The following is a 72,089-nucleotide window of genomic DNA, read 5'->3' as shown; positions in this document are numbered from 1 at the left end:
CTGTCCATACCAACAAGCCCGTCATTCCAGGGCAGTCTGACGAAGAACGCGTCGTCGCTGAGCCATGATCAAGCACTGGGGAGAAACTCTGAGTCACTTCCTTCAACGGTGCCATCAACCCCCAGTTTTGGACCCTCTGGGACGCAAAGAAGCTTAAATTGGACCTATAAGAAAATTTTGCCGGAGAATGTTATGAAGATCCAATAATGTACTGCCACGTTAAACATAATTATACCCGCCTGTTGTTTAAATACACAAATCGTTAATGTTTCACTGTTTATTATGTTAAATTATTTGAAAAATAAATCAAAAACTATATCAGAACTTTGTTTTTATGTATCATCTTCAAACATAGGTAATACTTAGTTGCTTCTTTTTATTTCGCTTCAATTCCATGATTTATAAAGTACAATGACTTATTTTTTAAAGTGCCCCAAACCCTACTACTTACTTAATAAATATACGAAATATAAGCGATTATGGAGAGAATAAAATAAAGGCTTGCAAATTTTTTTGAGGTTCACTTTTGAAAATACCAAGAAATTTGCCTCCACTTAGTGTGGCCACCAAGCACGGCCACCACGGCATGAGTATCTAAAAGTTATTACACTAAAATCAAGTTTGACCCAATTTGGTTGTGGATGAACTCATGTGATTTTTAGATTCATTCCAGCGCAGCCGATTAATTAAGTCCTACATACATATATTATTTAGCAACTTAGCAACATAGGGCAGCCGTTCAAATTATAAAAAAACGGATTGTGGAATTTAATTTACCTAGTCAAGAGTGTCACATTAAGGCCTTCCTCATCTTATCGCTTTCCCGGTTTCAAACGATAAGAGCCCATGAATTAGTGCAAGCACATTACGATAGCGACTGTAATTTGACATACCAACTCAAATAGGATTATTGCGATTAGTCCGGATTTTTTCAAGAAACTCCAGTGAGCGTACCAGTATGAGCCGGTGTACGAAACTGCGAATGCGGTTTTAAAGTCGCAAGCCTTAAGGGGCCCACAGATTACCAGTTCGCCGGACGAGCCTGTCAGTTGTTCGGAACTGTCACCTTTTGCGGTTAAAGCTGTGTCCAGACGAGTCAATTTTTCGCCAATCTGATGAAATTTTTCGATCAAATCAGGACATGCGGATGCAAACGCCAATTTGGCTCGCCGAATTCGACCGCTGATTATTACCGATATTTATTACCGATAAAATGGGGTGCGGACGCAAGAATACCAATTCGTGACGCTAGTATTTTCGTTTTGGAGCATTTTTGAAGTGAAAACTTCTTTAGCGGCGCTGTGCACTTTTTGAGGTGGGGAAAAAATGTTAAACTCGAGACAGCGTAAGGCGTAACCTTCTCTTTCTACCGCGCGGCGAAAATTTATGCCTGTGAGCCTGCCGTTTCGTTTTTATTCACCAAAGAACTTTAGTCATAACGTATCATAATCAGGTCAATTATTTAAAACTGGACTTTTATATTAAGCAATAAAGCTCAATGTTCTAATTTTGTACGGGCTGAAATACGAGGATCTGACAGTTACATTCTAACTTTATATCACTCCAATATAATTCAAAAACCGGCCAAGTGCGAGTCGGACTCGCGCACGGAGGGTTCCGCACCATCAACAAAAAATAGAGCAAAACAAGCAAAAAAAACAAGCAAAAAAACGGTCACCCATCCAAGTACTGACCCCGCCCGATGTTGCTTAACTTCGGTCAAAAATCATGTTTGTTGTATGGGAGCCCCACTTAAATCTTTATTTTATTCTGTTTTTAGTATTTGTTGTTATAGCGGCAACAGAAATACATCATCTGTGAAAATTTCAACTGTCTAGCTATCACGATTCGTGAGATACAGCCTGGTGACAGACGGACGGACGGACAGCGGAGTCCCGTTTTTACCCTTTGGGTACGGAACCCTAATAAAGCTACCTACATCTTGATGAAATCGCTAATAAAAGTGAACTCTAGTACTGGTGAACAAAACTCAAAATATGATGATATTTAGATGCGAGGTCTGCAAGGTAACTTTACAATTTCTATTCGAATTTTAAACAATTAACGCTACAAATTTAAGCTCACTGGCCAGCAATTTCGGAACTAAAGCTTTTCAATAGAAAGGAGGATGGGTCAATTATACATTGCAGACATTTTGAACTAGTTATTGAGTTTTCACTTCTGTCGGCACTCCCGGAGTGCAACCCGTTGTTTTTTTTTTTTAACTTAGAGGATCAAATATCACCATAAATTGGAGATTAAATTGGAGATTGACGCCAATAATTTTCCTGATCAAATCGGTCGATTTTCCCAGCCCGTCTGGACACAGCTCTGACAGGCTGATATTGACCGGCGAGCTGGTAATCTGTGGGCCCCTTTAGGTGGCATATCACTCTATCAACGGAATCACTTCACCATCCGAAATGAGCGTGATAAACGCCTAATCTCATGAATTGAGCTCATCTTAATGGAGTTCAAAGTTTCAAACTTCACAAACAAAAATTAAAAAGTTATTTGTACAAATGGAAGAGTACAGTTTGATATGAAGTGCTTCTGCAGGCAATGCGAGAATGTGGCATAGACGGCCCCGTTAACGACTGGTTCCGCAGCTACCTGGCGGGCAGGACCATACGCACGAGCATCGCCGGCACCACGGGCGCGGAGTGTGAAGTCACGCTCGGGGTGCCGACCGGCTCGGTGTACGGCCCTGTCGGCTATGTGATGCTTGTCAACAGTGTTGTAAACGTTATAAAGAAATGCAAGGTATACATGTATGCGGACGATATGTGCCTACTATATTCGCATACAGATATATTAGAAGCTCACAGTTGTATTCAAAGCGACTTTGACGAGATTATTAAATGGGCGCATGATAACGGAATAATTATAAACTTATCAAAAACGAAGAGTATGCACATATATTCCCCATACAACCGCAGGGCTAAGTCGGTTAATTATAATGAGATGGGTGTAATAGGACACGGATACGATTGCTTGCACAACCGAAATGATAACAAATGTAACTGTGAACCGCTAGAATACGTAAACACTTATAAGTACCTAGGTATGCATATTGATCATAACTTTAATTGGAAAAGACACATCAACGGAGTTTGTTCAAAACTACGCTCAGTAATGAGCAAAATGTATCACTTACATAAATTAATTAGCAAAAAACCATGCTTGTAGTGTATTATGCACTAGCGGACTCAGTGATAGGTTATGGACTTAATGTATATGGCAGAACCTTCCAAACGTATATTGATGAAATTAAAAAGTTACAAATTAGGTCACTGAAATACTTATTGGACAGTAAAACTAAAAATAAACTGAGAGGCGACTACGAAAAACTTTATAAAATGTATGAAATATTACCTGTGACTCAAAGAGTGCAATACTTGATAGCTGTAGATAATTACTATAATAATAGGTTTAAAGTCTCTAAACAAAGCAGATATAGAACTAAGAATATTAGAACAAGGAAATATGTACAATATTTTGTCAAAAACTATTATGGTAGAAGAACAGATAAATTTTTGGTCCCAAAAATATACAATGAAATAGAATGGTTAAGAGAGGATAAGAAATATAGCTTAATGGAAGCAAAGAATAAATTAAAAAAAACGCTTTTACATAAGTTACCTTGACTTCAGTCACTGTGTATTATGCTTTCTTTTTATTTTGTGTCTTAAGTTAGGGTTTTTATAATATGAGTATAAAAGTAAAATATAAAACAATAAAAAAATACATATAAACACATTATAAAAAACCTAACCTATTATTGTTATTAATATCAGATTTGTTGTTTTTGCACACAGTACCTATATCTTTTTGTAAAATTATGTTTTGTAAAAGGAAAGTGTATCTATTTTCTGAGAATAACTTTAATGTTAATTTTAGGGTAAGCAATAAGCATAGCATGATAGCAACTAAAAAGTAGGTGCATAAAACTGTAAAAATGAGCGCTGTCTCGCCAACAAACTGCATGTTAAGCAGTTTGGCGAGGAACTATAAAAATTATTATGTATACCTTTGAAAAAAAAATGAAAAAAAAAAAAAAAATATTTATTCGAGTGCTTATTTTGAATGCAAGCGAAAGATAATAATATAATAGATTCACGAGCGTAGCGAGTAGTATCAAAAGGACCTAACGATCGTTGCATTTACTTACCTACTTACTTCTTACACCCGATGGCGCTAGGTACAACCCTTTGTGGGTCTTGGCCGTTGCATTTAACTAGGTAAATTAAATAGGTACCTATATCTGCCACAGTATGCAAATCGATGTCCAAATATTGTGTTTACTATTCATAAAAATGTTATTTCAACGCAAAATTTCTGTCTGACAACATATGGTTTTACTCTGATATGCTATAAATAAAATTTTGCATGTTTATTAAACAAGGAAGTTAAAATAATATCAGGTCAGGTCGTCGACTGCAAGCAGATGTTACAATAAATATTTTTGGAGCTAAACAATATGACCGATGGTATTGAGAACAAATCTTTCCACATTTTCATTTGTCTTTTTTTTTAAACAAGTCGGTAGTATGCCAAAGCTGCTTCACACCGAAAAGATATCTCGGGACTCGTAAATAATAACACACTTTCCATACTTGCATTGAAATGTACCTACTATTACCAATGTGTAATAGAATCACATGTCGTTTTGTTAACTTCCAACCTTTAATAGTACATTACTGCAGACGCCGGGAAAGAAGGGCTTGCCGGGTGAGTAGGTATAGCCGGCCGACCGTAGGGAGGCCGGATAGTGATACGAAGCCGGCAAGACCTTTTCACGGCTAGGCATGTATAGTGCTTTTCTCAAACATGCAATGAAATAAAAAAATACACCACTCAAAAAAACAAATTTATAATCTTTATAATAAAAATCCAACTTCACAACAAAAGTTTTTTAATTTTTCTTCCAATCCCGCCATAATTGTTTTTTTTTTTACGGAAGTCGTCCGTATTTCGCGTGTGTAGTGTTCGAATAGACCTTATTAGGGCCATTATACACAATCTGATAATAAGAATCTCAATTTCTATAAATAAAATAAATGCAGAGGATTTTAAATATTGTCTATGGTCTCTGGTGACTTACGTATAGACAACATTTTAAATTTATTCATCAACACATTGAATCATACAGATTCGTATTCTTAATATCACTACGTTCGTGTATAACAGGTGTTAACACGGATATTTTGGTCCGATAACCATTCATTCACCAAAAATATAAAAAAAAATATAATTCGGCTGTTTAGTCTGTTCATGGACACAGACCCCATGTTTACATTAGAATTTAAAAAAAAATTACTTCCCGGCCTAGGCCTTCAATTTCGTATGAAATTCCTTTACAGTTCTCTGGAGTTGCTCCGCCCTAAACGTGATACTTCGAAGCCTGATATAACGCCCGGAGCGACGACATTTCATTGCATGTTTGAGAAAACAAGTATTTACTTACCTAATCTAAATTACAATACCATTTAAATACTAAGTACCTAACGTAAGTGCTATTATGGAAATTTCTCACCATGGCCAATTGCTTCAATTAAACATTATCAAACGTTTCCACGCCAAAACAATGAAAAAGCGGCCAAGTGCGAGTCGGACTCGCCCATGAAGGGTTCCGTATTTAGGCGATTTATGACGATTTATTATTAAAAAAAAACTACTTACTAGATCTCGTTCAAACCAATTTTCGGTGGAAGTTTACATGGTAATGTACATCATATATTTTTTTTAGTTTTATCATTCTCTTATTTTAGAAGTTACGGGGGGGGGGACACACATTTTACCACTTTGGAAGGGTCTCTCGCGCAAACTATTCAGTTTAGAAAAAAGTGATATTAGAAACCTCAATATCATTTTTGAAGACCTATCCATAGATACCCCACACGTATGGGTTTGATGAAAAAAAAATTTTTGAGTTTCAGTTCGAAGTATGGGGAACCCCAAAAATTTATTGTTTTTTTTCTATTTTTGTGTGAAAATCTTAATGCGGTTCACAGAATACATCTACTTACCAAGTTTCAACAGTATAGTTCTTATAGTTTCGGAGAAAAGTGGCTGTGACATACGGACGGACAGACAGACGGACAGACAGACAGACAGACAGACAGACATGACGAATCTATAAGGGTTCCGTTTTTTGCCATTTGGCTACGGAACCCTAAAAAGCAATCTTATATTTTCAATCATGACAACGCTTCCTACTTACGGAATAGAGTCTGTAATCATCTAAATAAACCATTGAAATGAAAATTTTATCTGAAACCCTGAAAACAAATGAAACTACCAGCCAGTGTAAGAAGAAATATAAGTAATTTCGTTGGTACCAGATAACGATATTATAGAGAATCGAAGGAAATAAACAGAGCCCAGGTTATATTGGTTCTTGCGCAATCGATACTTTCTACAGATAGTTGAAGTGCATATTAAGAACGGTCTTACTTCCTGTAGGCTAAGAGTCCGTCTCGAGAAATATTCGTAAAATGCCCACGCATTCATTGAAAGTGGGAAACTTAAAATTAAGTAAACCTCGTATACAGTTCTGAATAAATATATTCTAATCTAAATTGACCTCAATATCATTACAGTAACTTGACTGTAACTTTGAGCTAGCTGTTAAATAAAAATAATAACACTAGAGTTAGTACCTATGTTTCTACAGTTAGGTAAGTACCTACTTAATATTTTTTTAAATAATTAAGGTATGTAACAAACAATTACATCAGAGTCCACGTAATACTCATGTATGACGGTCAACAATGTACAAATGATAGATGCAGTTTGTATGTCTGGACTTTGAACACCTACAATTTTTAAAAGTAGGTACCTACCTAACAAATTACTCGGTGAGATCGAATTATTACACGTTTTAATTAAAATAGTGAACCTAATCGTATTAAGTGGCTTTCAACGAACAATGAATGGATTAGTCATTGGCGAACGAGTCACGGAGTTTTGTGGCTATTGCAAAACGTCAGCAGATCATGGACTAGCTTCCTGCTATGGGACGCAGTAGTCTGTGTACTGCAGTATGGTATGGTGGTGTTTTTTTTTAATTCATGGGCTTTATGTTTAGTTCAATGTTTTTTAAGAATAATTGTTATAGAAGTGCATAATTTTATGGTTTTTTGTTAAGCTTTTTATTAAGTACCTACCTAAGTATAACACACATAAGTGTGTTTTACATACACCATAAATAGTGAAAGGTCTGAAACACCGCTGTTGCTCAGTACGGCTACCATCAGTTTGGCACTGACATAAACGCCATCGAGAACGTAATTTACTTTCTATACATCTCGCTCGTACTCGCATATTAGTGCGATCGAGATGTATAAAAGATAATTTTTACACTCAACTGTCAGTGATGGTACGGGCTCAAGTCATGCTCTTAATAATGTCATTAGCCTCTTATTCCAATACAAATGAAACCCGATGCATTGCAATGTGATTTAGAGCGACAGATATCTAATTAAACTAGTTTAATAAACTAGAGTGATATATATTTTTATGTTAATTACTTTTGAGAATTCATACCATGCAAGTATTTGTTAAATTACTTACTCATAACATAAAGTCAAAATTGTTATAATTACGAGGATGTAGGTACTTACATTTTGGAAACGATGCCATAAGTAAAACAAAAACATGAACTTGTTTTCGTACTGTTTTTAGAGTACCTACATACTGTAGCAATCCGCTGCGTAAGGCAATTAGTTCAACCTTGCCTACAGCCAATGTTGTTGTTGATGGCATGCCTTACTCGGAAGACGCGTACTGTTTGTGTTTACCTTTCGTCTCGCCTACTCACACCCACGTTTGTAATGATTGATTTAACTCCATGTTATTATATTGGGTTTAGTCAAATACAGACACTAATAGTTTATTCACCAGATTGTGTTTACAAATTGAAACTTACAGATAATTATCCTAACTGAAATTTTACAATAAAGCAAAAAATGTACGTCAGGCCAAAACTAGGCGCAGCCTATACCTTGGAAACCGGGCGCAGCCTGTATAGTTAATTAATTTTATTATAATTTGCCATTTGCCACAATTCAAAAATAATAATACCTATACCTATGCGCAAATAAGTTTTACATACTGTAATAAAAACGCTAAACTAAATAGATAATAAAAGTTTAGAAAACCTATACAAAACTGGCAAAACAAAGAGCTCTTACGGTAGATCATGATCATCATAATTATATACTGACCTTTACATTTTTAGGATTCCGTACCTCAAAAAGAAAAAACGGCACCCTAATAGGATCACTAGTGCGTCTGTCTGGCCGTCCGTCTGTAACAGCCTATTTTCTCCGAAACTACTTGACCAATTAAGTTGAAATTTGGCACACATATGTAAATTTGTGACCCAAAGATGGACGTCTAACGTAAATAAATGAATTTTAAATATGGAGGCCATTTTTGGGGGGTAAATGAGAAAATTAAAAAATAAAGTTTTTCAAACTATATCGTGTTACATATCAAATGAAAGAGCTCATTGTAAGAATTTCAAATATATTTTTTTTATAATTTTAGGATAAAAAGATTACCAGTTATTCCAGAAAATAGGCAAAAAATTACCATCCCCCCCCTTATCTCCGAAACTATTGGGTCTACAATTTTGAAAAAAATACACATAATAGTTCTTTACCTATAGATGACAGGAAAACCTATTAGAAATGTGCAGTCAAGCGTGAGTCGGACTTAATGTACGGAACCCTTGGAACGTGAGTCCGACTCGCACTTGGCCGGTTTTACTTGTTAGAATTCCAATGCTGAATGATAAAATAAATATCATGATATGGGATGCAAATGTAGATATATGTACATATATTAACGGCGTTATTCATAAACGTCTGCTAAGTTAATCAGTTGATGATCGTCGTTTGTCCCTCTCTATGGCATAACGACAGATAGGGACAAACGACGATCATCAACTGATTAAATTAGCAGATGTTTATGAATAACGCTATAATTATATTGCTAATGAGCAACATTAACCAAATAGGTACTTTTGTAATTGTTTATGCAAATTGACCAACAAAATAATTTTTTCAAAAATGGACGGCAAAGTCGACGTTGCCGGTTAAAAAATAGGTCGCGAAGTGCGTAGTTTATGGTCATTCAAAAAATTAAAAAGTTAAAAACATTGCAGTCTTGATTTCGGGACTGCAATGTTGCATATAAATTCCATTATTTAACGAGTTCCAAACTTTTTAAAACTTTAAATGGCCATATCAAATGAAGGCATAGGTCCAATTAAACAGCCAAACAGATGATTAGCACTATAATGTTGGTACCGCGACTATTTAGGTATTTTCAGCAGAAAAATACACTTCTTTTTTTTAAGGCGGTAAAGAAAATATTTTCAATGGTTTTACTTTTTTCTATGATAATTAGACCGCTGCTCCGGTAAATAATTTCTATTTCTTGCACCATTTTTGAGAAAAGCACTATACAGTGTGGGAAGATAAGTCGGGCCCTGGAGGGAAACTACCTTAAATCCTTAAGCTGGCTCATTTTACTCAAAGGAGACATTGCTTTATTTTTAAAAAGAAACAAAACTGCATTCAAAGATTTTCAAAAATCGCTTGCCTCGCCTGGGACTTGAACCAACTAAAATTAAAAAAACAAACACTCCCTATTTTATTACACTAATCGATAGTATTATTATTCAGGATAAAATTTCTCTAACAAACATTTGGTCTTACTCTGGAAAGTGAACATCTAGTACCTACTTACTGTTCACTTTCAACAAATAAAAGACACGTAACAGGTCTCTTACCTATTTCTCCAACATTCAAAGACTTCGTATGAAGTACCCGCTTGCTAATTTATCGCTAAGTACAAACGGGAGGATTGTTAGATGGCCTGCAAGAAGTCCAGACCTTACGCCCATGGACTTCTTTTTATGGGGTCATGTAAAAAATGTTATTTATGAAACTTGCTATGAAACCGTTCAAGAGCTAAGGGTTGCGGTATAAAATGATATTAGGGACATACACCACAACACTTTGCTGAAAGCCTTCAGCCTTTTCTTGTAGCCACAAGAAATTAATTTCAACGGCGACTAATATTGTGTGTAGCCGGAACGGAACGAGGGGGTTCATTTCGAACAATTTATCAGTTAAATAATTTAAGTGTAACAAATTGATAGTAAAATAAAGTTAATGTTAGATTTAACGATCATTTTTATTTTTAAGATCAAATGTTTGTTAGAGAAATTTTATCCTGAATAATAATACTATCGATTAATATAATAAAATAGGGAGTGTTTGTTTTTTTTTTTTTTTAATTTTAGCTGGTTCGAGTCCCGGGCAAGCGAGTTTAAAAAAACCTTTGAATGCAGTTTTGTTTCTTTTTAAAAATAAAGGAATGTCTCCTTTAAGTAAAATGAGCCAGCTAAAGGATTTAAGGTAGTTTCCCTCCAGGGCCCGACTTATCTTTCCACACTGTATATGACTCGGCTGGAAGGCTACTTGCTGGCTTCGGATTCAATTAAACGGACTCCCAAGGTCGTCCGTTTAAATCGAATCCTCAGCCAGCAAGTAGAGAGCTACTTCCGAACCTCGACAATAATGTACTAAACCATAATTCATTAATACTTAAAAGCTTAATTTAGTCCGACACTTTACAAAGTTTAGTTGATCAAGTCGTATAAGTACTACTGTTGTAGTTGTAGTTAACACTTTAATATTTTAGTCTGATTTTAATATTACAGCTGACTTCATAAATATGTATACATTTCTTCACCTTAATCCATTGCAATAAGGTGAAAAACTGATGATATTTATGAACTCGACTGTACGATACTATTTTGCCGTGGATTAAAAATTTGTCCTCTCGATAGACAAATATACATAACGGACATAAAGACAGTTCTTTGATATTATTTCCTGATTTATTACTACATACTTATTTAGGAACACTTTAAAACCTATTAAAACTGTGTCTGTTACTTTCTTAAAACTCATTGTTGGGTTGAGTGAGACATTTACTTTTCAAGGCTATTATATATTTATTTGTTTACCTATTATGCAGTTTTTATAGTGTTTCGTTGTGTTTGATAAGTAAAATTGAAACATTTACGGGACACAATTAGATATAACGCATGTTAAGTACCTATTTGTATTTACCTATAAAAATGCTTGGATAATACCTAATAATTAATTACGTGTAAGAAATCGAGGTACTCATCACCTTATAGTCTTTTGAACTTTACGGTTTAAATTCCTAAGGCGCCATTCAAAAGGCTTTATCACTAAACAAACAAAAAATATTCAGAGCGCGTGGCACAAAAAAACACACAACTCTTTGAGTATGCGGGTTTAAGCAAACAGCTACATTAGTCCTTATTGAAAGTGTCATACACCACACATCGAAGTGAGCGCGCATGGCAGACGAACGCTTCCAACCAAACGTCAAAAGTTGGCGGGAAATCTAATATTGTTGTTTTGAAATTATTTTAATTCATTTATAGGGATGCTTTGGAGGACTCATTGTGTTGTTTTGGATAATTTCAAAAAGATTAGTTTGATAATTAAATGTAATATTTAAGTGGTTCCTTAATTATTTAATTATGAAGTTATTTGTGTTTTTAATTTTTGCTGGTTGTGCAGTTAGATGTGATGAGTCTGGGTGAGTAAATATGTTTTATTTACTTAAGGAATAAAGAGAGAGCTCCCTTAATGAATTTTCTTGGCATCTTACCAATAGTTACATTTATAACGGGCAAGTCACTGACACACGGAAGTCGAAAACGACTATTAAGTACCTATGTATATACAAAAACCGTATCATTTGCCATACAATCAAGTGCTCATTAAGTGCTTGTTGCTAGGCCTACATGAATAAAGTATATTTGACCTTTGAACAATGACCAGTGACTTAGTATTTGGAGAAAATTATAAGAAATACGTTAACTACATAGAATTAATATGACTAGAACAACTGTCAATCTTCAAAAGTGCGACCAAAAATGAAATGCAAGTGTGTGCGTAAATTGTCTATGTGAGATCGAAAATAGTGATGTCATGTTACAACATATTAATAATCTGTCGATGTTTGATTGCTTTATCGACTACTTTTTCAAATGTGTTATTTTAAACGTTAAAATTCTACGACATTATGACGTATAAATAACACTTGCACTGCGTGTACTATCAAAATCGTTGCAGACTTATCTTAATGTAACTCTTACTGTGTTGGAAAGTGAAGTTTAAATTTACCGCTAAACATGAGCACCTTCAAAAAGGTATAACAATCGTTATTATTTGAAGTCGGTTATAAAAGCTAATATCTTAATGATGTCTTGTGAAGAAATAATTACAAAGCTATTAATATACCGACAAGTTATCGATACTGTCATATGAACATTTTGTCAAGCCCTAGCGTAAAGTAACAGGTTATGTTTTTACACAAAATATTTTAATTTATAGACTAATATGATAAAATATTAGCACACAAAGGAAGAAAAACTTATAATGAACTTTATAAACCGGCTTCTTACACTTTTTACGCTGTTAATTTGACAAAATATCGTTATGAAAATTTCGCTAGGAATATCATAAATCCTCTGAAATTTGTGTTTGCTTGGATTATTTGGCACTGTAACACTGAAATCCGGCACACTACAAGACGCAATCTTCACCGAATTACTTTATTTAATTCTTTTCGTCCTAATCCGTGTATATTTTTCAATTTGAAAATTACTGTGATACGCTCTTGGCCGTCCGCGGCCGTCGTCAAAGTCAAAAGTGGTCACGTTTTCTCATTGGTAGTCTGACTCTTTCGCACTCATGGTATGTTCATATACGTGATGGCTTCCCTTTCGCACACTTCAGCTGTCTGTCAAGCGCGAGCGCGAAAATGACAAGTCTGTGGTTAACTATTATAAATTTAAGGTAAAAATTATAAATTGACTTATTATACCGAAATTATATTCCACAACGTGCTTAATTTAAATCAATGTCACATTGATGATATACAAACGTTGCTAAGCAACTGCGAAAATTACTCATTTCAAATATAGAGCAAGTTAAATCCTACCACCAGTTTGAGCGTAGGTAACTACACTTAACTCTCTGCATTGTGCATTTCGCTCGTACTGACGTATAATCGAACGAGCGAGCGAAGCGAAGCGAAGTTCTTACATTCGACTTTGAACACGCGGCTGGCTAGCGGCACGTCTCGGCATTTCGATGTTTTTAAGCTGAACTGTCAGAAGATAGTTTGATACTCAATAACTTAAGTAAATTTGTTCTAATTTAAATGAAATTGGGTAAACGTGTAGTCGAGGGCATTATATTTTAGTCATTAAATTATGAGCAGGCCCGATCAAGAGGTTATTGAGCTAGAAGAGCTTAGAAGGCCAAAAAGCTGTTTGTGAGAGGTCTTGCTATTCTGGTCATTTTTTTGCAAGAAACATGGTCGAGTTTAGTATCAAATGAAAGTGCTCGACTTACACTTTTATAATATCGTTTTTAAATTTACCATTTTGAAATAATTAGCAACATAAAAATAAAATAAAATAAACATAATATATGTATTTGACATTTGACAGGAAATATTTCGGCTTAGCATAGATACAGTTTATTTTAATCTCTATGGTGGTGACTTAAATCCAGGGGAGGGGCAGCCGTATACGAAGCCCTTTATTCGAAAAAATAGCGCCATCTATATTACTTAACGCTAAACTTGTAAATGGCGCTTCAAAATTGATGCAAAAAAGCAAATCTTGTCAGTAGAAAAAGGCGCGAAACTCAAATTTTCTATGAGAGCATATCCCTTCGCGCCTACATTTTTTCTACTGACAAGATCTGCTTGGCCAACTATATTATACATACTACTCTTTTCTTAAATCAATCAGTTAAAGGCTCCACAGACCTTGCAATAAATCCATCTTTGATCCATTGCCGCCTATAGAGCGACATAAAATAGTAGAAATTAAATAAAATGGAACTCAAAAATGTCCATAGTAAATTGTTGCCATGTGTATTTGTGTAAGCATTTTACGTCACAAATGTGACAGTTACGTAGAAAGTGGCGCCCTCATTTATTTTTTATTATTTTATGTCGCACTATACAAGTACCTAAGTAGGTTCAACAAAGTCAATAGCTATATAATTTTTGGTTAACCGCGAGTTCTCAGTTCGGGGCGAACTACTAGTATATTAGTGCGAGCGAGATGTAAAGAAAGTGACTAAAGTAAGTTACGTAGACGTTAACGAATATTTCAGTTTGACACTGCTAAGGCAGTCGCGGTAAGGCTATTACTTATATAACTTAAACTAGATAGGTACTAAAAGTATAAAGGGTCGAATTTTCATTATAGTGACATTTTTCTTAGATCGCATAAGTATTTGACAGGTAGATATGACGTGACCTTTGTTACATATGAAACTGCCTTTTAACTGATAGCCTTAACGCCATAATTATAAGGGTAAAAATTCATAACTATCAAATATGTGATCCTAGGTTGCGCAGACTCTCTGTCCACATCAGTTAAAGCAAGCTAAAGATAAAAGTAAACTATCCGAAATATTTTGTCGTCGTATTAAGTTTTATTAAGCACTTGATAAAGAGCTTCTCTCATATAGTTAAGGTATCTTTTCACATGGCTAGTGGCGATATTGCTGTGTTGTGAGTTCATAGAGGTAACAAATTACTTTCAATGGATTTGGCAATGGGTAATTTACATCACACGAAGCTTTTCCTTGTGGTTGTCAAAAAAATTACAATGCTGTGAAAATAAATATTTAATACAAAAAGCCGCGAAAAATATCTTTACACGGCGGCGACTACATTTCAATTACTGGACAAAGCATTTTTGATAAACCATTTAAACTAATTTAAATATGCATCATATCTATAATAATTTAGAATAAAAATATATTGTATGGTATGTAGGCAATGGGCGACAAATTCCTATGCTCAATTTGTTTCAATTAATCGACACGCGGAAATTATGCGGAATAAGATTTGCTTCAGAGACCCAGTTACTTTATAAAGTGAAGTATCCGAGTATATACGTAACTCTTGTGATAATGACAAAATACATAAGTATTACAAAATACACAATGGCATAATAGAAAAAAAAATACAATTTATAGGAAACAACAAGTCTACAAACTATAGGTACGAGCATGTACTTGCCTGGTATCTATTTTAAGTAAAAAAAATACTGCACAAAACGAGTAGACAGGTATACCTAGTAGAAGCACATTAAACGAGTAGGTACACATTCCCTTTGAGGGATTCCTTCCAGCTAACCTCATAACATATTTGATTTTTGGAACAATACCGACAAGAAGGTGGTCGTTCTCTGATTTGAATCAGCTAAAGCTGGGCGTTTTGTCTTACTTAAGTTTTTCAGGATCTTGAAGCCTCTGAGTTATTGCAAAAATGCATCTTCTGTTCTTAGGAAATATACCTACGTATAAAGCGCAGCGAAGGTACCTATATACTCCCTTGTGCTTGTAATGTATACAGTACATGATACTTACTAAATAGCTCCCGATTAGCCTATTCTTACTTTAATAGCTACGGATTCTACGGAACCCTTCACTGAGCATGGCCCGACATGCTCTTGGGCGATCCTATTTACCTTAGTTAAAAAAGTCAGACTACATGACGATAGAGCCCCGTCAGGCGTGGCTCACTCCGCGATTTCGTCGCTTTGCTACCAGGTAGCTAAAAGTACATCCGTTCCACACCAATTTTGGTGGCTAGCCATAAGCCGCGCGTGGCGCTGTCGCCACCTAGCGGCCATATCTGTGCTGATCGTAACAGACGCGTTTTGTTAGAGAGTGAGTCTTCTGTACCTAGCACTAGGTATTTATTCGGTGGCCCGGTATAAAAACATTTGCGTCGCGTGTCATATTGTTCGCTTTAGTCCTAGTAAAAATACTAAATGCTATGGGTTATCGCGAATTCTCAGACAATGAGGGTTATAAATACTAGTGGCCTAGCCCTGAAATACGTAGACTAGGTATGTGGATAGGACGACAGGCTTTACGACCACTCGTAAACGGAGGTCAACTATCTGATATGAGACTCCATAGGGTTTTATTATGCGGGTATTATTATTTATTTACAATTTAGATGAGAACAACGAAAGAAATAGGCAGGCCAACAAAGAGTTTTCATTACCTAATGGCCTTTTTACTAAATGTTTGTTTATAAACTTACTTCAGTGCTGTTTTTCAGGTTTTATATCGGGCGCCGGAATTTTTATGTGATCGTTCACTTGATAATTCACTAACCGTGGCTTGCTTGGAAACTACAAGTAGCTATGTAAAATTTTACTGTAGGCCTGTAGGGTCACAGATGGGTCAAGAGAGATATATATTGGTATATATCTTTTCTGTTGTCCTATAAATTACAGGCAGTGATGAAAAAATACCCTCGATTTTTTTTGGGCCAAAACTAATTGTAAGATTACTTCAGGGACTAGCGATGACGACAATTGTTCATAGAAAAGCCTATCGAAACATCAATAATGTATAGAATATTCACGTAACTTTTCGTAGCATATATATATTATTATGTCGTCCCGATTATTTTTTTTGCCTGGCCCCCCACTATCCTTATCTTTCGGTAACAGAAGATATTTTTTTCGGTTATTAAAGAAAATATTATTGACGCCAATATATGTAGGTATTTCTCGTATGTAACTTCGAGTGACTGTAAAATTCCGTGAAACTCGTTATCTGGTTTATTTAAACTTCTTACAAAATTAGGGCAAAATACAAATCGCATTATCTATATAGGTATTCCTTAGGTACACAAAAGGTGTAAGTAATAATTATAAACACAACCGTAGCACGCCACGTGTGCGTCTTTTTAAAGGTTCTGTAGTCAACTAGGAACCCTCATGGTTAATTTCGCCATGTCCGTCTGTCTGTCCGTCCGTGGTTTTGCTCCGTGATCGTTAGTGCTATATATGTATATACATAATACAATTTGGAACATCGGTGTATTTTGTGAGCCGCTACTTAGTACAGAAAAACGTTACGGCGCGTTACATGAGGGGGAGGGGGGGTCAAAAATGTCCAAAAATTGCGTTACGTAATACTTGAACACTCCCATAATAAGCGCGTATGCAAGGTCCGACACGCATTTGTTGTTGAGAATCAGGACCTTTATTAACATTTTTAGAGACAAAAAAAAACAATAAATGCCAATAAGGAAAATGCTTGAGACACACTTTTTCAGCGTTTTTGATAATGTTTACGATTTAAGGCCACCTGCCGAAAGGCAAATATTTGTCAACTCGTATTATCGATCCCTGAAACTGGGTCGTCGGCCAATTTGTTTGCCAGTGAGTTGGTTATCTCGTAAATCCGCTGAAGAAGTTACAAGTTGCCTGGAGTTACTCGAGTTATCCCAGTTAAACCGAATTAGTATTCGCGACGGTAATTATGCACAAGATTCAATAAAGATAAAGATAGTTTATTTTCAAGTAGGCATATTAATATGCGCTAATTATGAACGTCAAATAAAGCTACGCCAATAATAAATATGAAGTGCATCATCAGGAATGCGTACGTGAGACGTAAAAATTTGGTATGTTTCTCTTTCCATCAGTTTTCCCAGTTTCTAAGTAAACATTTTATTTATAGTAACTGTATCGTAGTCTATTTGATTATGTCTCATACGATACGAGTCCATTAATATAGGGATTGTGCACCGCACCAGCTCGTAAAGGCTTTCTTTATTCTTCAAAATCTGATGAAAAAGTTGCTTTGTATCCGCAAGAGTGGCAAAGTAATTTGATGGAGCTGTTTCCTCATGTTGACTGGTAGAATTGACTTTTAAGTTGATGATTTTGAATGATAAATATGCAATTCATTTGGATTTGATATGCAATGTTTTTAGGGTTCCGTAGCCAAATGGCAAAAAACAGAACCCTTATAGATTCGTCATGTCTGTCTGTCTGTCCGTCTGTCTGTCCGTCTGTCTGTCCGTCCGTATGTCACAGCCACTTTTCTCCGAAACTATAAGAACTATACTGTTGAAACTTGGTAAGTAGATGTATTCTGTGAACCGCATTAAGATTTTCACACAAAAATAGAAAAAAAACAATAAATTTTTGGGGTTCCCCATACTTCGAACTGAAACTCAAAATTTTTTTTTTTCATCAAACCCATACGTGTGGGGTATCTATGGATAGGTCTTCAAAAATGATATTGAGGTTTCTAATATCATTTTTTTCTAAACTGAATAGTTTGCGCGAGAGACACTTCCAAAGTGGTAAAATGTGTGTCCCCCCCCCCCCTAACTTCTAAAATAAGAGAATGATAAAACTAAAAAAAATATATGATGTACATTACCATGTAAACTTCCACCGAAAATTGGTTTGAACGAGATCTAGCAAGTAGTTTTTTTTTAATACGTCATAAATCGCCTAAATACGGAACCCTTCATGGGCGAGTCCGACTCGCACTTGGCCGCTTTTTTTTCAGTTAGTATTTTCCTCTACTAGGGTGTGGTGAAATAGTAGACTGTGTTACAAGGGACCAAAATGACATATTTACGGCGAGGGCGTGCATTGAATCCTGAGCGTAGCGAGGGATTCTAAAATAGAATCCTGCGCTTAGTAAGAGATTCAAGTGTTAACGCACAAGATGGAAATAACTTTGCTACCATGTAGTAGTTATAACTAAATAAATAAATAAACAATCAGTAAATATTACGCAACGTCTCGTTCCATAAACTCGTACAATTAGGTATGATGTAAGAAGGCAATGACCCGCACATATGGTGTTAATGTCAATGCTGTTCTAAAATTACGAACAATTAGGTGCGACGGACCTGCGTCTAACAACTAAAAAACCATGTGTTACGTATATTTGGACATAGGTACCAATTTATACAGCTATTACTGCCAACTTTGTCACGTATTTGCCATTACATTTCGATGTAAAAACCCAAGGCATAAGTCCACCAGTTAGCTTTTATTTAGTGTACCTATTGTCGACTTCGTAAAAATTTTGCGTGCTTCCCTAATTCCCATAAAAATTGATTAGCGCTGTAAAATGAAAAGTTAACAGTAGTAGTATCTATTACGATTCCTCCATTTTTTAAGATTTCACTCAGCTCGCATGAATGTAATAGTACTAATAGTGCTTGCATTCATGAGCTTGATAAATGACAACTGGCAGTTGCTATCGTTACGACCGGTCCAGGGAATTTAGGATAGGTATTATTAATGTTATTATATCAATAGTTCTAATACAGTTATGTGTTGGTACTGTAGTTAGTCGTATAAATATGTGATTCACAACCGTGTCAAAGAAATAGACTGGGGTAGCAAGATGGCAGGTCTCAAGAGTATTATATTTTTAAGATGCGTTCAAAGCTGCGTTGTCGGCAACGGTCGGTGTCCAAGCATTTTTACTAACAGCATTCGCTACCCATATGTATCATATGAGTATACTTATACATATCGTACACACCGCACTATCTGGTCTGAATGTGTTGTTTATTTACAATAAATTCTGCACGTTTGTCATATTATGCATTTGTCCACCGGTACGTGAATCTGCAAGGTCGCATGTCCGGAACTGAATAGCCAATTCGCAATAAGGCTAAACGTCCGTCTGCTGTTTACACGTCTGCAGCTGTTTGCTGCAGATGGGTTAGTACTTACTATTTTAAGGTTGCATGAAAGACAACAAATAGATATCTTTGGTTGTATCGGTGTCCCTAATATACCATGAAAATTGTAAGCTGGTCATGGACAACTTTTTTACCTGTCTCGGGACATACAAGCACAGGATATTAAATATCTAATAGGAAACAAAATTACCACTCTAACAGCCCACTGTTTTAATTAATAATCGATCATTTTTATTATACCTAGGTATAAACTGACTATGACTAAACTAATGTAAACCACAATATTATGGGTCTTACCACTTTTACCTACCGCCAAAAGCATTACTTGAGCAATTTTATAAGTAGTCATATATAAATGTACCTTCCCGTGAAGGTCCGTTTTTTTGAGAAAAGTAGATTAATTTCAACGAATGAATAAAGCTCAGGACTAGCAATTACAGGTCGCCGAGTTCTAGCGTTCCTCAAATAAATGTAAAAGTCCAATGCAGTTGTTGAATGTACTGTGTTCTGAAATACATCTATATATATAGGTAGGTTTACCGCTTTACACATATTATTGGTGAGAAATTGTTTGCCTGTGTGCTTTAAATTAAGACTACATATGATATTTGAGCTACCTATAACCTAAAATAGTTTCAGTCCAAAGCTAAGCTCCTTCACACTACCTATTTGTTTAACCTTTTCGACGCCTTGTCAAACACAAAAGCTGTCTCTCAGACTTCACGTCACCGAAGTGTCAAAACTGAAATTGAACTTTATGCATATGCACCTAGGTCTATGTTGCTCTGTGGTCTATGACCGATTATAATACGTCTTTGGCGTTGGACCTGCGGTGCGTATATATCGGTCATTGGCGTCCAAAAGGTTAAATACAATTCAGATGTTAATTATAATTTAGTATATAAATTAAATGCGAATAAATAAAAAATAGAGCACTCTAACAAAAATTCCAGCTCACTTTTTGGGTCTTAAAAAACTAAAGCCCACGCTAGCTGTTAATGATCAACGAGCACAAGAAAGAGGATTGAAATTAATGTAGGAGTAAGTAACAGACGGACAAAAAGTCGCTCCTAATTCACGTATCCTTATTAAAGTAGGTACCTATCTTGAAAGTACAATTTAACTTGATGGGTGATGGATACTTACTTAATTTTACAGTGCACTGGTGTTAGCTGTAATGCATGTAAAATTTTATTTCAATAAATATCATGTAATAATAATTTAAAGTATTTAAACGATAATACTTAATAGCCGTGTTTTGGAGTAAATAATTGGAAGCATTCGTGCAGCCTGTCGGATTATTCCCACTATAGTTACCACCAAGTTATCAGTGGTAACAACTGAAAATTATTGTCTCAACTTTTGCCGCTTTATTTTTCTAGGTACGAGTATTTATATCAGTATTGAATATTACAATACTTTTCTGAGGTTACCACTCTGGCGACAGATGGATAAAAATTGCAGTTGTTACCACTGGTAACAACGTGGTGGTAACAAGGTACCTAGTGGGAATAACCCGACCCGTCCACATACTTAATAAGACCCGATTCCTACACAGTCGAAATTTTATGTCGAAAAACCATATCGTCATTCCGAAACAAAGTAAGAATAATATAAGAATAATAATTTATATTCCTGGACGAGAATAATATTTTTATTAAACGCCTTGGTTATGCAAAGTACGCGCACAGCGTGCAGCGGCAGCATTGCGAATCCACATAGCACACGACCGCACTCAAGTTTCAGTTCACACGTTCTTGGTTTTTCATTGTTCCCAAGTACAGTCAGCATCAAAGGTGCTGATGATTGATGAAACAAAGCGCCAAAAGTCACGCTCAATAATTTTTCCGAAGTGATAAATCTCTACAATTTGCGTTAAAAGTATCTGCCACAGGCAGGCGTGGCTCATTCCGCGATTTCGTCGCTTTGCTACAGGTAGCTAAAAGTACATCCGTTCCACACCAATTTTGGTGGCTAGCCATAAGCCGCGCGTGGCGCTGTCGCCACCTAAGTGGCCATATCTGTGCTGATCGTAACAGACGCGTTTTGTTAGAGAGTGACTTCTGTAGGTACCTAGTACTATTATTTATTCTGTGCCACAGGCTTATTGTTCTGAATATTTTAGACATCTCTTTTTGTTCAGCTAGGTATTAAAGAATGGTAGGTAATTTGATGCATAGTTTGATACGTTACTTTTAATTCTGACAGTACAAGCTGAAACTGAAGTTGTCAAAAACACAACAACACCAAAGACATTAGTTTTAGACATTTAGATTAAATCAAGAATAATATTATTGTCTTATTACTTCTTTCAGTAACTACTACGTAATAGAACGGCCGTCAGACGCGCCCGTCCGAGAAGTTAGGCCGTTTCAAGTATACTGGAACGTGCCCACCTTCCAGTGCAAATCCAAGAAGATCCTTTTCGAAAACCTGTTCGAAAAGTACGGGATTATACAGAACCAGAATGACAATTTTCAGGGAGAGCAGGTAAGCATAATAAAATCAAATTCTAAGTATGAATCTAAATAATGAACCTAATGTGTCTTACATTTTTAAGCAATATGCTATAGGTAGGTATATTTTAAATAACTCATTTATAAATAACTTTACTTTATTCATATGTAAAAAAAATGGAAAAAATGATTTTTACTAATTTCAGGTACAAAGCAAAAGGTGTGCAACTAACAAAAACTTGAGTTATAATAAACCATTGGTGCGACTTTATATTTACACCCAAAAGTATAAAGAAGTTCTGATGCATGTAAAATTGCCTACAAAGAACTTCAGTCAATCAATTATTTAACTTATTCTTCAAAGGTCACAATTCTGTACGACCCCGGCCTCTTCCCCGCGATCCTGCAGGAGGAGAGCAGCGGCAAGCTGAGGACCCGCAACGGCGGGGTCCCGCAAGAGGGGGATCTGGATGAGCACCTCACGGCTTTCCGCTTCGTGCTGGACCAGGCCATACCGGACCCCGACTTCAGGGGTGAGATAAACAACTAGTACAGTCAGCAGCAGAAGTTGCTAAGCGGGCGAGGTGTTATTTTGAACACCTCGCCCGCTTAGCAACTTCTGCTGCTGACTGTTCTCGTACAAAAGTGCATGCGCTTTACCTATCTGTTCCACAAAGTTCCAAAGATGGAAAGCAGTGGAAAGGTTCAGTGATGTTAATTTTGTAGAGTTGGGGTAATACAATACCACATTCGCTTAAGGTCACATTTTAGTGTTTGGCAGATTAATTCCAATAGTAGCCAGTACATTTATCATTTCTATTGATTTGGAATCTAGATTGAAGGCGGCAACTAGCAGGTCATTTACGTTATTATCGCCATACAATCATACAGTCGCGAATGAACGTTGCGGTTGCCGCTATTGGCATAAGGATTACCATGTTTAAAAGTAGTTTACTGTATACCACTTACTTACTGTGGTTCACTGTGTACTTGACGCTATCAGGAGCTATGATATTTAAAAGCATTGACTCATTATTTTCTACAATTGCCACTTATTAGCTGTGTAAATACTAGGTATTCAATATTCCGACATTTCCTACATCATTCGGTCCGTAACTATAGGCTATTTTATATTTAATAGCGGCTACCTATGTAATATATAAACAAGTCTATTTACAAACAAGCTAAGTGCTTAAATTGCTGAATGATGTTATGTCACCCGAGACGGCCAAGTGCGGGCTACAGAATAAATACTACACAGAAATGTCACTGCCGGGTAATTTACTCTAACCCATTATTCATAAAAAAACATTGGTTCATAAATTATTACGGTAGCTTATAAAGATGTAATAAAAGAGTAAGTTAATTTTTATCAAATCAGATTAAAATCATCATTATCTCCGATAGGTAGGTACTTGTACACGAATAAAATTCGCTGAACATAAGTACAATATAATGGTGAAATCGATAACTTGTGAGGTATCTAAGACTTGTCTGCTTGTACAAACTTTGCAGATTTCCTATTTACAGTGAAGAATATATAATTTTGATTTAAATTAAGTTTTGGCTCAAACAAACTTTATTTTATCGAAATAGTTATGGATTTTGTCTTTTAACTGCGACATTAGGTACCTTCTTATGATAATCATGAATGGTCAATTAAACGTGTCGATGTGTCACTATGGTCTATTATATGACTGTAATCAGTTTACCGGCCAACTGTAAACATACAATTGACGTTTCTGCCCTGAGAAATGTTTACTTCACTCTAGGCTTGTAATTGTAATTGTAACGCTATCCGTTTAGTTCAGGGAAGTGATGGATTTTTCTTGCAACTTGGATTCACCGACTCTTCACTTTTTATTTTTTATGGACCATAATTTATATCGTTTGTACCTATACATATAACCTACGTAGGTTATTTGCCATGCCGCAATGTGAACACAAAGTAAAATTCTTTAATATCTGTAATCGTTATTTAATACGTTATTAATTAACTTCACAGTAACTTTACTACTGTGATAGAAATCAATTTAAGAGAAACACCTGTATATAGTGGTATACAGTGATAGGTGAATTTAGTATCATACCTAAATATGTTACACCTTAAACCCTTATCGACCGCTAGGTAAGTACGCGTCACCGTTGGTATATATTGATATATAATATTTTAACTAATAAAGTACACTTTTCAAATTAGCACAAAGCATATACAACACACGTTTATTACCACAAGAATAAGAATGTATTGCGATATAATTTGGCACCTTTGGCGCTCCATATCTAGTTGACTGACCATCCGATATAAAATAAATTAAAAAAGTCGCGTGTCTCTACAACAACTGCGGGCTCAGCACGGTTCCATTTTTATCGACTATCACTATGCCCGTCACTTTCGCACTTACATACTTGTTAGAACGTGACAGGCATGGTGGTAAACGATAAAAATGCGACCGTGCTACTAGGGCTGGACCTCATTCCTTATGTTAACCGTGCGCACAACGCATAGTTATATAGAATCTCGGGGCCAATATGCTACGAGCTGCCAAAACAGTAGTTTTGTGAATTGGCTAGTTATACATAAATCACGTCTGCAACTACAATTAGAGCACTACCAAGATCGGCGGACACCGGTTCGATTCCGGAATTGGAGCTAATTGTCCCGCAATTGGTTACCTACATACTAATGACATAACCATTTAAGTGATGACATAACGGGAAATAAGTAGTAGGTAAACGATCTTGTTTCCACGCTGGAAATACATAATATTACCTTTTAATTCTTGAACTTCTGTCATGCTACAAAGTTATAGGACAGATTGACAGATAAACAGCAGACATTACGTACCTACGTTCCTACTCATTGTGGAGTCAGCCGCATTTTCATGCCACTCCTATGTTTTATTTCAATGTCATACAGAACAAAACCCCTTGTCCGATCTCAGTATCGAATGTCTTCGTGTATAGCTCTGACATAGAGAAAAAAAATACATAGATAGATAGCACAGACCGGAAAGTCTTAAACTTAACAACATAAGACTTTCCGGTCGGTGCTACATCTATTGTCAAGTAGCAGTACTGATAGTTCCGCTTCTCGATGCTAGATGTAGACACTGAAATTAATAGTCTTTTTGGTGCCAAAACAGATGTATGGAGTGAGCACTCTTGTCTTACTATATTTCTCTATGGCTCTGAGTCACTATAGGAGCAGCAATCGATTCAGCGAAGAGCACATGCTTATCGATTGATGCTTTATTTGTTTAGATTTAACAACCGTCGTGTCTATGACATTGTTGAGATAACAAAGAAACAAATAAAAACACTGACTAATTGTAAGATATGTGGGAAAGACACTAAGAATTTTTGGAATCTGTCAAGCTTAAAAAACTTAGAGCGGCATAGGTACTTGTCGGGGTAACCAACCAAGCACCGCACATATATAGCTGTTCGTCTCTTACAATCAAAAGTATGGTAGTAATTAAAATGCGAGAGAAACGAATGCCGGACATATACCTGATCATACTACTGTACGGCTACCATCAGTTTGGCACTGACATAAACGCTATCGAGAACGTAATTTACTTTCTATACATCTCGCTCGTACTCGCATATTAGTGCGAACGAGATGTATAGAAAGTAAATTACGTTCTGGATGGCGTTTGTCAGTTTTGACACTGTCGGTGACTCATGGTATGGGCTCTAGTACTAGTACTGGATGAAGTTTAAAAAAGGACTTCACGATATTCATAAAAAGAAAGAAAACTGACAGAAGTTGACTTTACTTCTTAACTTGACAAATGAATAAATCTATCTATCTATCTATCTATCTAATACCTTTAAACGAGCAATTCTTGTTTATTTATACATTTATTTATTTAAATATATATATATATATATATTTCGGGGATCTTGGAAACGGCTCTAACGATTTGATGAAATTTGCTATATGGGGGTTTTCGGGGGCGAAAAATCGATCTAGCTAGGTCTTATCTCTGGGAAAACGCGCATTTTCGAGTTTTTACATGTTTTCTGAGCGAAGCTCGGTCACCCAGATATTAATAAATTAAAGTCAATATTAGTAGTTAAACAGACTATCGTAAATAGTACTAACTTATTTTTCTAAATTTCAGGAATCGCCATAATAGATTTCGAGTCCTGGCGTCCCGTTTTCCGCCAGAACGCCTGGGGTGTGCTGACCCCGTACAGGAACCTGTCGTTACAAATAGAGAGACAGCGGCATCCCTGGTGGACGAAGACCATGTTAGAGAGTGAGGTAAGGTATTAGGTAAACGATGTACGAAAATAATGGTAGGGAAGTAGGGATCTGTGTAGAAACGGCTGGATACCTAAATAAATATAAGTTTTTGGAAAAAAAAATTTTTTTGGTACAAGCTTTTATCGCTGACTGTACTTTTCTTACGACAGACAACTAATACTCATCGAGACAATTCTAAAAACCCCTAACACAATTAGGTTGCGTTGTTTCATCACAGAGTTCCTATGGCCACCTCCTGTCTCCATCATCAGATCAGTTCGACAGTACCATATTATTGTATTGTCATCAGAACTACATACCTACAGCTGCCAATTTTTATGACGCTACGATCCTTAGAAGATGGTTAAATTAGTTACCTTAGATTCCATTACATGTTAGTTACATACAGGTCGAGAGTTCCTATGGCCACCTCCTGTCTCCATCATCGGATCAGTTCGACAGTACCATATTATTGTATTGTCATCAGAACTACATACCTACAGCTGCCAATTTTTATGACGCTACGATCCTTAGAAGATGGTTAAATTAGTTACCTTAGTGTTGCAGACTCTTTAGAGTTTTTATTCTTTTTTCCTTGTTTTTGGTTGTCAAACGCTGTGGTCTTCTATTCTTGTAAATATTAACATAAATAATAATTAAACACACTTTACCGAAGGTAAAATCTTACCTATCATTTAATACAGTCCACCAGTCCCATCCTTTTCACTTAGATTCCATTACATGTTAGTTACATACAGGTCGACCTAATAAAAGCTTGTTAAAATCAGCAATTTCCTTCATTTTAAAAAGTTTTACTAACTATATAATACCATTTTAATAAAATACCAATAGATAATGTGTAATTTTATTACTATGCGGGGCTGCTGGTTTGTGTTGTTGTTGTTTACGTATTAACTTTAATGCTATTGTTTTGTTTTAACAAATCAAAGTGTTTTCAAAATCCATAGCGGCGCACTTAGTAAAATTTTAGTAAAATTCTATAGCCATATTCATTTCATCACTGTCGCTCTAAATATATCGCTACGGTCGGCATGATGTTATGATTGCAAAACGGGCGCCCTAAATCACTCACAGCACTTTATTCATCGGCATATTCAATCGGATTATACCAAAACACACAACGAGTACATTCGAAGAACTGGTCGATTGACTCTTTGTCTATTGTTTTATATACTTATGGTAAAATCATAATAATCTCTGAATAAAAGAATTTTGAAATTATAAGAGGCCCTGTGACCAATCGTGGGACAATTCCTTTTTATAGCCCATAAGATCGCATATTTCAGTCGAATCAAGAAGAAGACAACAGCTAAAGAGAGTAGTGCGTCATCCTCTAGGTCGTACTAATCGTCGTAACCAGTTCGTGGGTGAATGAATTAAAATTCATCAGTACCTAGATAATGTAACTTAGTAACATCACTGCTAAAAGTCGAACTCGTCATCAACTGAGCAAGAATTCTTTCAAACATTAACTAAGAAACATCTCATTTTAATGCTACATATTAACAACACAATTTTAATTAAATGTTTAATGCAGTTGCAAGAGCAAATGTGAGTGTTAAAATAATCAACGTAGCGTAATGAATATGACAGCTTTAACATATTATATAGATACTAGTAACATACATAATGTCTAAGCATTGATAGAATTCAACCAAATTGATAATTGAAATTATTTTATGATCAAAAAGCGACAAAAGCTTTCTACAAAATACAACATTTTGGTTTAAGGTCTAGGTTAGGTAATAAAAAAACTGAATTTAAGAATTGCATTTCAAAGAAAAGTCCCGAACTGGGCAAAAGGGAAAATTTACTTTGAATCAAGTCCAAATAAAACTGAGTACTTACTTACAGAAAACAAAAGGTTCATCCAGACTTGTCAATAAAATTGGGTACATACCTACAACCATAACGTCCAATAGAAATAAGAGAAAACCAACAACCACTATTCTCTAGAAAATTACATGAATGGCTTATGAACAAGCAATTTTACTCCCTAAAAGAATATTTGGAATGTAAAGGTTTGTAGTTAGCACGTTTTTAATATTTTAATTATCTATTATGTTATTTATTAATTTGTTATTTTATAGTTATAGCTAAATTAATTTAGTTGTACCAAGCTTTTAGATTTAAGAAATATTGCGTGCTGGACCTCGGCAGATTGTGATGGACTTTTTGTATATACTAACACCTTTTGTACTCACTTTCATGCAATAAAAAAATATGATTATGATTATGATTATAAAGCAACTAATTGGAAACAAGTATAGGTATTCAGTATAAGTAAACCTTTCTTTTTAAACAAAGCATTCTAATACGTAAAGCAAGATTTGATGCTAAATTTACGAATTCCCCTGTTGCAAATTACAGGCAAAACGGCGTTTCGAGCGCGCCGGACGTGAGTTCATGCAGGCAACTGTGGCGCTTGCTCGCCTGCTGCGGCCGCAGGCCAAGTGGGGATACTATGGGTTCCCGTACTGCTTCAACATGGCGGGCTCTAAGCCAGTGGAAACCTGCCCTACTATCGTACAGCAAGAAAATGATCAGTGAGTTTTTGAGTACCTTATAGTCATCTGATAGTATCGCTACGACCGCGCTATTAATAAGCGCGAGTTCAAACAATGGGAGTTAGAATTCGCTTTCTTGCTGCGACCTCACACCAGATTGGGCTACTGGATCGTACTGTAATAAAGTATTAAAATCCATGAAATCATGCCCCAACACCATACAGAAGGAAAATAACCGAATGAGCGATGCTCTAAACAAACTTGCACACTATGCTCGTCACAGTTCAAACAATTTGTTGACGTTTACGTTTTGTTGTCTTATTTCCAGGATATCTTGGCTTTGGACAGAGAGTACGGCGCTCTACCCTTCAGTGTACAGTTCGAAGAACTTAAGCTCAGCTCAACTAGCAGGGCTTATACGCGGTAGGGTGGCGGAGAGCGCGCGTGTGGGCCGTGGGGTGCCTATACTACCCTACTTTTGGTTCAAGTACAGGGATGCCGGATTTATGTCAGAGGTACACACGTGTTTACTACGTTCATTCAGTGCTAATCAAGTTATATGTCACGCCTTAACTGAGCATTTTTCATTCCACATTTAAGGCCTCCCTCTGCTTTTCCAAGATTGAGAAAGATGAGTGTAATGAAAAATTTGCTACCTATATTGCATAACCGTCTCAATACTTATTTTCAGGTGGATTTAAAAACAGCACTAAAAGCGATGTATAAATCTCACACTTCTGGATTTATAGTATGGGGAAGTTCTAACGACGTCAATTCGGTTACAAAGTGCGAAAAACTTAAAACTTACTTGGACTATATCCTCGGACCCGAAATAGCCAAATATACAAAACAGACATACAAAAGAGACGACTCAAATACTATTAGGCATGATACGATACCAAATAATGTCACTACACAAAATCCATTGTTTTTTATAACTGGTGATTCCAAGGATGACGAAAATCAGAAAGTGGATTCTGAGAATGAGGAAATTAATGAGAAATCAGAAAAAAATCTAAGCCATCTTGAAGATGAAATTATCAATAGTACAAATGATTCTGCTAACGCTAAAAATGAAAATAATATTTTATTAGATATCGTTTTAAGTTTAATTGAAAACATACACAAAAGTTACGATAAAAAGGCAATAGACGCTACAATGAAGAAAGTTAATAAGGATCGAAAGAAAGGCACACCAATTCACGATACTTTTACACAAATTAATGACTATGAGTTTGATTTAACAACAAAGAGTCCCATACATCATTTAAATAAGAAAGGTACCCTTTTCAATTTACTTTATCCACCTAAAAACACAACAGCATTTGATAAGTTGGCAACTGAAGAAAATGTAACTCCGGACTATGATTTTAAATCGACTACAGCAGAAATTACCTCAACCACAGAACACATTTTAGGTACGGAGCACAATTTCATGTCTACTACAATAGACATGTTGTATGATAATGATAACTTGACTGTTTTTGATAAACGAGATTCATTTTTAGATAAGGATTTTAATCACACTACTATTAGTGAAATTGACACTGAAAATACCAGTACAGATTCCTACAAACAAGATGAAACTACGGCACCGATATTTTTTGATTATGACTTTAATTACACTACGATTAGAGAAAAGAGTATAGGCAATGCCGAGACTGTTTCCACTAAAATAGACGAAACCACAGTACCGATAGTTTATGATAATGCAATGAATTACACGATATCTGCGGATACTACAGCTGAAAATTCTTATGACATTCAAAGTACAACAGAATCAGAAAAGAGATCTGCAAATGGCGGTGTATTCAGTACGGCTGATACGACGACAACTGAAGACGACGTAATTAACGATACTGCGACTGATGATCCTGATTATCAGGTGGTTATAACTGTTAAGTAATCTAACAATCATACGTGTAAATAGTGGCTTTATATTTATATATGACAAGAGTCACAAAACCACTGCGCTCCACGCATCGTGTTTCTTTTGACTCTCGTTATTATACTTATTATCTCCATATCTCCCTTATTGCACAATGTACTATACTTACATTTTAACGCTGCTCGTACATATATATTTTACTAATATTTTAGGTTTTTAACATATTAAATTATTAATGGGAAATGAATGAGGTGTATGGATTTTTGTGAATAATAACAAAGGGAAATAAAACATTTATTTTATAACCTCGGAGAAAAAAATCTATATGAAGCATGCTCGTCTAAAACTGTTACCCACTAAAGCTGATCTAACAGATTACAATCCTATGACTTGCTATCAGATTAGTACTCGTACTTACCTAAATAATGAAAGCTGATATCTAATTATTTTGCGTAAAAGCTGCGTTTCTCCGAAATGATAAAAAAAGCCTTAGCTATTTAATAGCGAGGTCTTCTAAACAACTATTACTCTTTTTTATGGAAAAGTGTCTTCTATTTCATTTACTCGTCTCTATAGCCGTTATAATAATGTGTACACATTTAAATTTAAATTTCATAGTTATAATTGATCTAGAGTTTGCTAATTGGCTGCGAATGCTGCGATTCAACAAAATATATTGAAAATGATCCATTTGAGACCAATTTTCCGTGGTATTTCATGTCTATGTATTTTTTATATTTATTATATGTTTATGTGTACGCTTATTTTGTTTATGGCTTTTATATTTGTGACTAACCCTCTGTGTGTCTCTTGTTCAAATGTGTTTCTGTCTTTAGGTACCTGGGTCTTCACAAGTTGACAGAAAGTACTTCATTTGCTTATTCTTCTACTTCTATTTGGTGTTTATATGCCTTTGTGATATGTGGTCAGTGTTAAGACTATAGTTTTAGATGTAGTGGCCGGTGTCTTCTTAAATGTGCTTATTATCTGTGATATAATATTAAATATTAATTAATGTAAATATGTATAGAGTCAGTACAATGTACTTCATTAAATATTGTTAGAGATGTTACTATTTTGAGTAATAAAGTTAATTTAAAAAATAATACCATTGTTTATTGTGTTTAACTCTGGTCATCAGAATTTGCAATGTTAATTTTTAAATATCTCCTTATAAATAAGAAGGTAAATATTCATAATCCGTTATGATGATGATGATATTGATGATCCTTCCGACCGATTTCGGCCATGGCGACCACTTCAACTCCTAGTTTCCCCGGCGCTCGTGCGCCCGAAGATGGCTGATGTAGCATTTAAGGGCACGTGAAGACGTTATACCAGGTTAGTAAATTGTAGAAAGAAACATACACTTAGCTACATAAATAGTATGACAGAAGCCTATAAAATACATATTATAAGGTCACTAGCCCGATTATTTATTAGACATATTTTAACGAGAGGTTGGAATTTATATCTTTCACAATATTATCTTTAGACATTGAATACAAAAAAGATATAGTTATTTTTCTACTCCAGCACTTAAATGTGTCAATTAAATGACTGACAGTGATATCTAAAGCAATGTCATTTGAATGATTTGTCTATAGGCTCATAAGATGACTGCTAGCAGTCATCTTATGAGTATAATACAACTGCTTTATTTTTTTTAAAGATACAAGTTCCGATCATCTTGATTGAAAGAGGTATGTTTTCATTTACAATAATAACTCTTTTTTTTTTTAAATAATAACTCAATTTTTTTTAAATAATAACTCTTTTTTTTTAATAATAACTCTTTTTTTTTTAATAATAACTCTTTTTTTTTTGCTGCAGCTGTCATAGAAAAAGTAATGTATGCAACAGCTCATAATTGCTTCTTAAAATTCTCGGGTCTTTTTTTACAAAACTCGACTACGTCTCGTTTTGTAACTTCGACCCTTGAATTTTAAGAACCCTTATTATATCACTGTTGCATAAACTACTATTGTACAACAAGAGATCAAAGTTTGATATTTCTTCGAGTGCTTATTTTGAGTCCCGTGCAAGCGAAAGATTCTATACTAATTTAGAATCTTGAGCGTAGTAAGGGACTCAAAAGCGCACGAGATGTAAATAACTTTGATCTCGTGTAGTTCATAAAACTTTTCACCTCAGCAGTGAGAACATATTAAAGAACCCGAAAAATGTATTCCTTCTTCATCACTTACCTCTATTCACTCATGTTTTCTTAAGATATACCAACAATTAAGTTTTCACCTCAGCAGCTCGAACAAGGGTACTTTGCTACTTAAAATCGCATTTTGCTCACTGAGTGATCAGTGAGCAAAATGCTATTTTGCTCACTGTTTTTAAGTAGCAAAGTACCCTTGTTCGAGCTGCTGAGGTGAAAAATAACTTATACCATCTACCGTACCGACAGCCTGCTACCTAACATGACCGACATTGGACAATATATTATGTATGTTGATGTAGGGTAAAACATCAATGAACCAAATTATATGCCATTGCTGCTATATATTTCTTTGAGTATGATTGATATGTGAATACTATGGAATATAGACTGACTATAGACAATGTTTATGTACGATATGAACGATAAGGGACAAATGTCATTACTCGCTTTTTAACCACTCTGTTTCAGTTCGCTATGCTTGTTCAGTGCACATCATATTCTACTACTAGCCATAGTCATTTTAGGCGAGTATGTAGGGCGCGAGTGGTAAGTATACCATAGCTATTACACAAGTCAAAGTCACTGTGTAATGCACGAAAGCTGAGCGTACGGGAGGCCTAGAAAGTGAATGAAATAGAATAAAACAATATGTAATTTAAAGGATAGGAACCCCACTTACCTACAATATTTTTCGTTTTGTTTGCTTGAGCTGCGTTTCTCGGCAATAAGTAGCTCTCTTCCATAGAGGCATGTTTTACACTTTGGACTTCACAACACAAAAACACACACTTTAACACTCCATTTTTGGCTTTGTTTATTACCCAGTTTCATATAACCCATTAATGTTTGTATGTGGAAACGTTGCACAAGTTTACAATTGGACAAACGTTATTTGTTACTGATGACGTTTAGTTTTGTTTATTTTTCTTCTACCTCCAGGGGCAGCAAGTTGCCTTAATATAGTCAAAAGGAGGTTTGAGCGCACCTAAGTCACATGCCCGAAGAAGAACTTTAGTGAAAGTCACATGAAATTAAAGACAACTTTATTAATAATAAAAAATTAAACACAACATACAAAGCTATAATATAGTTCTTAAACAACTCATGTAAATAAAATCGGAGCGGAAGCTTATGAAATATTATTTTTGGGGACGTACAGAACTTTGTACCACACTTCTGGATTCTGAGGAAATCGGTGATGAGGTTAATCTAATTTTGGTCCAAGCCGTTATAACCCTTGCTTATTACTAAATATTTGGGCGTAGTAATGAAAACCCTTGATGAGTTTTATTTAAATAAAGATCTCACAAAATTACAAACGAACTTTAAATAAAAATCTCACAAAATCATAAACAACTTTATTGATTAAAATTTTAAAACACACTAAACACCACATACAACGGTAACACAATGATTCTTAAACAACAGAGGAGCTTCATCATCTGAGATGAAGTTCCTATCTGGGCGTACGCTAGCAAAACAATTATTTCTTGGTGCGCATAGAACATTGTAACGCACTGTAGCGCACTCCTGGATCCTGAGGAGGTCGCTGGTCAACTCTGAGAGGGTGTAGGAGGTGATAGCTAAAGGAGATTTGAGCTTAAGGATGCAATTGATGGTGGCAGGCCAGGTATCCTTCCCGTTGTATGCGGAAGAACGCTGGATGCTTGGGTTGAAGGCGCAGACTGAAAAAAATTAATCTTATGTAAGTACAGGTATTTAGTGCAGAACAATAAAGGTCAATCCCAAATAAATGAGCGCGGGCCTCGCTTGAAGAATGTTGTACGATAAAGGTTAGTCAGTAAGAGAGACGTTAGTTTTTATCATGTTTCTACATCGGTCGAATCTGTGTTGACATTATGTTTCTTTGTCACGAAAATGACAAAAACTTACAATACTCATGAAAATACATTGGACGTACAGAGATTGTATCTATGTATGCCTATGTATGAGGATGTGGACATACGGGGATTGTTCATTCGAGGAATGCACATAGGGTACGGGGAGTAGACATTTGTGGAATTGGGCAATCCAGGCCAAAATCGATTCGTATCACGATTTTTTAAAAATCAGTAAATAATAGGTTATTGGCAAAATTCAGAATGGTACCTAATCTTAAAATAAAGGAGTAGGTAGTCGTAATTAAGAATTTGACGTTACCCAAGTCAGGCGCTGTGAAATCCTCGCTCGCCCAGAACTCGTGGTAAGTACGTTTGTCCTGGAAGCCGAATAGTACTCGGCGTTTATTTCTTTGGCAGTTTTCGCAGTATCTGCAAAACATTTAAAAATAAACTAAAATTCCAAAGCAAAATTATCTTTAAGAACAATGTCAGCTGCAGATTAGATGGGTCGAGGTTCGGGCCTACCAGCTTCACCTTCATCATCATCGACTTAGGAACCAGGTGTAGGTACACCTATAAGCAACATTTCCCACCGATCCCACCAACACTACCGTTAGTTCCTCCAAGTGAGGCAGCAAATACTACAATACCTTATTTTATTGTACAACTAACCTGATCTTCCCAAGCAGATTCAGTGGTAAGTTGGAAGGATTAAGGTCCGGGCCCACCAGCACAACCTTAATTTCCTCGACGTTAGGCAGGAGGTGTAGTAGGAATACTTCCCATTTGTTAAGCACGTCGGCTTCGAATTGAAGCTCAGCACCCACAACGTGGAGAGTCAAAGTTTTCTGAAGAAACAGAAATATTTTGGATATATATTTATAGAGATTGAAAAATATAGGTACCTATATCGTCGGTTAAAGTCGCAAACCTCCTTTGAAGGAAATAAGGAATATGCGACCTAGTTAATATGTGTGATTTGAGAATTCTGCGATGGATATTTTATTTTTAAACATTGAATAGGTTTAATGGTGCGAATTAGAGTGCATATAAAGCATCTCCTGGCAGGGTTCTCTACTATATATTTGTTATTTATATTTATTATTATTGAAATCTGCATAAGTACCCATATAATTTCAACTGCCTACAATTATTAGATTAGGGCCAGTTTTAAATAGCCGGCCGGGCCGGTAGGAATGCCATTGGGAGATGATGAAAAGTATCCAAATCTTGTAAAAAAATAAAAAAACCTTAGTGATTCCAGTAGCGGCGTTAGGTCTGTGCCGCAGACAAAAGAGTGCGGTGAGTGGCGCGGTCGCGAGCTGCGTCAGCGCTGCATACTCTATGTCGCTCATGTCTGCAAAGTTAAAGGTAAACGTTAACATATTCACTGACGGCGCGAGCTACGCGCTACGAGCGTAGCCGATTACAGGTATTTTCCGCTGTGTAGTGAAAAGCGCCTACGAACAGAGAACAGAGAAGTATAATTATTTACCTAATCTATCTAACACCTTTAAACGAGCAATTCTTGCATATTTATATGTATATATATATATATATATATATTTCGGGGATCTCGGAAACGGCTCTAACGATTTCGATAAAATTTGGTATTTGGGGGTTTTCGGGGGCGAAAAATCGATCTAGCTAGGTCTTATCTCTGGGAAAACGCTAATTTTTGAGATATTATGTTTTCCGAGCAAAGCTCGGTCTCCCAGATATTATAAGTTAATTCTTAAATGTCGAGATACCTAATTAACCGTATGCCGCCACCAATTAGAAAATATGACAACAATGGCCTGGACGTCTTACACCTACAAGTCGATTTTCACCCACTTCTTTTTGAAACTTGATAACTAGATCTTTATGATGTGAATGCATCCTGTTTTTATAAGGTTTAAATGTATAAGTAGGTATTTATAACGCAAGAAGTTAGATTAAAATTAACGAAACCCGTTTGACACGGTGGTGTCTGGACCAGTAATATGATGATTACTCCAATTAGTTTCCGCATTATGAAGCTTATACACCCATATACCTACGAGTAGCGCCTCAGTAGGTATGGCGTAACTGCATCAAAGGAATATTAAAGTCAAAAATGAGAGCAAATCTCTGAAGATTCGTACTCAAAACCCCTTCGGCCGTCTACGTAACCGGGGTTTCGTAACCTGGTTACGATCGAAGCTTTTTTTTTACTCCTCCGTAACTAGCTTCGGTCAAGCACTTTGTTTTACTCGTGCGTAACTAGCTTCGGACAAGGACTTACTTTACTTTTACGTAACGGTGAGGTCAGAGCCAAGTTACAACATCCTGTTCTTATTTATGGAAAAACAAATGTGTAATTAACATTGATTTTCTATTTTATTATTAAAAAAAAAACATGTAGTATGTGTATGTATGTGTAAGTAAGCAGATATTTGATGTTTTGTATGTTTGCCTCACCAATCTTCTGTTCATACATCGCTGCCAACACTTCATTGATGTTCTCCGGCAGAGGACTCAGCTCCAGCACACGTGTAGGCAGTTTTGGTTCCAGGCGGCCTTTCGTTTGCTGGTGCTTTACCAGACCACGATACAGGTTATAGGACTTGCACCAACGGGAGTGGCCCTTTGGGAGGTGGTCTGGATCTTCCGAGCAATACGATATCTGGAGAGATTGATAGCATCGTAGTCAGTAAGAGTCAGAAATCGTGTGTCAACTATGTATTAGAATTAGGAAATTAAACGTTAGGAAGCTTACTTTTTTTCGTCTGTTTTATCTTACCTGCCCGCACCCCTCACAATCCATCAGTTTTCCTTGTCTCCACTCCCTGCAGCTAGGGAGAGCACACATCCGGGGGTACAACAGAGCTTCCTGCTCCCACGGTACCAGTTTGCGCTTAAGCACCTTCTCGCTGGACACGATCATCTGCATGCGCAGGAGACGGTAGTTGTGACCAGTCACATTGCGCGAGTCGGCGTAGATAAACTTTTGATCTATAAAAGTAAGACAATCCTTGGGAAATTGTTTCTTAACATGATTCTGTCACACATAATAAAATAGTTACCTTTCAAATGAACTATTGTTGAAACGGCAAAGCACAATGCTTGGTGCTGAGAGTAATCTTCGTCTTTATGTTTCTGGCTGCAGTAGAAAATTAAATTGCAATAGCTACAAGGGACTCTAGTCGCTTTCAAATCCTTTTTACAGACGTGACAAGCGCATTGCAGAAACACTTTTCGAAAACTGTACTTATAAATGTAATCTTCATTTTGATTAGTAACACATATTGATTCATCGGGTTTTTTAAAGTTCAAGGGTTTGCTTTTAGTCTCCGCCTGAAACTCTTTAGATTTTTCGGGAATTTCTATTTCTACTTGATTCGCGTCTTTTATTTTAACTTTAGCTTGTCTGCAATTTGGTGTTTTATTCTTTTCTTTTTTATAGTCTGTTCTACTCGATGGCACAGGAATGTCGGGGTGGCCTAACAAGTTTTTTGGCGGCGAAATAGGATTTTGTTTTTCTTGTCTACTATTTTTATCATCTTCTTGTGGCGCTGTGACATTGATCTCTGGGTTATTTTGAGTTTCATTCAATCTGGAATTCGCTTCGCTGGCAATAATTTCAAACGTTTTATTTACATCGTCAACACTGACACTGGATGTCATGGCATCTTCAAAATTTTCAATAGGATGGAATTCAGTTTGATTATTTTCCCCAATATTTTCACTCGCCATTAAATCGTCATCCTTGTTACCTTTGGTTCCACTGGCCTGTTGCTTTTCTTTTTCTTGTGCCTTACTAGATGACTGTTCTGATTTATTAGCTTCTTCGTTTTTGTTTTCAGGCTGTGAAGACTTTTCAGTACTTGTCGTATTCGTGGGTGACTGTAGTGATGTGCTTTGTATCATCGATTCTTGTTTACCTTTCTTAGATTTTCCTTTTCCTTTGTGATCCTTCCTAGCAGGACAAACAGGTTCTTTACGTGTGGTTACTTCTGCTTCGGCATGCTTACAATCTTCTTTGTTTACCGCAAGCGTGTCTAAAATTGGGTCAGAAGCAGGCCGATTTCCTACTTGAAGTATTTCTTGTTTGAGATCAAAACTTTTAGTCTTTTCATCGTTTTGTTTATTTTGTTTCTCCATATTTTTTTCAACATCTTTATCACTTTTTTCTAATGATGTCAATTCCGCTAATGACCTTTCAATAGACATTCTTAATTCCTCCATATCTTGATTTACTTCCATGACTTTGGATTTAAGGTCAGTTTTTTCTTCAAGGCGTTTATTGTCAGGTTCCATACCTATCAGTCTAATTCCACTTGGTACCAGTTCTGGACTGTTGATATTAGTACTTTGTATAAACGGAGTTTCGGGCACTATTACAGGTACACTCAAATTCCCATCTGGATTTTGAATTTCTTGAATTACCATATTGTTGTTACTGTCAAGTTGCTCACTTGAGCATCTTGGATGTTCTATAAAGTCAGGTGTGACTTCATTAGGTGAAGGCAATGAATCGCTTTTTGGTGTCTCTAGCTCGACAGCAACAGTTTCAGGTAATAAGTTCATATCTTGTGGCATAGGAGTTACGGGCATTTTTACTACTCCCTGAGTTTCTAAAACGGAATCTTTTTCAGTAGTACATTTCATTTCTTGAGTAAAACCCTGTTGAAGAGGTTTAGGAGATTTTTTCCTCTTTTTAGACTTTTCACATCCATGTTTAACATCTGATTTAATAGTGTCCTTTTTATTGGTACTTTCTTCACTTGCAACAAATGAGTCACCTTTTTGGGCCATTTCTTCACTTACAACCTCTGCTTGAATAATTATGATATCATCAATGTTCAAAGTATTTTGCTTTGATTTTTGAGAGGTTTTAGAGCCCGACGCAATGCTAAGGTCAATAGGTTTTGGTGACTTCTTTCTTCTCTGATGCTTTAGGTTATCAGGAGTTTGAACGCGTTCCATTTCATCTTTCTCAGTCTCCTTTTTCTCATCTTGGACGTCTGAATGCATTTCGGGCAAGTCTTCAGTTTCTATTCTAACTATGTCAAGGCCCGTTGCTGCTGGTAACATAAGCCCGCCGACTAGAGTTAATTCAGATTGTACAATATCTTCCTTTATTGCAGAACTCGTTGCTTTCTGTTCTTTACTAGATTTCTTTTTATCGTTACCAGAAACCTTTATCTTTCCAGATTCTAATGGTGGCACCTTAGGTTCGGAATGGCTATCATCCTGTTTCTCTTCAAATAAAACGTCTGTCTGTTCGGGCATTTTACTACTTATATTCACCAAAACTTCATCAGATTTAGGCATCGCAGTCGGGATACCTATTTTTGACGCCCTTTCAATATGGGTTGTAGGTCTAGGAGATTTCTTTCTTTTATCCTTTTTTTTATTTCCATCCTTGACTTCAAGGTTTTTCGATTTATTTTCTTGAGAGATCACCTTTTCTTCTGGAGTATTATCCACTTTTAAGTCGGAATTCACGGCAGGTTGTTGTACTGCCGTTTCTGTAGAGGTGCTACATATTTCGGATTCAGATGTAACATCAGAAGATCGTATTGTTTCCGTTCTTCTTGAAGGGTTTGGAGAGCTTATCCTGTTTGTATTATTCTCGTGGTTTAGACATAATTGTTCAAGATCTATTGTGTCATTTTTATCTTCACAGCCGATGACTGGTCCATTGCCTTCTTCTCTTTTCACTTCTTCTTGCCAATCTGGTGCGATATCCGTTAGCGGCACAAGTATTACATCATCTAAATCTTCTGTCGGTAAGACATCGGTTATTTTAGTTTCTTCTTTAGGTTCCTTTTGAGTAACTTTCGCTTCTTCAACTACGACTTTTTCAATAATCTCATTACCTTTTTCTTGCTTCTTTTTTCCCACCGGTTTTGCAATTTTTGCTTTATTTTTCAAACTTATTTCACCCGCTGTAGAACAAGAGGGCATTTTTTCGTCACTTTCTTGATTTTCTGGGGTTTCTTTTACATTTAGTTCAGTAATAATTTCAGAGACATTACTTGAAATGTCAACATTTTCGGCTGATGCGATTTCATGAGACTTTATATCCTCTGGTGTGATTACTACTGTCTGTGGTTTTTTATCTTTTTTATTCATTTTCTTGTTTTTGTTACCTTCATCTTTTTGCGGTGTTTCTTTTAAAATACTATCAAACGGTATAAAAGCCTGTGGTGATATTTCTACTTCCTTGAGCGTAGCTTCTGAAACACTGCTGTCGTCTGTAGGAGGTACTGCGGTAGCTTCAACTTTTGCACTTTCAGACAGTAACTTCTGGAATGCAGACGTACAAGTAACGTCTTCTGCTTTGTCAGATCTTTCAGAGTCATTGCGGTTTTTCTTCTTTTTATTCTTTTTCTTCGCTGACTTAATTTCTTGTTCTGGTTCGTCCTTTCCAATTAACAGTTGTTCTTGACTCTTCGTCTGACCAGTACTCTCACTAATTTGAGCATCCTTATCAACTTTAATTTCTTCTACTTTTTCTCCTTGGGTGGATCCCTGACCCTTTTTATTTTTATTTTTATTTTTACGCGCAGTTGGGGCTATATTGGATTCGTCTAATGACTCTTTAAGCGGTTGTATTTCAGTTTCTCCGGCAAGCTCTTCACTCTTAACTTCGCCTTCTTTAACATTCTTGTCATCATCTATTTTCTTTTTACCTCTGTTTCGCTTAGGCTTCTTAGGAGTCTCGTCAGTTTCTTTTACTTCAGAATTTTCACTTACGATATTAGGCACACGTTCTTCAACAACACTCTCAATTTCAGTATTTGTCACTTCTGAAGGACTCAAGGGTTCACTCAACTCTTGTTTCTGCGGGGGGATTGGATTAGGTGGTTTATTTTGGCGGTTTTTATTCTTTTTCTTGCTGTTCATTACTACGGTGGTTGCTAACTTACAGGTGAAATTGGCACGTCCGAACAAATCTAAAATCAGTGAGAGTCTGACCGATTTGTAGACTGGGCCGCTTTATTCCTGTCTCGAAACATTCGCATGTATACATGAAATGTCAGTGTCTGTTTGTTCGCCACATTATAGTTTTTAATCCTACAGCGTAAGGTTGCCTTTTCGTTGACTATTTTTAAGTAGATATTTGCTTTGCACTCCCGCAAGACATGAGGAAGTGGTGCTTGCCAAAACTGCAGTAATGCACACAGATACAGCTAGGTATATTTAGAACAAATGGCTTGAAAATGCAAATTGCATTGTAAAAAATATTGATTACTAAATTACATTCATGTTATGTCAGTTGCAATTTGCAATAAAAGAAATATATTAGTAATTATACCTAAATGGTTAAGATACCTTTATTATATTTTGCGTGTAACAGATAATGATTTTATCTGAATTCAATTCAATATGTTCCAGAAACGGTTGCAATGAATGCAGGTTTTATCGTAGTGCTCTCATCATGAGGCCTTATTTGGTTTCGCTATCTACGTAAACGTAAATAATTAACAATACGACTATGTAGTTTAATCATTTATGCCCAGATTTGAATGAAACAATCAAAATAATTGAGAATCATAATATTTATAAATATAGTGCTGTGCGTCTATAATTACCTATTGGCAAGGGATAATTAATAATATACTCAATTCATTAAACTTAGGTATTTAGACCGGCGTGGCTACCTATTAAACTATGCATGGCATGACATAATGCCACTTGTCTTTGCTTGACGATTGAAATAATAGTATAATTTGATAACAGTAGCAGGATAGCCTTTGAAAAATTGCCCCCAGCGCTTTTGGTTCGAAACTATAACCAAACGATGCCTTTTAAGAAGATAATACTTTGCACAAAGTTTCAACCCCCTCCGACCCCCTGGGGGTCCACAATACCCGATAAACCCCAAAACTATTTTATTTTTTTCCTCCAAATCTATGAGACGGACGGATCCCCAATTTTGCTCAAATATTATTGGAACTAAAGGCCATTGTTGGAAAAAATTACAGCTCTCTATCTCATTCCGTTATAAAAAAAAATTGTAACATCCTGTATAATGACTTCCAGTTTTGGCACAATAACCATTTTTTTTAAATATGTACTAACGTCTTATCTACGTCATATCCAAAATTCATCCGCTTATCAAGGGTGCAACACTGTGAAATAAATGTAAATGTACCATTTAGTACCTACTTTTACTATGTAACACAGGCGGCATTATGAGTTAAGTATTAGGTACCTAATGTACTCTATGTGTAAAAAAACAACTACCGGCCAGCCGATATGCCCCTCGTGTTGGATTTCAGAACGCAATGGTGGTGTTATATAAATATGCATGAAACTATTGGTACGAGTAAGTGTTACAGTTTATTTTTTCATTTGACATAACATACCCTCCAGTTTGTAGTGATATACAAGGTGTAATAAAAATTGTGGGGATCCATTTAAGGACATAATCAGTATCGTGTACTGATTAATAAAAAGTCGAAAAAATATAATATTTTTCGCGAACATTTTTTGTATATAATAAGTGTTCCGGACGTTTGTATTGTAGTTTTTAATTTATTTTGGGTAGTTCCATTTCATAACTTTGACGATAAAGAGGAAAACCCACCTCACCCCGTAGTGCCTCGTATTTGGGGTGAGAGGGGTTTTCATACAAAGGTGATTTTGGAAGATTGTTGGATCGATATTTTTTTTATTATGCGTATTACTATAGCTCCATTTTAAATTGGAATACATTATTTTTGTAGCAGTAGCCTTAAAATCCCTTCTCACCCCCCTCTCAAACCTTCTCTCCCCATTCATAACCCACCTCTCCCCGCGAAACCTACTCACCCCGTTTTACGGTACATACCTATTTTAAAACTATAAAAAAATACATTTGAAATTTTCAAAATGAGCTCTTTCATTTGATTAGGAATAACACGATGACTGAAAAACTTTATTTTTTAACTTTCTCATTTACCCCCCAAAAGTGGCCCCCTTGTTTAAAATTCATTTGTTTACGTTACATGTCCATCTTTGGGTCACTAATTTACATATGTACCTATACCAAATTTCAACTTAATTGACAGACGGACAAACAGACGCACCGCACGAGTAATCCTATGAGAGCCACTTGCACCATTCCACTAACCCGGGGTTAACCGGTTAAACCTGGAGTTACCGTGGTTACCAGTACAATTTGACATTGGGTTAACGGTTAAACCGATTAACCTCGGGTTAGTTGAATGGTGCAAGTGGCCCTAAGGGTTCCTCCTTTTATTGAGGTACGGAACCCTAAAAACGTAAAAAGTCTTTATAAAGTTTAATATCTGGGAAAACATATAATAACTCGGAAATGCGCGTTTTCCCAGAGATAAGACCTAGCTAGATCGATTTTTCGCCCCCGAAAACCCCTATATACCAAATTTCATCGAAATCGTTAGAGCCGTTTTCGAGATACCCGAAATATATATATATATAAATAAATAAATAAATAAATAAACAAGAATTGCTCGTTTAAAGGTATTAGATAGATATTAGATAGATAGATAGATGATGTTTGTCGGCAAACAAGTCGCAGTTAGGTTAGTTATAAATTCATAACAGAAAAAACGAAAAAAAAAACATGGATGGTGACAATCCACACTTTGTCATTGCAGTAAAGTGCAGTCTGTGCAGAGTAAGCTTGGTCCGACTCTAGTGATCCCTTATTGACAAGGTTTGGGTTGATGAATCAAATGAAAGTCTCATTTCTAGGTATTTAACCAGCTTCATCATTGCTAAATAAGTAAATACATTTTAATTCACATTCATCAAGCTACCTACTACAATATTGCCCATTCCAGAATAAATACATTATCATTACCTACCCCATTCTGACGTTAAAAGGGGAAACAAACAAAAGTACTTTTAAAATACAATGGCAGCGTTATCTGACACGATCTGTCAAAATTCATGTTCGAAATGACCTAAATAAATCTTGCACGTCAAAATGGTCAGTCAAGCAACCCTATTTTTTTTATAATTTTTTCCAAGGGATAGAATACCAATTTATATTTACGATCGCCTAACAAAACACTGTGCAAATTTGGTCTTTAACCCGCTTAGTTAAGCATTATTATAGGGCTGGGTGGTAGGGATTATAGTGTGGTAGAAATTGGAGTGGGCCCAGTTTTAAAATGCTAATGTTAAGGGTTGTCACCCTTTCAGATATAGTACGGGAGGCGCAGCCAGTTAATTTTTTATTTTTCACGATTGACTTTTGCAAATTTAGGTCACTCTGTGCGTGGGAGCGAAGTCGACGGCATGAAAGCTCATTAAAACGTAACAATTTTGGTTTTGTTATATAAGATATGTCACATATGTGCCATGAATCTTAATATATTGCCGTCAAATCTGCCATAATGTTCGATTAAAATAACATTTACTTTTACATTCATGGCAATTTTATGGTTGCCGAAAAATACATGAACGTCATTTGTTTAGCTATTGGTAACTGTAGGTACCTCTACTTGTACTCTGAAGAAAGTTGCTTATTACAAGCTACCTATATGAAATAAAATAAAAGTTTAAGAACAGAAAACGCGGAAAACAGGAAAGGAGAACGAGTTTCTGAAAGAGATTTAGTGCACTATCGTGTAAAATTAAAGGCAAAGAAATTTGCTCTATCGATTTGGTAAATTTGATGATTTTTTGTTGGATAGATATGTACTCAAATTATGTAGATAGATAGAATACTCTTTATTGGCACACCGCACCGCAGTAAAATATACAGCTTAAAGAAAAACAATTGATTAAAGATAGAGACAGTCAACTCAACAGACAGTAGGACTAAGCACTCAGCAGGGTACATGTCTTAGATACATTTTGTAAAATTGAAAACACCTACCTATAAAATAGATTTGAATTATGCATAGGTACCTATCCTAAAGCTCATACTTGTAGAATTAAGCAAATAGGTATCAACTATTTCACGTAACTTTTTTCCTATTTATTTTAATGTTGCCTAAAAATGATGTCCTTTCTTGCTTCGTGTAGTCAGACTGCTGACCTATAAATCTGTTAAGCGTGAGCGGGACAGGAGACCCATTACTAATTATAAGTGTGCGCGTGCCGCTAACGAGGAGGCAAGATTTTGTGGAGAAGGATTAAGTTTATTCCGAACTGGTTTTGTATTGTACAAATTTTAAAGAACTACGACTTCGATTGACATAATGTACTAGTACTTTAGAATTGTTTATGTTTTTTATATAGATAATAAGAGAACGACTGGATTTATTCAAGTATGTCATTTTCAACAAACAGTACATTTTACACAATACGCCCAAGTAACACAATCGACAAAGGTTGTTTTGGCAGTTTTTCGCTTACCTTCTTCCTGCCAAGATCTCTTGGCGATTTGCCAACTCGTGTTGTCGGTTGATATAACACAAGCTTGTTGTTGTGCGACACTTCACGACACGAACGTAACACACTCGTCTGATACAATAAACAGTTCTCAACGCTATGAAAAGTAGAAAATAGTTAAGTAGGTACTTTCCCACATTTAAAAAATTATTAGTTAGGTAACCTATAATAAAAGTATTAGAGAAACACGCACTGATGTATTTTATGAATCTGATTTGTATTCCTAATGACCGAGCTAAAATTCAAGAATAAAGTCAACATGCACAATTGCATATTCTGGTCATCATACAGCCCAAACTTAAAACTTGATTCACTCTATGGCCGAGCTTATAGTTTATAACGTAGTTAGGTAAGTTTAAGTACATAGCAATTTTTACTCTAAGTAAGTCTAAACTTCGTGTTTATATCTTGTTAAGCATTACATTAATTTTTGATACTAAGCTTTTATCGCCGACGGCGATTCTAAGAAAACCACATTTCTGGTTTCTTTTTTTTAAGCTTTATCATCAAGTCTGGTCTCCATCATCATATCAGTCTAGAAAATACAAAATTTCCTGTCAGATATCAAAAAGGCGACGAAAATCGGAATGATTCACGTGTCATCGGAAGTATTGAATCTGTGTAGACTGAAGTTTTATACTGTTATGTCATAAAACATGTGTTTACAAGCAGTAAAACACTTCTCCATGCTTGCCGCCCGTGTCGTGTGCCGGCACATGCTTGGCGCGCGGCCCGTATAAGTAGTGTCATAGAGTACATACTTACATCTGAACGGATATTAGCAGTGTGTAGTTTTAAGAGGTGCTTTTCTGTAAATTCACTTACCGATTGAGATTCTGGCACACCAACTTGACATTCCTTAGCTTTGAATGCAGTCATAGTCATGCATGCAGTTGCTACGTCACTTGTCGCTTCTTCAACAAACGTTTCGGTTTCATTTTTATATGGAAGATTTAAAGTCAGTTATCAACAATTCTTAATTGAGTTTAATAATAAATAATAAGTCGCTGTTTTGACAAGTTAGGCATCCAGCCTTTTGTCTACAAGCTCTGCCCTTTAACTACTCTGCTCTATTACTTACGGGGAGTTGTAAAAAGGGTGATACAGACTGTTGAATTATTCGTACCTAGGGAGCACGGTCGGGGGACCGCGGCCCCTGCCGCGGTGGTCGGCCAGTTTTGCCCAGATCTGCCCTGCGGTGCTCCGTCAAACTAATGCAAATTGAGTGCGGCTTTTACTAAACTGCGGTGAAACGACTATGCATTTAAATGTGACATATTCGTTACGATTGTTGCTATTACATATGTACAATAATTACCTAGAACATTTTACTTCTACTGATTTTTTCCTACTTACAAATAACACGATGCGGTAGGACAGAGTGGCTACGAACGAATCTTAGAAAATGATTAATGTTAGGTATTGTTAGAATAGAAAATGTAACCCCATTCAAGCAGCGAGAATCACATCACTAAAATCAAGTTGTCGCCGCTCCTCTACGTAGCATTTTCTCTACATTCCAGGAAAAACATACTACATGCTACCACGTAGCGCTTCAAGCGTAGGTACTTAACAGTAAATGAGTTGATAAATAAATTAACCGCGGTATTCCGAAAACAAGATCCGTTCTAGAGAAGAGAACTACTAGATACCTGGTAGTTTAGATTTCAACTAGATATCTTTTGCAGCTCAATTCGGGCAACCAATGTCACTTTTACGTTAAATTATCGTAGTAAGATCGTTTCAAAATCGTTTTGAGATCTAAAAATACATAACCAGACGTTTTAGACATTGTGGAAATCGTTCAAGAGTATCTCCAGAATCGCGGAAATGTCAAATTTGACAGGCTAGATCTTAAAAATATCGTTGTCGTATCTTGGAGATGTCTAATAGATATCTAGTTCAAAATCCGAATCGGGCCCTACGTCTATAGTAGGTACATAATTCAATTACATGTGTCACTTAGATCAAATATCCAAATTGTCTCTCCTAGTGTTATTCTTTCTTGTTTTTTATCCATATACACTTTAACAAAACTGGATGATTCTGTAAACTTTCTATCACATCATAACTCTATTTACATAAATTAACTTGTCCTATCCTTTCAGCTTTTTACTTTGAAGAAGACATTCGCAACCAGCCAACGCCAAGGAAGAGCTCATAAAGCTAATTCCGAAAATACTCAAAGCGGAGTTAACCAAAAACAAACATTGAACAAAACTTTTTAAGTCAAATAATGAATAATGACTCGTAGAAATGGGAAAAGTTTGGAGCTAAAACGTCTGTGGGCGAAATTGTTTTCTGGGAAGCGTTCATAGGTAAATTGGACAATCCGTTCAATTCATATATATCTTAAACTAGGTTCTGCCCGCGACTTCGTCTGCGTGAAATGATGATGATGACTAATAAAAACTAACTAACTAAATTTCATCTAAATCGGTTCAGCAGTTTAAGCGTAAAGAGGTAACAGACAGATAGAGATACATTCGCATTTATAATATTAAATAGGGATTTGACATATTGTCAGTGTGTCTGTCACGTTTGCATACATATGGCTCGTAATAGTCGTAATAAACTGAGCGAATACGATCTACCATCAGTATGTCTCTAACTTACAACTAATACATTCCAGTTGATCTACATTCGCGATGGCAATCAGAAAGCCAAGAGCTGAAATTAACTGAGAAAGATTTATCGACAAAAGTAAGAAAATTTGGTCTACAAATTAGAGTTTACCCCATAAGTATGTAGTAGGTATCCTAGAGCATTTTAGAAATATTTTAGTAATCAGCTTCCAACTAAAATTACAACCAGAAATACCCATTCAGTGCACCGGCGAAATGTACGACAACAGTAGTGAGTGTACCAACCTGCGAATGTAACCTGACCTATAGTGATATTTCCCGGGCCAGCTGATGTCGTTGACCCCCATCCCGGACCCTCGCCCGAGTGCCCACACTCAGCCGCCATTCGGTTTTTAACACCCAGTGTAAACCGAGATGTGCGATACACAAGATGTCCCAGTAAGAGACGACTGAACGAAGATAACCGACAAAGCCACTCGTAAGCTTTCAGAATCACCCCCATTATTCGGTGATGAGTATTGCCTTTAATTCAGAATTTTCTGATTTTTCCTGGTCTGTGTTACAACAAACCGTAGACCGTTCTATAGAATGAACCTATTAGTACATACTTATTAAATTTATTTTCAGCGGAATCTTACATGGTATGTTTTTTATAACGTAGTTTCCGAGACTACCTTAGACGTTTTGCCACTGACTTAATATAAAAGAAATAGACACACAAAGCAGAACAAAAACGTCAAGAAATGTGGATCCCAATGACGTTTCGCACCATTTGCATTGATGATAAAAACGCTTACGTAAATTTTGAGTCAAGATAAATGTTTCGTACAGAAAAGAGCTTAATGTCGTAAGCATTAAGTGTCAAATTTGCAAACATAAGTACCAACACTGTTAAAAAATTTAGTCCGATGGCACTAAACGTAACGTATTTACGTCAAACAACGTCAAACGAGAATAATGAACGAATGGAGTCACTTTGGTACACTTTAATATGTATTACTGTACAGGAAAATATTAAAATTGAAGTAATAAATAAAACAAATTTAATTTAATCGGGAGCTCAAATAAAATTAATTCGTGGTTCAAATTCAAACAAATTAAATTTTTAATTCGTAAGTATACGTCTTTAAATACTAATTTCCTTGAAATAAATTCTACTTATTAAATAACTGTGTATTTAAGATCTACATTTACTCATAGCACGGGTGCACGGGGACATTTAGATACTGATTGGATTTTTTTTATAAAGTCTACCTATACTTTATAAAAAAAAATCCTGTGGTTGTCACTGTGTTCCGACAGGTTTAGCATTTACAGTTAGTCGATATAAGCCCTTATTGGTGGTGTATATGTCGGAAACAGGGAAATGGGCCAAACACACAAGTGCCGTTTTGCCTTGTTTAAAACTGCATCACCCCTATCTCTTGCTATAATTAAATAGCAGTCCACTTTGCACGTCGCATAGGTTTTCTTGGAAATCTTCAATTTAAACATAATATTATTTCTTATGAATTCCATATAAAAATATAAAAAAATATTGACCTCACATCGACTCAATAGAATTTTGTTCCTTGACATCCCTTCTTTGGTACTAACAAATTAATTTATTCAAAACCATAAAATTACCACCAGATTACATAAATTATGTAATGCTATCCAAAGAACTAACCGAAAGAAATACATTCCATCCTTTTTCCTTATTTTATCATTATTATTTTTACATATTTTAACGGCACATTTCGTAATTGTTGACAACTTCACATTTGAGCGTTTCAAACAAGACTAAACGAAAAAGTAATGCATGATCTGTTTTGACATCACTTTTGTGGGGCCATTTTTGGCGGCTGATTGGGTATCCAGTTCTTTATACTATATCAATGCGTTTTGCTATAATAAGTACTTTATAAACAACAAAACAAACTAATTGTATACGAACTAATTACATGATAAACTGAACGTCAACTGGCGGTAAATCGGTAAATGAAAACTATTTTCACGCATGTCATGCAGAGGTAGTTTTTTTAAATTCAGAGACATACTATTAGAGTCGGCCCTAACTGCCATATCGTCCGATATCAAGTAGGTACCCAACATGTGAGATTTTTAAAACTTGTTTGGAATTAACAATTCATGCCGAATAAAACGTTATCTCGACTGATATTAGAATAGAGGTAAAATCAAATTTCTTTATTTTTCAAAGATGTTCGCAATTTGAATGTAGGTATCAATGTAGGTATCTAATTATAAAATCGATTTTGTTGTAATAATGAATGAATTGATTTTGTAGTAATCAACATTTTCACAGATAAGAAATGTATTGTAATAAAATAGTATAAACTTATGCTTGTTGTAATTTGCGGTTTGATTGAGCGCGTCATATTTAGAAGGTTTATGTTATGTGTGTGGATAGGGTCTCTATTGTTCTCTATAGCCATAATGTATTGTTTGCCTGAATTTTCGTTAGTCATAATTCATTTGGTTCAGAAACGCGTCACTTTTCAGGATTCCCATAAAACAAACCTAACCTAACCTATCTATAGGATAACCTAACGAAAATCCTGAAATGTTAACGGTTTCAGTTTTATGACTACCGTAAAACGGGGTGAGTAGGTTTCGCGGGGAGAGGTGGGTTATGAATGGGGAGAGAAGGTTTGAGAGGGGGGGTGAGAAGGGATTTTAAGGCTACTGCTACAAAAATAATGTATTCCAATTTAAAATGGAGCTGTAGTAATACGCATAATAAAAAAAAATTATCCAACAATCTTCCAAAATCATCTTTGTATGAAAACCCCTCTCACCCCAAATACGAGGCACTACGGGGTGAGGTGGGTTTTCCTCTTTATCGTCAAAGTTATGAAATGGAACTACCCAAAATAAAATGAAAACTAAAATACAAACGTCCGTAACACTTATTATATTCAGTTTTTATTCAGTTTTCATATGTAAAAATAAAATGTTATCGAGGTTTGAATTTCAGTTTTGACCCTACTCACTCCATTTTACGGTAATGATAATATGACAAACAATACATTATGACTTAAAACTTTATGGGAAACAACGGGACCCCGTGTAGATAAAATAATATAGGTAATTTTTTGGTTCAAAACCGTACTGTGGAAACGAACTAACCACCCTCGCCTCGGCTCAAAATGTACAACGCTACCCCTAATAAAGCCATTTCCATGCCAAAAACGACTTTTACTCCTTCATTTTGAGTTCATTTTTCATGAGCAATTTACCACTTCGCTTAAATTAAATTGAAACCCGCAATATCAGAATCTACCTTAGGGCCTTTCGTTAAGGTTCTATTTTGTTTGGCTACTAGGTATCTAGGTGATACTTCCGTATATACTAGTGCAAGCGAAAATAAATCTTGTTAACGCTATTTTAAGTTAGGTTTTGTAATGATGTTGATATGATTGTTCTTTTGCAAAATACACAATATTTTTTCTTCGCTGCGTACCCTGAAGTGCCTTGGAGCATCGTTATTTCCCACATTCACCCTAAGGTAACTTAGCAAAAGAAAATCCTTATACAACACTTAGATAGAAAAACACCTTAAGCGACATTTTTCATACCTATATCTTTATGAGTCAAAAAATCATTACATCAGTACTAGTGCTACTCGTATATATTTAAGTTTTGAGGATTGCTTCCTTACTGATCAGTAAGGTGTCACTTATAACATTTTACCGTACGAGTCATTCTCACGAAATTCGTAAGTTATTTGGGGTGGAGTTCATTGAACCCAAGGTTTGACCTTGTTTTGCGAAATCGTATAAATGTATGTTGTTTTGGATATAAAGGGATTGCGAAAGAGAAATATTTGACAAAATCGAAATTGGTGAGGGGAAAATCTATACAAGTATATAATATATGTACTAAGTATATCTAATACCTTTAAACGAGCAATTCTTATTTATTTATTTATATATATATATATTAATTAATATATAAATAAATAAACAAGCCGTTTCTATATGGGGGTTTGCTATAAGGGAGTTTACGGGGGCGAAAAATCGATCTAAACGCGCATTTTTGAGTTTTTATATGTTTTCCGACAGTGAGTCATGGTGACTCCACTCCACCTCTACAGTATTTGTAGCCAGTGTAGCCTAGATTTAGTAATAACAATTAAAATGACACCACGACGCTACCAACACAATGGTATGCACTATAGAGACCCCTTAGCCACGTTATCCCCACTGGCGCTACTTTTTAGGGTTCCGTACCCAAAGGGTAAAAACGGGACCCTATTACTAAGACTCCGCTGTCCGTCCGTCCGTCCGTCCGTCCGTCCGTCCGTCCGTCCGTCTATCACCAGGCTGTATCTCACGAACCGTGATAGCTAGACAGTTGAAATTTTCACAGATGATGTATTTCTGTTGCCGCTTTAACAACAAATACTAAAAACAGAATAAAATAAAGATTTAAGTGGGGCTCCCATACAACAAACGTGATTTTTGACCGAAGTTAAGCAACGTCGGGCGCGGTCAGTACTTGGATGGGTGACCGTTTTTTTGCTTGTTTTGATCTATTTTTTGTTGATGGTGCGGAACCCTCCGTGCGCGAGTCCGACTCGCACTTGGCCGGTTTTTGTTACACAGAATAATCGGAAACAACAAGGTAGCTTGCTACCCAGAGTTCGGAAGTGGTAGTTTAGTGACCGGCCTCAATATTTTTATCTACGTGCGACGCTAATACATAATATATGTTATATATCTCTCTCTATTCGTCAAAACCCAGGCAAACCTATTTTTAAATAAGCGACTATTTCGCAAGCATCTTCTGTATGAAGAATTTGAATAATGTTAGATGCATGTAGTAATATTTACATATCACCTAGTTTATCTTTTGTATTTCATATTCATAAGTAGTCGTATTTAATCATATTTTAGTAGGTTTATTCTATTATTTTTACTTATAATATTTGACTTCATGGATAAATTGCACTCCTGCACCAATATTTTCTCTATCTGACCCAATGGTTGACTGGTAGAAAATTAAGTCTGCCATTTGTAAATTTTTATTTGTTTGTGCAATAAAGTTCAAATAAATAAATATATATACCTGCGCCAAGTGCCAATCAGTCGAAAGACATTCACTACTGAACTAAAGCCTCGTCCTACCTAAAATTACTTTCGGTGTTTATTTTAAATTATATTCGGACGCCACATAATAAATTATCTGTCACAGCGACCATAGGTTGTAATAGTAGGTAGTTAATGGTAGTTTTAGAATGTCATAAAACTTAAACAACGTGAACCACAAAGACTTCCATTACTTTAGCCAGGCAACATTTTCCGTGAGAGCTATCTTTCATCTTCGCATTTCGGTATAAACCACCACGATAAAGCCTTTGCCGGTGGAATTAGCATTTAAATTGTTCCACAGGGCTGTGACAAGCGGAAAAAGATCTGCAAAGATAAAACGAGGTGCGATAACACAAATCAGAAGCTTTTTGACAATGAAAAAAAAAATGTCGTCGCAAAAGTCAGGTAATACGGCTCATAATAGCGTCTAAGATACATAAATGTACCTATCTAAGTTATTTAACTGCGACGAAATTGTACTGAATTCCATTAAGTGTAAGTACCTGTTGTCATTGTTCTTGGGTATGTTTACAGTACCTACATGTGAGATTTAATAATTACATTTGAGATTTATCAATCTTTCGGCTGTCTACATGTATAGCTCTGTCCTCATTACAGACGTTATGACGTGTTTAGCAGAGTCCAGAAGACATGGTCATGATCTCATGATTCTGGTACCGGACTCGTATACTCTAGGCCCTAGGGAATGCAAACTGGTTAAGAAATTGTATGAATATTACAGACGGACAGGTAAATTACAGGTATTTCTAATACTAAATATTTACCGGTTGCATTCCCTAGTATTTTCAGCATCGTAGGTTACTTTTGTTTGAATTGCAAACACCAATACATACAAAAAGGGAACGAATTAAATAAATGAAAGTGTACTAGTAGTGGTTCGCTTTTAGAAAGAAAGAAAGAAAGAAAAAAAAACTTTTTTTCAGATATACATATTTTAATAGGTACAAACAGCTTCTGTGCAACGGCAACCCTGGCCACCTGGAGCGCAGGCTTATTTACGTGCAAACCAACGTGGCAACCGCCTGCATACTGCATGAACTTCCTATTTTTACCCCCGACGGTACAGACGGATAGATATGGTATGAAGAGTTGAAGACGGTACTATCTTGTTGGGTTCTTAGTGATCACATGTACTCGTATACCTATGCACAAGAATGTTGCCATTCATCTCTAAGTCTAAGGCCTGAGTGGACGCTCGAGTTGAACGTGCAGCGGGGCGGGGCGTGCGGCGTGCATGTTAAACAAATGCAAGCGTATGGAAGCGGCCTTAGTGCACGCTGCTCTAATTACTTGTGAGCCCGACGCCACGCTGCACGCCCCGCCGAACGCTCCGCTTCGAGCGTCCACTCAGGCCTTACACTAAAACGGCTTGACTTTGAGACTTAGTGTAAGGCCTGAGTGGACGCTCGAGTTGGGCGTGCAGCGGGGCGGGGCGTGCGGCGTGCATGTTAAACAAATGCAAGCGTATGGAAGCGGCCTTAGTGCACGCTGCTCTAATTACTTGTGAGCCCGACGCCACGCTGCACGCCCCGCCGAACGCTCCGCTTCGAGCGTCCACTCAGGCCTTACACTAAAACGGCTTGACTTTGAGACTTACAAAGATATTGCATTTATTTTATAATTACAACTAAATGAAATGCATGGATGCTTGACTTCTTTTATTTCCAGCCTCTTGCGTTTAGTACCTATTTAGTTTTATTATAGTACGGCTCTTCTGAGGTGAACTTTTCGCTTCGAACCTTAATCTTTCAAACAAAGGCCATTGTCTCTATTATCGCAAAACCGCTTGCTCCCCAGTTAGCACGTGCCAGTACAACATTCATATTGAAAAACAACCGGTATCGTCATAGTATTAAGGTTCAAATTTAATGTCACTGATATTCTATATATTACGTTTTGGTAGTGTAGGACGATAGACCGCCCCGAAGCGATACGGCACTCATATTATTTTGATACTTAGTGTGGTGTTAAAAATGAAACACGGTTATTTATGATAAAGCGTTGTATATTTGTTATATAACAAAATCTAAGGTAACAATGTAAATTTAAGATTAATAAGTTTAACATAGGTATAATCAACATTTTTCCGTGTAGGTATATAAACAGTTATATGTACTACTAGATAAAATCGTGTCATAAAAAATCAGATATAATCAATTTCTTTCTTATATTATAACCGACCTTTCTTCTGACCGTTGACACGGGACGTTTTGTTAGAAAAGCTGTACGCTTCAAAGCTCCACGTTTGCCTTATCAGTGTTTTTATTGCTACTATGCGTCGGCATCACATCAGAGGTGCTAATTTCACAGTATCATTATTTTAAAGATAAGAAAAAATAACAATGCTTGCAGCTGCACCTTTGTAAATTATTACATTTACCACCGCAAGCTAATAATTTAAATAAAACAATATAATAAATAACCACGTTTCATTTTTAACACCACACTAAGTATCAAAATAATATGAGCGCCGTATCGCTTCGGGGCGGTTTATCGTCCTACACTACCAAAACGTAATATCTAGAATATCAGTGACATTAAATTTGAACCTTAATACTATGACGATACCGGTTGTTTTTCAATATGAATGTTGTACTGGCACGTGCTAACTGGGGAGCAAGCGCTTTTGCGATAATAGAGACAATGGCCTTTGTTTGAAAGATTAAGGTTCGAAGCGAAAAGTTCACCTCAGAAGAGCCGTACTATAACTACAAATTACAGGCCAATTCGAGTTTTAGTATTTCAGATATGATTCCGATCTGTCAGTGTCAAAAGTGACGTTTTTGGTTGAAGAAAGGTCACTTTGACACTGACAGATCAGTATCTTATCGAAAACAGATCATCGAACAACTAAAACTCGTGGCTTCTTGTCGACCGCCATCTTGGTCACATCGGGTCGTGATTAATTTCTTTGTTTTTGCCCATTAATGTTGTTTAAAGTGTAATACTGATAGCTTATTATACAGTAAACTAATATGGAAGTGTGCGGATAATGAAGAATTAATCTTGATACGAGTTTAATCGCCATTCTGGCGTCAACGCCAGGTAGCCCCACGTGGCCCTTGTAAAGTCCAGCTATCGCCTTACAAGAGCTCATAATACAACCGAACAACGTCGTGTTCTACGAGCATTTGGTATTTCTACCTCTAACCGTGGCTGGCTAGAGCCCTAGAGGCCATAATTTTATAGTTTTATATACCGTACACTGGCTGAAGTTTATTACAAATAATATTAATTCGATCCCACGAGGGATCCACTTCGACGTTGGCGAAATCATCGACAGTATCGATGGAGCCATATTACCCAAAGATTGATTGAACTAAAACTCGTATTGGCCTGTAAGCTTCGTACAGTTCGTACCAATAGGGTAGGTTAATCGTAGACATTGGTAGAATATGTGCTACTGCATGCTACGCCGTAGCGCGTAGCAAGTACTAACATCAGTGAGGAAGCGATTCTGATTTAACAATTTGTTAAGGTTCTGATCATGGTTATGATATCAACTAGACAATCACTCACACTGATTTGTGCATATGAAAGGTTCTGGATAAATTGCATTCACCTATTAGAGCATCGCATCATGGATCAATATTTTAAGTATTTTGACCACATTATGTTATTGATTACTATATTATGTACATTACTTACTCATCATCTGTATTTGTAACTTTCTTGTCAAGTTTATAGTTTAAGCGATAGAATCGAGGCGCCCATATAACGTTACGTTACCTCAGTAAAATTTCCATTTCCACGCTACCGGCGTTATTATGGCAATGCCTTGTACCTATTAACATAAAAATCTGCGAATAATAATAATAGTTACTTATATCGTTAACAGGAACAAAAATTTAGTTTGTGTTTTTGTCAATAAGGTTAAATGCGAATTCATTCAATAGTTTAAAATTCCATAATATACAATGCTCTTCATCAGCATTTAGTGTTTCCAATAGGAAAAATACACATGTTATTATAAGAATATCCTAATCACTTTAGGTGTGCTTATTAGCATTTTATACAATCGTGATATAATGGAGAGCTTTTCAGTCGAGTACCGTATTTAGGCAACGAAGCTTGCTGAGTTGCCTAAGTAAAGGTACGAGATTGAAAACTTGATTATATCACTATTGTATACAATACTTTTTCTACGAGTCAACAAAAAAAATACTAAAAACTAGTAGAAGAATCATATATGTAGGTAAAAAAACCAAAAGTATACAGCTAAGATGCGCGAGCAGCCGCGATACCTTCATACTCGTACGCGACCCGGCGCCGCGCCCCGCGCCCCCGGCCAGTTGGTCAACGACACCTCGTAACTCATGTGGCCCTGGTACTTGCTCCGCGCTTTCGATTGGTCAATTTCATTATAGTTGAGTAAACTGTATCGAAATGAATATTATAGTTGACTAAACGGTATTGAAATGAATATTATAGTTGATTTGGGGTCCCATAGTAAAAAAAGTGTGCGATTTCACTTTGGTATACGAAGTCTTAATTCAAGCATTGCAGTCGACGAGTAGAAAATAGTTATTTTCGATACAAGTGCGAAAAAGAGGAAGTATAAGAATTTCTTGGACTTTTCATCAGAATATAACTTGATAGATGTTTCCGTAGCACTTCTATACATAATCGGGAAACATACATAAATAGTTTTTTCCGATACAAGTGCGAAAAAGAGGAAATTCGAAACGAGTGGCGATAAATTAAAACATGACCGAAAGGAGTGTTTTAAATCGACACGAGTTGCGAATTACCTATTCGCACGTGTATCGAACAACGTTTTACAGTACATATGGCACTTTAAAGTTTCGACATACGCACGAAAAGTGCTATTTTACGCACTAGTGCGGAAAAGTAGCCCCATATGTACTGTAAAAAAATATTTCTATGAACGAAGAACCTCATTTTTGAAGTTAGTGAAAAATATGTCACAAGATCAAACAGTAGGTATCACCCACTCGTGGAAATTGAGTAAGTATAATTAGGTCACCATTTCAAAAGAGATATATTTTTTGGAAAATATTACAAAGAAATACCTATATGTTTAACGTATACGTTTTAATAAAATGGTACACACTATTAAACCCTTTCTATAATATGCACATCGCTAACACTGAGAGGAAAATCCTACAACAAACATTTCAATCCAAGCTACATGATGCGTGTTGCCGAGATCTGAAATTCTGAAATAAAACCCCTTCAATATCTGAATAATGCATGGCATGAAATTACCGCGTGTTATGTGACATTTCGCTTTGCATATGGAAATCAGAAATATTTCAGAGGATGGAAACTCGAGAGACTACGAGAGGTGTTTTCCTTTACACTCTTATTCTGCTTTACGACTTTTAAAATGAATTTACGTATTTTGACTATTTTGAGTAACATACAGACGCACAGCATTTATAATGCTGCAGTTTTTGGGGTTTTGCGTCTTTTACGACAAACTTATTTTAATCATAATACCGAATGGATTTACCAAATTTGTGTAAGTAATACGCGTTCAGTAGAATTAAATCACTTAGGCACACCCACTCCAGTGGGGGCAAGTTCCATTATCCTTAAATTGTGATACCTATACGTACAGTCGTACACCTATTTATAGCCCACACAAGCAAAGATGAAAAAAGTATTTGCGAGAATTGGAAAAAACCCTTCATTAAAGTAGAAAAGAACGAAAACATTTGCCTTAGTTCCGAAGTGGGGTAACATTTTTAGCCGGAAAAGTGAAACAGTCAGCTGGAGAACGTAAGTGCGCCTATTTGGTTACTTTCATTAAGTGGTTTCAGGCCAGGGCAATTATAACTACTTTTCAGGAGGGGTATTTACCATGTATACCTATATTTATTTTTATGGTAGTCTGTTATAACACTTATAACGTAGAAGACCCTATTTTACTACGATCGTATTATTCATTCAAGTAAGAGTCAATGAAAGCGTCTCGATAATGAATGTATATATAAAGACTTAATATTAGAAATAACGTCACTTCTCGCCCAAAAACGGTTTTAAAGCCCGTTGTTACGATATCAAAGAACAATGGGCGATGTGAAAGTCGAGGAAATTCGTGTAATGACAGTTATTGAGCGTTCCGGCAGCCGGCACGGCGCTAAGATGGAGGCCAGAGCGGAACCCGGTTAGGCCAGCATCCCGGGCGGGTCGATGCGGGGTGTATCTGGTTTTTTCGGACACTATACCAACCGGGAGAGGGGTGAACGAACGGCGTTACATAACGCGGTCGATACCGGCCTGCGCGGGCCTGCGCGGGCCACCCCTCGCAATACCGCTCGCGCGCGCTACCCATTCGGACGTACGCGTGTTATTTATTTTACCGCGTTTTTCGTTTCCCTTTCGTTCTTTACGTTTATGATTTGAGCCACCATGTCGAAAGGCGACAGCGAGCAACAGAATGGCTCCGGCGAGGAGTCCAAAACCAATCTCATCATCAACTACCTGCCCCAGAGCATGACTCAGGAGGAGATCAGGAGCCTGTTCTCCAGTATTGGTGAAGTGGAGAGTTGCAAGCTTATCCGGAATAAAGGGGCCGCGTTCCCTGATGCTCTGAACCATGCGCTGCACGGCGGCGGCCAGTCGCTTGGCTATGCGTTCGTGAACTACCACCGTCCGGAGGATGCGGAGAAAGCCATCGCGACGCTCAATGGACTTCGCCTCCAGAACAAAACCATCAAAGTATCATACGCACGACCAAGTAGCGAGGCCATCAAAGGCGCCAATCTCTACGTGTCCGGGCTTCCGAAAACTATGACTCAGAGTGAGTTGGAACGACTCTTCAGCCCTTACGGCCGCATCATCACATCCCGCATTCTGTGCGAAAATTCCGGCGGGCGGCCTTTCACCGGAGGCGAACAGGGACTATCTAAAGGAGTGGGATTCATTCGATTTGACCAACGCGTGGAGGCCGAAAGAGCCATTCAGGAACTGAATGGAACAGTGCCCAAGGGAGCGACAGAGCCTATCACAGTGAAGTTTGCGAACAACCCGTCCAACAATGGAAAAGCTTTGGCACCGTTAGCGGCGTACCTGCCGGCGGCGCTTCGATTCCCTGCGCCGCTCGGCCGCTTCAGCTCTGGCAAGTCTCTCCTGGCCATCAACAAGGGATTACAACGCTACAGCCCGCTGGCTGGGGAGCTTCTGGGCGGCGTCCTGCCAGGAGCCGTGGGCTCCGAGTGGTGCATCTTCGTGTACAACCTGGCGCCCGAAACCGAGGAGAATGTGCTCTGGCAACTCTTCGGCCCGTTCGGTGCCGTTCAGAGCGTCAAAGTCATAAGAGACCTGCAGACCAACAAGTGTAAAGGGTATGGGTTCATCACAATGACAAACTACGACGAGGCCGTGGTGGCCATCCAGTCGCTGAACGGATACACGCTGGGCAATCGCGTTCTGCAGGTCAGCTTCAAGACCAACAAGATCAAGACCATCTAAGCGCCGCGGGCGCCGCGGCTGCTAGGACGGCACGCGCCAGGCGCGCACCCATACATGACGCGGATACCAGAACAACCAGAGTTAGACTGTCTTCCCGAATAGACCGGACGACGCCCGCATTTTCTACGTTTACTGTAAAGCGAAGGCACCGACCCTTTGTCCGAAGCCGCTCCGGTGACATATATACACGTACGTATGCCTATATATCGAACTGGGTTAAGTGTGTTTCAGGAAACAAAATGGCGGCTCGTACAGGGCGCGGTGCGCAGGTCCGGACCCAGTCCGACTGCACCGACTAGACACGACCTAGGCCGGCTCGCATGTCACACGGCCTGACTAACCCATACATATTGGTAATAGTCAATAACAAAATAATGATATTAAACTTCGCTTATGAACGGTTGTGGTTAACGAGAAATAGTTTTCGAATATAATGAATAATTAGCAATAATAGCCTAAATTGTGTAATGCTCCTTTGTGGATTTTATACGCGATCATATCGTCTGTCGTATCGTGCGTGTCACGTCTCCACCGGGGCGTCACGGCATCCGGGCGGCACGGCGCGGCCCGACCCGGCCCGGCGCCCGGTCCATGTTTGCCAAATATATATAATACATACATCATTCTGTCGCTCACACAACGTACCTAGCTGTTAGTATTATATCGGACCGGCCAAAAGTAATGGAATGAAGCTCGCGCTTCTCAGGCACTTAATCGAAGTAAAATAGTGTTATATTGTTAAAGATTGGAAAATATATATTATCTATATGTATATTTTAATCATATATTAATCTAATTAAGGATGAAAACTAATCAAAAACTGTGATAGGTTTTGATAAAATTTTAAAAAATGATTGAGATCCGCGGAGATGAGTTGACGTCCCGGGCTCCCCGGCGTGAAAGACGTGTAGGTTAGTTTTTTGAGAAAATTTTGATACGAGGAACTAGGAAGCGGGTTACGGTAGTAAATACCGGTAACGCACACTGACAAGGATCTGACACACTATTGCGCCGCCCTCCCAGTGGGGGGTGGTCGAAGGCGCTCGGGGCCGCTCGGCCGGCGATCGATCGAGCCCGGTAGAGCGCGCCGTCTCGCTCGCGCGCGCTTCCTTGCCGCACTTGAAAGGGGGACAGCACGCGGAGCGACGGAGGACGACAGTCCACCGCGGAACTATGGTGCATACTCTAGTCTAACGATATCGTTTCCAATAATAATCGATGTCTAAACATATGATCGGTACCTGCTATAATTATAATGTATGGATGCGAACCTGCGTCTATTCGAAGTAGGCTTTAATTGTCTTAGTTTAAATGAAAATTTGTAAATAGGAAAAATGTTTAAATAATCCGCCGCGTCTGACACGCCTCAGAACCACTTCAACCCGACAAGACCTATTGAAGAACATCGAACTTGAATAGATTATATTATCGTGCCGTCCTAACGACCCTACGATTTTTGTAAAAAGAATATATACTTAATATTATGTAAAAAACAGTTTTGTAACATTTCAGATATTAACTAATAGGTACTCATTACATACCAAAGATGGAGATTAAAATTTACAAGTATTTATATATTTATTATAAATGTAAAACGTGCAATAACTAATAGCCATTAATTTAATAAAAATATATTAACAAATGAGTGGAGGCGTCGGGTTAGGCCGACCTGGCCGACCGCAGTTTGTTTGTCTATTTATTGTAATCGCGGCGAAGGCGATGCCCAGCGGCCGACTTACTTATATTATTCATTTACTCATTTTTATAAATTTCGCTTATTTTACATACAGCTTGACTTGCTTGACATTCCAATGTTAGTCTTAATACGTTTCATTATTATTAGGGATACTGTATTAATTTAGAGAAATTGTGAGTTACCACTTTCGTTACTAGGCCTCGCGTCGGTAATGGCCAGATGGAAAATAAAACACGTGGAATGTAGCGACGATGGATTAATATTTGTATGTAATTTTATACTTAAAAGTGCCTTACCGAAGCGAGGTGTAGATTTTCGGAGTAAAGTTTAATTATAATTTAAATTATGTAATTATTACGGATCGTACGGTTGGCAATCGGTGGAGTGGTCGCGAGCACAACTTTTGCTAACCTACTGTACCTACCTAACTATAATGTAGTCGTCTTTAGGTTATAGTGGTTGTTGTGTTTGTGTTGTTTTGCATCAGCATATAAATTTCAACTATTCTAGTTTTTACCCCTTCGCAGGGATTGTATTATTCATAATTGATAATTTTAAGAATAGTTGGAGTTAATGTTGATGATAATAACCGTAATGATAATTTCAAATTTTGTTAGATTTAACGACTCATTAATTTAGTGTACGTGCAATTATTGTATTTTACGTGTATATCTATTAGGTGTGCGTTTAACTTATTTAATGTCTAATTTATATCGTAACTTCTCGGTAAGTTAACATTACTCAGACCGGCTTATGCGCGCTTGTCACATATTCAAGACAGCGGATGCCTAACAAAGCATACCTACAGTAAAGAAAGTATTATCGATGGTATCGATTTGCCGGTTTGAGTAATGCTTAAAAAACTAAATTGATTTATTTATTAGGAAATTACTATAATGGGCGATTAATCGGGCTCAGGGAGATAAAGTTTCATTAAATAAAACGTAAATAATTATTATGTAGGGTAACTTAGCCCTAATATGGTTTCAAGTTTGGGATTGCTTTTCGCGTAAATGTAAGATTTAAACTGTCGTTTGAATCGAAACGAAAACACCAAAGTATTCACTGAAAACTCATCGACTTTTTAGATAATAAATAATAATAATAATTGAAGTAAAATTTCAAAATATTTTGGAGCGGTTGTTCGTTAGGTATGTAAAGTGACTTACAGCGTGTATTAGTAGAATGTTTTGTGCGTCAACCCTTCATTCGGTAATAATTAAACAAAATAATAAAAAAGATAATAATAAATTAATAATAGTGCTCAATAGCTTAGTGGGTCGAGTAGTTCGTGAACATGAAAAGCAATAAATGTATTGTGAGTTAAGCACGCTACGATACACATAATGTTAACTTAATATTTTTATATGTATTTTAAAAATATACTGTAATTCATATCTTCATAGTCGTAAGGCAGTCGGCAAAACGTTCTACTAATAGTGGTGGGGATACAGTCAATGTAGGTAACGAACCCAGCCTAGGGAGAAGCACCCCTATTATCAATACCATACGGCTACTTTTTGAACGGTGTTTTGAAACATTTTTTAATGAAAATAAGAAAATATATAAAATAAAGTAATTAATTGGCAACACAGAAACAATACTCTAAATACGCATAGGCTAATTGACATGAGGCTGTGAAATTAGCAAAAAAATAAAAGTAAATAAATACACGTGACGGTCGATCTTAAATTATATTAAAGATTAAGGGAGAGGGATGATGCAGTCGTAGGTTGATGGCCCATAATTAATAAGTAAATCAATTGACAAGAATGCAGCTAACATTAATGACTGTCCAGGAATCGGTGATAAATAGGAAGGCTAAATAGCATTTGTATGCATCGGCGTAGTCTGGTAAGGAACCGGCCCCGGGCAAGCACAAAGCAGAAATAATGCCCGAGGCGGGAACCGTAGTTAAGTCACAATGAAGAAATGATATCTTCCATAGGACATAAATCTACATAAGTTAACTTCTCTGCGTGAAAATATTTCAATACCGACTGTGGCACTTAACGCTGTATTTATTCTAGTCAAATGCTCAATAATTAAAAAAAGTCGCGAGTGCCAAATGTGTATCGACCAAAATACCATCGATAAATTGAAATATTTTGACGCCACAGAAAACTCGAGACATCGACTAAATGTGTTACTATTAACGTCATACGTCAAAAAGTTTGCACAACACCTACTTCAAAGCTGCAACGGCTATATTATTGTAAAATTATAAAATCCATTTGCTCAGCCCATACTTCCTCTTTTGGATCTGTTTCTCTAGCATAGCTCTTAGGTACCTATTCTCTTCGTAATTTTATATAATATAGCCAGCGGCGCCTTGTCGCTTCCCTTTGCGCATTCGCATGACGATCGCCACCTGGGCGGAGCACCGGCGCTGCGCCCCGCTCGCGCCGCGAACCAGCGATAAACAACCGAAAGCAATATAATATGTCGATAAGGGACAATAAACTAAGCAATATTTTTAAAGAGATCTTTTTGATCTAAATTTCTGCATTTCACGAGTGATGACCTAGTCCTTATTACCTGAAATGCAGCGCTTTTACACCAGTTTAACTAAGCTTTAATGGAGTATTTAAAAAATTAAATTTACTCTTAAAGCCGTCTTACGCTGGTATTGGGTCGCCGAGCGCTGGCGGGAGTCAGGGAGAGCCGTGTGCTGCCGCACTGTAATTATCATTATAGACAGTGAAAAGGCCGGAAAGACACTTGCATTCAAAACCCCAGGCTTCGTCGAACGACGAGTCCATTTTACGCTTATAGCATTCGCTAAAAAGGTTGCAATAAATATGTAAATATAACAACGGCATCGGACCAGCTTCGGAATGCGAATTGTGAATAAATTACCAATAGTTTCGAATTTAAATAAATAAAAAAGTAATATCATGTACCTAATATCAATTTCACTGTCTATTTATTAGAAGTTCGTTTTCGGTGTTGATTCCTCTATTAACTGCATAGCACAATGGTTCGTTCCCATTTCTCGGAGGGCGGGGGGCAGGCACGGGCCGGACTCGTGTCCAAACACAAGACGCCTCGCGCCTACCCCTCCGGCTCCATTCATTTCAGGTTAAGTGATAGAATGGGGACAAACACAGAATCGTGCAGAGTAGCATGTGATACTCCTAGTACGTAAACGTAGGCAATATTCATTCATATTTCCATATTGTTAGAGACCTGAAAGTATGGACCGTATCATAGATACTTTTCGAGGTCTTTGCGAGTATTTAAAACACAGTAAATCATCCCGACTTCCAACAGACTCGAGTAAGGATAGGAAATAATTAGAGCAAATGTGCATCGTAAGATAAGTGTCTCAAAATAAAGTATTGAATAAGTATTTTACCAACTTCAACGTTAAGGTGTACTAGGCAATGAAAGCAATGATATTTATAATTAAATGAGATTATGAAACAGTCAGCCATTTCCTCGTTCGCTAGCTGACTCCACTTTGATACAAATACGTATTTTATAAAACTAATAAAAAATTCTAAAAAAAAGTTTAAAACACTTAAGATCTTCCGGTATTTAAAATCAATGTTGAAGTTTCTTTTCGTCTTTTTATGGTTACCTTATTATATAAAAATTAAGAAGTAGGTGTCTGTGTTGATCGTATTAACCGATTTAGTTAATATTGTACCTAAAGGTTAGGTATTTCTATATAATTATTGTGTCGGTTTAATAATTACCTCTACTTCATTATAGCTTTTGTGGGGAGTTTGAGTTGCACAAGAAATAGTAGATGGAATTAAGACAACACTAAACCTGGCATCATGGTCCCTGTCCGGTTTGCTGCTCGGAGCGAGCGGCGCGCTATGGCGGCCGAGGCTCCGGCTAGCGAACGGGCGAGGGACGGTCGATTCAATTCCAAATATTGATTCAGTTTTAGTGTCTTAGAATTAAATGTTGTTCCCGATAATTTGTAAGATCGTTTAAGGATTTTTGAATTATTGTAAAGTTTTCCAAACACCAATAAGGAGCTTAAACGCTCGGTTCAGGGGACCGAAGCGGTTTTTGGAAAATTGCTACGCGCCATCCTTCAAGCGGGATAGAAATTTTTAAAATACTCATTCCTATTGTAAGCATTAATAACCAAATATTTACATCAGTAGTGGTTACTTGGCTGTTTTAAGTAATTTATTCATTAATATTTTCACGTAATTTATGTGTCTATAATTATTAATTTATGGGAATTAATTATAATTGAATAAAAAAATATGAAAAAATGTCACATTCTCTTCACTTTATACAATAGTTTTTACAATATGATATTTAATATCCTCAATGGTTGTAACTATACATTTCTTGTTCTAAATATATAAAAAACCCGATGGCAGTTGCTTTCATTTCTATTTCAACCCAAACCCATTATATAATATCGTTAAAAACAAATCAGATCTAATTGACCTCACTAATTCCGGTCAAGAATTATTTTATTTTTTTAAACCATTTTACAATATTAAGCACGTCTACGGAAAGCATAGTTGTATTACATTTTATCATAGTCTAGTGATTGTGCTAATATTGGCATCTGAGACACTATTTGATTTCATGTTTTACGTATCGGTATTATAATTAAATCGGTATTATAATTAAATTATAATTAAAAGAAATGTACAAACACTATACAAGAGAAACGTTCCTAAAATAAAATAATAATAATTTGACCAATTTCGATCCACCTCCCTTCACGCAACTCTAACCTCTATCCTAAAGTCCTACCACCCACACCTCCCTTTACCACCCCCGCCCACGAGAGGCAATCTATTTGCAGCGACGCCACATACAAACCCTGCACGTATTTCATATTTCGCTAGATAACAATTTCCAATAAACAGCAGACGTTTTAGTCGTTTTCGCAACACCTCGTATCTATGACAATGGGACCCTCGTATTATTTTAGGAGCAAGTGACAGTGCTGCTATTGTCATCGTCCCCCGATCTAATGGTAGGTGCGACGTAGGGCTACACCGTATAAATCAAATTTGTATTATGTTGAAAGATTTTGCTTTTGTAGTTTTTAATGGACATGTTTTATTAATTTTCGAGAGATTTTTTGCTATAAATATGGAGTTGCCAACAAATTCTATCTATATTTTCAATAGCAGGAAATTTTAGATACCTACGTGTAATTGAAGATTAAGGTATGACTGGGCAGGGTTTTCTGAAGCATTTATCGCTGCTTTATTCTACAGTTTGGTATAATGTGATACGAAAATTCTATGCCCATAATAAAAATTATAAAAACGGTAGTGGTTTACAAACAGGGCTTTTATAAATGATTTAGTAAAGAAAAGGCGACAGACTTTTAAAAGGGAACTTAGGGCTTTATAATTATAATCTATTTTTAATGGATATAATACCTACTTTATAATTTTTTTTTTTTTTTGCAAAAGTATGAAATTATGACGTATGACCTAAGAAAATGCCAAAGTGCTGGAATAAATCATTAATTGGGCCAAACACATTTTAAAAAAGGTCACTTCTGTGGACAATATAATTATAATAAAAGTTACCGAGGTACGATAGTACGCATTATATACCTATCATCATCTTATTTGAGTCTCAAGTGCTTAGATACTGAAAAAATGTATCCCGCCTAGCTTTGCGATGTCTACGCGAAAGACGCGAACGAGTTAAACATACCGTCGGGTGACAAGTAAAAGTCACTAAGTACTATCAAAAAATTAAAGTAACAATGCACTTTATTACACTTGTAACACGGTTTATTGTCCAATAATTTCAATGATGTTAGTTAGTGACTTTTACTCGTCACCCGACGATACTATGTATAAAATGTGTATGACCCACAAACCTATAATACTACTGGTACTTAGAAAATGTATTTGATTGTTTACTGTATTCTCGTGCAACATTTTCTAAATACAAAATGGGTTTTATGCTGCCATTAGGCTGTTATACAAATTTTTACCACGAACCATTTCTCGATTGTCATATTGAGACCATTCATAATAAGAAAAACTAATAAGGATTTATAGGAAAGTAGTACTACTTTTAACTGAGGCGGTTTGAAAGAAGTTACTATGGTTCACTACGGACTGGCTGAAGGCTAAGCTGCCTATGACCAATATGTTAAGTAAGTACCTAAATTAATTACTTATTTAAACTAGATTAAGACATGAAGCTACCTTCTTAAGAAAATCACCGCATAACTGCTTAACCAGCAGCCTGAGGTAGTCCCTACACATACGAATTTAGTACCAAAAAAATTGTCACTATTACATACTTTGAAAATATCTCATACTGCTATTTAACCACTCATTTTTCTTTTGATTGACAGAGTAAGAGTTTAAAAAAAAGCAAATACATCCTAATAAAGTGAAAGGTAGTTGATATTGTACTAAAAACAGTACCTACCCCAATTACAAAAAATTGGAGAGAAAATGTACTATTTTAAAAACATTTTTGCCGCGGGTGATGTTCGACCTAGCGCTAGCGACCTAAAAAGATACCTAAATAAACATAAACAATCAATCGTAAGTAGGTATTTTATCCGTATCCCAAACTTTCCCTAAGAGTGTTTTTTTCGTAAAAGAATACCCCAAAATCAGAGGTCATTGAACGCGGGGGTGAGGTCAATGAACTGTTGACGTCACGCGTCAATTTTGGGGTCCGATGGGGTGATATGACAGGGGATACTATGAGATACCAATAGAATAGGAGCGTACAGTTCACTGGATAAAGCTACTTGATTTATGACGTCGACGTCAAAAAATATACTAAAAACGCATCATGACTTTAACTAAAGTTCTTTGATAGTCACTGAAGGGAAATCGACTTATAGTAACCGCTTTAGATTTTTTTGTGATGTGGATTATTCCGTTAAACCTGCTTAATACGATTATAAAAGGACTCGGCAAAAAACTAGCCACATTTTTGCATTGCGATTTGGGGTAAAAGCGTATTAAGGCGAAGTATGCCTAGTCCGATTTGTGGAATATGTAATTATGTACCTATTCCGTTTGATTATAAGTATTATGGCAATTTGCAGTTCCAACTAAATAAATCTAAAATTCTATATAACATTTTAGCTTAATATCATAAAAACGCGCAACCAAATTATACACTCGGCGTCACGGAAATCGCACACCCACGGATTTTTGTTTCAAGCCGTTATAAACCTTATGTTGTTGAAGGTAAAGTATGAGTGTGTGGGTTCATTTTAAAGAGAATTTAATCCTTCATTTAAAAACAATGCAAAAGTTCGTAAAAAGTAAAAAAAAGGCATATTTTTTAATAAGAAATAAAAATGGTATATTCATGCAAAAAAATCAACAAATTAAAACACAATAAAATCAACAAATATTGCAATACAAATGCTTAAAACTAAACTTAAAACCTAGTGTTGCCTCTTGTGGCCTTAATTACTGCCTCCATGTGAGCCTTCATGGACCTCACGAGAGTCACGATGTGCTCTTGAGGAATAGCATCCCACTCCTCAATGACGGCATCTCGAAGGTGTTCCAGGGGTCGCAGATGCAGGATCACGTGACCGCGCCTTCCGTTTTAGCTGATCCCAAAGGTGTTTTATGGGATCCAGGTCCAGACTCCTTGCTGGCCACTGCATAACGGTGATCCCAACCTGATCAAGGTGGTCCCGAACAATCAACGCTGTGTGGGAGCGGGCGTTATCCTGCATGAATGTGAACCCAGGACCGACAAATTCGGCGTATGGAACCACATGATCCTCCAGGATCTCTGTGATGTACCGATGAGCAGTCATGGATTCCTGGCCTCGACCACCACCGGTGCCGGAAACACAAACGAGCTCGGTTTTGCCGGCGAGGGAAATGCCACCCCAAAACATACAGGATCCTCCTCCGTATCCGACGGTTTCTTCAAGACAGGTCTGTGAATAACATTTCCCTTGCCTCCTGTACCCTCTTCTGCTCCTATCGTTGCAGAAAAGACACACCCTGGTCTCACCGGAGAAGAGGATATCCTTTCATTGGTCGACCGTCCAATCCTTGTGTTCGCGAGCAAATTAACGTCTGATTCGCCGAAGCTCTGCCGTCAATTTGGGACCCGTAGCCGCTCTATGGGGCATGATCTTCTTCTCCCGCAACCTTCTCCTTACTGTAGAGACGCTCACCGCCGTTCTCCGAACTGCTGGTCGCTCCTGCTGCAGCTGGACAGCGTCGGAGAAACAGTCCCGCAAACACGTCGACACAATAAAGCGGTCGTATCTCTCGGAAGTGCAGCGTTGTCCTCGGGGTCCAGGCTTCCTGGTGAAGTTTCTAGTCCTCTGAAATCGCTGAACTGCTCGTAGAACTCGGAAACGGCTTATGTTGAGCTGCCGAGCAAGCGCAGACTGCGTCATTCCTAAATCCACCAGGGCTACTGCTTGAGCTGCTACTGCTTCCGTGGTATCCATTTTCTTGGAGTGTCTTCTTTCTCCAGCTGTTCCGGGATGACCCCTGTGAACTCTGGATGCCGAATGACCCATATCACACTTTTACCCCCCCTTTTAAACCTATCCAAGGTAACGCAACTAGCGACCCTTACAACGCGTATTCTAGGTGTTCTTTCAGAACGGCATAATTTCGTGATTATTATTATTTTTTCCGAAAATGCTTTATTCATGTTTTAAAGCTTATTAATTGTGCTTTTAAATGATATTAATATTGATAGGGTATAATACATATGATAAGAGCTATATTCGTTTGAAACAAAAATCAGTGGGTGTGCGATTTCCGTGACGCCGAGTGTAATAGAGCTAATCTACATATCTAACTAGTCATTTATTGCATCATCAGTGATCATCTAACTAGGTAAAATGTAAGTAACTATATCTTAAGTAGTTAATGTATCTAGTAATTAATTATGTATGATAGGTACTAATCAACAAATGTACCACATGGCGTTACATGTGTAATTACTACACCCCTTGTTGGATCGTTCAAAATAAGGGGGAGCAAAATATTGATTCGGCATTTGAAAACTTTAATTGGATTAAATTAAACATTTATTTATTGCGGATTTCTGGGGATAGCGACTTTTGCATAATGTAATAATAATAATGCATAACGAAGTTTTGGAAGAACGAACGTAAGAAAGATATAAGCGGTTTCAGGGTTCTGTAGATGTAAGCTAATAAAA

General features: G+C 36.8%; 4 protein-coding genes across 4 annotated transcripts in view; 3 read left to right on the top strand and 1 right to left on the bottom strand.

Annotated features, from left to right (window-relative positions):
- The window catches only part of LOC134658950 (G protein-activated inward rectifier potassium channel 3-like), a 7,583-nt gene extending 7,338 nt beyond the window's left edge, over window positions 1-245 (top strand). Inside the window, exon 9 of the mRNA XM_063514560.1 lies at window positions 1-245. This exon is cut by the window's left edge and continues 124 nt beyond it. Within this exon, the coding sequence (XP_063370630.1) occupies window positions 1-207 (207 nt within the window). The 3' untranslated portion in view covers window positions 208-245.
- Window positions 246-11,462: 11,217 nt separating this feature from the next.
- LOC134658934 (hyaluronidase-2-like) lies at window positions 11,463-31,871 on the top strand. The gene is made up of 8 exons (XM_063514554.1): window positions 11,463-11,655; window positions 21,954-22,128; window positions 22,459-22,627; window positions 26,225-26,367; window positions 28,741-28,916; window positions 29,206-29,392; window positions 29,569-30,762; window positions 31,602-31,871. Exons 1-8 carry the CDS (start codon window positions 11,597-11,599, stop codon window positions 31,707-31,709), a joined length of 2,211 nt encoding a protein of 736 aa, XP_063370624.1. The 5' UTR covers window positions 11,463-11,596; the 3' UTR covers window positions 31,710-31,871.
- Window positions 31,872-34,281: 2,410 nt separating this feature from the next.
- LOC134659003 (uncharacterized) lies at window positions 34,282-41,798 on the bottom strand. Its single transcript, XM_063514613.1, has 7 exons — window positions 37,827-41,798; window positions 37,544-37,755; window positions 37,222-37,426; window positions 36,030-36,136; window positions 35,452-35,627; window positions 35,099-35,208; window positions 34,282-34,623 (listed from the first exon to the last, which is right to left on the bottom strand). The coding sequence occupies exons 1-7, from the start codon at window positions 41,653-41,655 to the stop codon at window positions 34,322-34,324; spliced, it is 4,941 nt and encodes a 1,646-aa protein (XP_063370683.1). The 5' UTR covers window positions 41,656-41,798; the 3' UTR covers window positions 34,282-34,321.
- An 18,031-nt stretch (window positions 41,799-59,829) lies between these two features.
- On the top strand, window positions 59,830-67,300 carry LOC134658918 (ELAV-like protein 4). Its single transcript, XM_063514553.1, has one exon. The coding sequence runs from the start codon at window positions 60,200-60,202 to the stop codon at window positions 61,259-61,261; it is 1,062 nt and encodes a 353-aa protein (XP_063370623.1). The 5' UTR covers window positions 59,830-60,199; the 3' UTR covers window positions 61,262-67,300.
- The last annotated feature ends 4,789 nt before the right edge of the window (window positions 67,301-72,089 follow it).

The sequence above is a fragment of the Cydia amplana genome, chromosome 2 (genome assembly GCF_948474715.1).
Source record: "Cydia amplana chromosome 2, ilCydAmpl1.1, whole genome shotgun sequence".
NCBI lineage: Eukaryota > Metazoa > Arthropoda > Insecta > Lepidoptera > Tortricidae > Cydia > Cydia amplana.
The sequence above is the reverse complement of the archived record's forward strand: the minus strand, read 5'-3'. Positions and strand labels throughout refer to the sequence as shown.

Coding starts and splice junctions, on each gene's coding strand:
- LOC134659003 (XM_063514613.1), bottom strand. CDS start 41,655: ATGAACAGCAAGAAAAAGAATAAAAACCGCCAAAATAAACCACCTAAT. Junction 36,137..37,221: donor GATGTATGAACAGAAGATTG/GTGAGGCAAACA, acceptor TTAACTTTGCAG/ACATGAGCGACATAGAGTAT. Junction 35,209..35,451: donor AATCTGCTTGGGAAGATCAG/GTTAGTTGTACA, acceptor AATGTTTTGCAG/ATACTGCGAAAACTGCCAAA.
- LOC134658918 (XM_063514553.1), top strand. CDS start 60,200: ATGTCGAAAGGCGACAGCGAGCAACAGAATGGCTCCGGCGAGGAGTCC.
- LOC134658934 (XM_063514554.1), top strand. CDS start 11,597: ATGAAGTTATTTGTGTTTTTAATTTTTGCTGGTTGTGCAGTTAGATGT. Junction 11,656..21,953: donor GTTAGATGTGATGAGTCTGG/GTGAGTAAATAT, acceptor TACTTCTTTCAG/TAACTACTACGTAATAGAAC. Junction 22,129..22,458: donor ACAATTTTCAGGGAGAGCAG/GTAAGCATAATA, acceptor TATTCTTCAAAG/GTCACAATTCTGTACGACCC.